Here is a 72,089-nt window from a genome sequence, read left to right on the forward strand (position 1 = left end):
GGTGGACCTAGCAGTCATTTGTGCTCCTAACAAGGGAGTTCACCAGAAGTGGTCAATGTAAGCCTTAACAGGCCAACTTCATATTGCGGTAATGAAGTTTTGTGGGTATCATCCCCACCCCCATTTTACTTTCTATTTGGAAGGTTTCTAGATAACCAAATCACTATGTACATGTGTTATAAATGTTTGTTCTCTCATATATGCAGTAGATTAGATGAATGAATGGTGAATAGCATATATGGTTAAAGTGCTGAATTGTTTTAAAGTTTTGATGTTACTGATTCATCCCTCCCCTCTTAGTAACCTATCATATCTTGAATATTTCCAACAATTGGTATTAGAGAAGTTTGGTTCTCAGGACAAAGCTTGACAACTTAAGCAAAGATCAAGGACAATGGAGATATTTAGACTTGACAAAGTTGTTGAAAATGAAAAGCTAGATCTGAAAATGGCCATGGTTCAACTCAAAGAAGCTAAGGAGCATCTTTCTCAATCCCTAAAGAGAAGGAAGGAACTTGCAAGAAAAATGAATGACCATCAGTATGTTGAAGAGAAGATTGAAGACCTTTTAGCATCAAGTAGCTCAAATGAAGCAAATGAGGCTATCAAGGAACTCCTAACAAAGAATGGCTCTCTGCAGGAAGAGTTAAGAAAGCTTAAAAGAGATCAAGAAATGCAATCAATCAGGCTATGTGAAGTTTTGGAATAGAGAAACAAGGAAAATGAAGACTTAGAGGTAAGAAATAATCAATTCCTTCAGCATGAAGATCTTGTGGATCAACTATCTAATGAAAATGAAGAAGTTATGAATCTAAAATTTGAGAATGAAAGCCTGAGGAATGATTTAATCACTGAAAGACAAATCAATGAAAGTTTGGAAAATGACCTAAATGCTGAAAAACAAATCAATGAGAGAATGATCAAATCTCAAGCAAACATGACTCAATTAAACCAACAAAGTGAGCAGAATTTTCATAAACAAAAAGGTAATGCTGGACTTGGTTATAAGGAAGAATGTGAAACCTCCAAACAAGGTGCCCAAAGGAATCAAAGACCTACTTTCAATCACTGTGGTAAGTTAGTTCATACATCAAAAAAATGTTGGAGTAATGGAAAAGGTAAATTCAATGGTAAATGCTACAATTGTAGTCACATGGTCATAAAGCTAATGGATGCAAGGAGAAACCAAAATTTGAAGGCAATTGTCACAAATGCAAGAAGCATGGTCACAAGGCATTACAATGTAGATCCAAATCATTCAATCTAGTAGAACAACTTGTTAAAGAAATATTTGGATGGGACTACAATACCTAGTGTAGATGTGAATATGGACATATTGGTATAAACTGTGCAAGACATCACCTAAGGAAAAAGGACACTATTGTAAGATGTTATACATGCATTGAACTCGGTCATATAGCTAAAAATTAAATGAACATAGGAAGAGTCAAAGATGAAAAGAAAACTAAAGTTGATAACATTCAGAAGCAGATGAGGCAACAATGGATTCCAAAATCTACCGAGCAAGATAGTTCAAATGATGGCAATGTCGCTCAAGAAGTGGGTGACTCCACCATTTCCAATTAGATTCATAAAGGAGAATATGGAACTGCATCTTCTAGTGTTATCTCAAGCAGTTCCAAAATAAAAGAAAGCAAAATGATCAAATCAATATTCTAGATACACAAGGATCAAAGAAAGTGTATCTTTTGCTGAGTTGCATCTACTGAGGAAATTCGGTTGAAGACCTTGCCAAGCTAGGTTGGGAGCAACAAAAGTTTTATTCAATCACCGAGTTGCAAGCTTCTACCGAGCAAGTGAATGACAACCTGTCAAGCACTATGCCATCTCAACTACCTTCTTACTAAGCATTTATGACAAAATTTTCATCAAAAGGGAAGAATTTCATTTCATTTTTCACCACGATTACAGAGCTAAGAAATTTCTAGCAATTCCAAAGAAAATTCTAAAGTAATTTCAAGAAAATTTTAAGAGGAGAATTTGTTCAAAATTTTCTTACACCTACTGAGCAGAAATTGCATTTGGGAGTAGTAGTAGCACCAAGGAAAAATGAGGTTCAAAAATGCTAGTTAAAGGTGTGGAGTGGAAGATGTCGAATTTAAAACTAGTTCCAACAATTGCAAAATCACTCAACCCCAATAGAGCTCAATCACAAACTCCACCAAAGGTACTTCTCATAAATGAAATTCTTAATTATTTCAAATGTTCTATTCAAGAGATTGGAAACTTAGAGATGGATAATTCCCTAGGAGAAATGAGTGTTGATGGTTCTTTGAAACCTGAGGATAAACATCTAGAGACCAAAGGGTTAACCCACATCTCGCATATGCCAAGAAGTTTTCAAACTAAGTGGATTAGGTACATACTCAGTCATGTTCACAATGGGCAACTATGGTTAGAGCAGCCAATGTTAATCACCAAGAAGATGATTCATAAGATTATTGGTCTCCCCATACTCAGCAAAGCAAAAACCATCAAAACCTTAGGTCAGGAGTTGTAGAAGAAAACCCTAGCTGAGTGGGATGGGAGAGGTTTAAAGGTTAGCACTATTTTTCATGTTGAATTAAGGTTTGGCATTCACGTCATTGCCCATAAAATTTATAGCTCCAGTCATCTGAATAATGTGCCCTGTGAGGCTATGGATTTGGCTTTCAAAATTGTGAAAAAGAACCTTGAATTTGACTTGTCAGAATTATTATTGAAATAATTGAACAAGAACATGGACAACATAAGGAATTCAAAGATTAATCCCTACAAATTTGGTTCCTTATTTACTTGTTTATTTTTCTATGTTCAAAAATTCTTTCCATCAAAAGGTACTGTAGTGTGGAGAAAAGACATTCCTATTCTATATCAGATAAATGAGTTTGTAGCAGAAATTGGTGAAAACTTTGATAGCATCATGGATAATTATTTTGAAGATTTCAAGGAATGGATGAATAATAGGTTTCAAATTCCACCAAAACTTGTTGAAGATTACAAAGATGATGTATGCTTCATGGTTGACTATGATAAAGTGTACATTCAGGCAGTTAGAACCCAAGTTGCATGGGTAAAACCTCTTCCCTATGAAGTTAATATTAATGAAACTAGGGACATTATTGATGTTAGTGTAGTTTTTCATTTTTCGTATTTTGCTAGGTTTTTCCTACACTTTTAATAATCTCGCTTAGGTTAATAAAGCATGTCTTATTAGGTGAATGGTTGTGAGGTGTCACCTTCCTACATGTGAGCATCCATTAGCTATCTTGGGAAGATACTTTGCTATCTTTAGTCCGATAGATGGTTGCTCCTCATTGGTTGGTGTTGCCACCTCCTCCCTCTTCCTAGCCTATATAAGCATGCTACCTGGCTTGTATTTGAAGCTCTTATTTTTGCATCCTCTTAATGCTATTTTGCTTCTAGCATTTACATTACTCTCTTGGAGACTAACTCTGTGTTGCTATTTTGATTTTGTATCATTTGCATTCAGAGTTTAGATATTTACTCTTTGCACTAATTTTCTGGGTTATTAATCTTTTCAGATTCTAGCATGGTATCAGAGCTTTTCTATGTGCAAGAGTAGATTTTAGTTTCCTTATTTGAGAGATTCGGGGGGGAGGGCAAATAAACTTTATTGTAGTTTTTTGAAAAATGAAGTGTGCTCTTCTCTTGCATCTTTGGATGATCCTAAGAATCAAAAAAGTTTTGACAAAAACAATTTTTCTCTAGGGTTTCAATCTCAAATCTGACAACCAACTTGCATATTTGGAGTTTTCAATCAGTTTTGCAGGTTCCAGCATGCCATTGATGGACTTAAGAAGCTGATCCAGCATTTTCATGTCATATTTTGGTTGCTAGGGTCGTTTTTTGATTTTTGGAGCCATTTTTTACTGTTAAAGGCATCAGATTTAGACTACAGCAACATCTTCTGTACATCAGCAAGAAAAACTTTTTCTGGGTTTTGTTCGTAGCCCCAAAAAACTATCTGGGTATCTCTTAGATTTTGCATGCAGGCTGTATATTTTTTAGAATCGAGCATGCAAAGCTACAGCCATACCCCTCTCCATTGGCAGTCACAGATTTGAATGCAGTTTTCAAATGTCTCGTTCTTTCTCATACGGACTCCGATTTTGATGATTCTTGTTATGAACTTGGCTATTTTTTTGTGCTCTATCCACTAGTGGAGTTTTTTTTTAATTTTCATGCATGAATTCTTCAGAAATTGCAGATTCTCAACCGTGATTGTGCACAGTTCTTGTTTTGGAAACTTCAAAGGATCATAACTTTCTCATACGACCTCGTATCGAGGTGATTATTTTTTTGAAAGTGCATGATTTTTTGAGTAGATCACAGTGGTACTATTTTTTTCCTTGATTATTGTGCCCAAGTTTCACTTTTAGTATATACTCTTCATGAGGAGGCCCTGTCAGTTTTTCTTCTGTAACTTGAGCATACAGACGTATTTTTTCAATCCAAAAAATGTGTTGGAAAGCTGGTTCTAAGATGGAGATGATGGTATAGGTTTTTTTAATTTTTGCTACAATCTGGTTGCCTATTTTGGCAGTTAAAGTCAGATGTTTTATTTTGTCTTCCAAGAGCCATATCTCACTCATTCGGACTCTTTTCTGGGCTCGCCAGATATCGTTGGAAAGCTGGTTCTGTGAATTATTTATTTGAAGAAGTCTTTTATCCAGATTCTACTCCAAGTTCTTTCTCCTTTGAGTTTTTCACTTTCACACTCTGGCGGATTACTTGGATTCTACAGGTCCTGGAATCTCTTCTTCTGTTCTTTTGGCTCACTCTTCTTTCTGACTTCTGAGCATTGTATGATTCTATTCTATTGCATTCCTTTTTTTGTAAATGCACTGAGATAAAGTGCCTGCTTTTGCATATCTGGGATCTTGTACACCTTGTGTTTGCTTGTACTCGCACTCAGTTATAAAGTGCCATGGGGGGTCATGATGTTTTGCCATTTTGTGCTCATCCACCTTTGTCAAGTAAATTTTTATTCCATGACATTAGCCCATGCAGTGTGTCGGTGACACCGCCCTTTATCCTGTGCTTGTACTTCTATTACACTATTGGTGTTCCTGATTCTTCTTCTTGCAGATGTTTTTGGCATTGCATTTCAGTGTTCCTATTACCCCTCTCCCTGTTCAAAATTATGGGGGGGGTTCACTTGTTGTTCTATGCTTCTTTGGTTGATGGTTTGTGCCTTCTATTTCCATGGAGGTCCTATAGATCAGCATTTTGATAGAGTTTGCAGCTTCATGCTTCAGAGATGCTTCATGCTCTTTTTTGTTCCTCTCTTTGGGACATTTCCTAGATTGGAGGCTTAGTTTCCTTCATCTAGTTCTTTTTCTTGTATTGGGTACCTGATCAGGCCTTGTTGCCGGGACCCATTTTCTTGCTTTCATAGCTTTGCTAGGTTAGCATCCACCTAAGCTTCTCTTATGGGGGGGTGTTAGTGTAGTTTTTTATTTTTCGTATTTTGCTAGGTTTTTCCTACACTTTTAATAATCTCGCTTAGGTTAATAAAGCATGTCTTATTAGGTGAATGGTTGTGAGGTGTCAACTTCCTACATGTGAGCATCCATTAGCTATCTTGGGAAGGTACTTTGCTATCTTTAGTCTGATAGATGGTTTCTCCTCATTGGTTGGTGTTGCCACCTCCTCCCTCTTCCTAGCCTATATAAGCATGCTACCTAGCTTGTATTTGAAGCTCTTATTTTTGCATCCTCTTAATGCTATTTTGCTTCTAGCATTTGCATTAATCTCTTGGAGACTAACTCTGTGTTGCTATTTTGATTTTGTATCATTTGCATTCACAGTTTAGATATTTACTCTTTGCACTAGTTTTCTGGGTTATTAATCTTTTCAGATTCTAACAATTGAAGCACTGGTAAATGAGCCTATAGATCCTAAGCTTCCTGCCTTTGGCACCTTTGATGAAGCCAAGACCAAAATTGAGCTTGAAATCAAGCTACCCTAGGCTATAAGGAAAAGAAAGAGGAAGATAGCCAAGTTGAAAACTGAAACCGACCCTCTTATGCTTATTGAAGGAAAAGGTGAAGATGAAGAAGAAGAGCAGGAACTAGAAGATAGAGAGGAAGAAATAGAGAAGAAGGTAGATCCATTCAAAAAGAAAGGCAAGTTCATCATTACCAAGCCAACCAAAGCCTCCACAACTATTTTCACTAGCCTCCACAGTTATTTTCACTAGGTGAGAAAAAGGTAAGAACAAAGGTGTAGTATTTAGCAAGCCCCAACTAACCTTCCAAGAAAGATTGAAACAATTGGAAGAAGGAGCTGGCATCACAAATTTCAAGGCATTGGAATTTGAAACAAGGACAGATGCAGAGAAAATGCCAATTGAGGAACTGATACTCAATAAGATGGGAAAATGGAAATACTCCCCAGACTAGCTTGCCCCTCAAATCTCCAAAGAACTGTTGGAGAGATTGCAACCTAGGTGGGAGTCAGCCACCCAAATGACCAAAGATATATATGAGAAATCCTTAAAGAATCTTCTACCAAGTCTTACTGAACTAGAAATAAAGGCAACAATGAAGAACCATAAAGGTAAAATGATGATTATATTTTACACATGTTCGATTTTAATGAAGGACATTGAGCATGTTGTAAGTGATGCAACAAACATGTGGAAGAACATCTATCATCTGCACAAGCCCAGTGATGACCCTGTTGAAATCAAGGATGATGATAGTAGTGACAGTGATGATTTTGATAGCACTCCATCCATCACAGTTACTCTAGGAGAGTTGCATGCACTAATGGAAGAAAAAGAGGAAGAAGACAAGGAGGAAAAAGCACATGAGGAAGAAATAGATGAAGAAGATCCAGTAAAAATTATAGCAGAAGTTATTGCACCCCTTCCTCACTCTCCACCAAAGACAGTTACATCTACTTTGGAGATAGCTTCTGCAAGTGAGATTGTGAGCACAATAGTCACATCAATTGCTCAATCTTCACCAACGTCCTCCTAGCTCTAGGTATCTAAAATAGATGTGCCAAGCACTTCATCTACCAAGCTGTCTGTCACTTCTTCAGCCACCGAGTTAGCCTCCTTAACCCTTTCATTTTCAGTAAGTGTAACAGTAAGTCCTACAATTTTGTCTCCATCAATTCCAGTAAGTTCTACAATTTTTTTTATGTCAGCATCATCTGTATCCACTTCGACTCCATTCACTTTAGATACTACTATGGGTACTCTATCGAGTGCGATACCATTTTTGCGAAGTGTTTCAATTTTTTATCCGATTAGTACTTCTATTGGCATTCAATCCTCAAGTCTTATCCCAGTTTTCATTGCTAGCCCTTCTATCTCCACTATTGTGTCTATTCCTAAGGTCAAACTAGTCATCAAAAAAGTCAAACAAAAGCATCCCTTAAAACTTCTGATCACTGGAAAGGAAATTGCAGAAGACGTTGACTTACACATAGAGATAGTGATTCCAAATATTGACTATGAAAATTCTACCATTGAAGAGATGAGGTTAGCCAGTCAACTCATGGAGATGAAAGATACATAGAAATAGTTAAGATCAGAAAGGGATAAGGAAGATAGAATAATTGAAAATGCCGCGAATATAATTACATATGCTATAAATGTTGAAGTAGATTCTACTCAACACATTTTGATTTAGTTAGAAGAGGTTGTACAAAAATTTAATGAAGATTCTTCCAAACAAAGAAACTTATTGAGAAAGCTGAAAAGAAATTTGATAATAAGGTGGTAGAGCATATTTCTCAAAAGATAGCAATCAAGCAAGTTGAATTGTCAACATTTTTGAGAAATTTTGAAAATTCGTTTAATAATGCAGCATCACTTTTTGCCAAACTTTGTGATGTTTCTAGTTTTACCAAAGAAATAAAGGATAAGTTAAATAAGATTGACATTGATATGCAATCAACTGCTTCCAAGCTAAAGGTGGACTCCTCTTCTACAACCTCCCATCACACCAAAATAAAATATTTGGTAGATGTACAAGCAGGACTATTGAGAGAGGAATCAAGGATCCGGTCTACACTCATAGAAATCCAAAACATGATCCTTCCTATCATGGACACAATGTAGAAACATATTACTCATTAAAAAACATTGGTCCAAGATCAGAACTTCTTAGTGGCTGATCACTTGATCCAATTATTAGTAGAAGTTTAAATTTCTCTCTCCACTTGTCAAATCTTGCAGAAAACTTGGGATAATACATTTGCCACCATCCTCAAGGTATATCAAGAATTTCTATCTCACTTTCGTGTAGTCATATAAATTGTATCTATGTAGTCCTTTGGCATTACTGTCAAAAAGGGGGAGAGATTCAGCCTAATAAGTGAGGAGAGTTATCACTATGAGTGATAGGGGGAGTTAGCACTCAATAGAGTTAGCATGTGTACATAAGAATCTTTATATATACATTATAAGTCATCAAAAAGATATATAGAAATGTATATGCAACAGTTCTACAAAAATCAATTTTGAAGAGCCAAAATTCATTGAGTCAAGTTATGTACAGATGTTTTGGCTTATAAGTGTTTTGTCACTAATGCCAAAGGGGGAGATTGTTGGCATTAAGTTATTATTTCCATTAGTGACAACACTTATCTACATTAGTATAGCCACCGAGCATTCTAGTTTTAACCAAGATTTGCACTTCACACCAAGCATTCTAGTGTTAATCGAGCTTCGTAGTTTACACTGAGCGTCTACAGTGTATACCGAGCATTTAGTGGTTACCTTGTAGGTTCATCACTTACCGAGAATTCATGAAGCTCCCAAGTGAATTTGAAATCTAGCAGTGTCTACCAAGTTTACAATGCTCACCGAGCTTCACAATGTTTACCGAGTGATGGAAGTGCAGTGTTTACCACGTAACTGAAGTATAGTGTTTACCGAGTGAAATCAAGGTAAACGAAGGATCTAGTTTTTACCAAGTGACACTATATCTACCAAGTCTCCAATGGTTACTGAGTTCCAAGCTACATTGTGTGGTTAGTATGGATCGAGCCTCTACTTCTACGGAGTGCATGGTGATGCCGAGTAATGCAGTGGATGCCAAGTACCAGAAAGTCACCAAGTTAGCTTGAAGAACCCGAGTTTTCTACTGTTTGGCTGACTTAGTAATGTTTTGTTCACTTGTGTTTTAGCCGACCTTGCAATTGTAATTATTGGAATGGTATATATGTAATGTAATATATCATTTACAAGTTAGAGATGTATGTGAAGGAATGGATATGAAAAGATTTGAATGAAAGCGAATCATCAATAGAGCAGAGTATGCAACAAGGACTACAAGGAGTAGTAAAGATCCATTAGTGATCTATCTTCAAAGATCTAATCAGAAATCAAGTTTGTATGTAGATCCACTATTTCATCCTAATAGGTGAATCAATTTCATAAATCCTTTAACAGGGTAGACTTAACAGTCTTTTGTATAAATCTCCTAACAAAGTGCATACTTCAGTGTATGTTTGTAAAATTATCTAACAAGGTGGACCTAGTAGTCCTTTGTGCTCTTAACTAGGAATATCACCAGAAGTGGTCAATGTAAGCCTTAATAGGCCAACTTCTTACTACAGTAATGATGTTGTGTGGGTATCATCCCCACCCCAGTTTTACTTTCTATTTGGAAGGTTTTTGGGTCACCAAATCACTATGTACATGTGTTATAAATGTTTGTTCTCTCATATATGCAGTAGATTAGATGAATGAATGGTGAATAGTATATATGGTTAAAGTGTTGAATTTTTTTAAAGTTTTGATGTAATTGATTCACCCCTCCCCTCTCAGTAACCTATCATATCTTGAATATTTCCAACATGGTGATCTAAGGAGAAGCTCAAAGTTTGAGGTCAAAGTGTATCTAAATTCAATGAATATGAGTTGGAAAATATTAATCGACGATTGTGGTTGACTGGAAAAATATATGAAGGGGTTGAAGCAACAAAAATAGGTCTATAAGAGGAAGATACAAGAAGGAATTCATTACTTGTCTAGTTAATAGATAAGTCAATGTGAAGTGCTAAAGAATATTCTATCAAGTAAATCAGAGTGCGAAGTTGAAACAAAGTGAAGTGTTATTGTGATGGTCAAACAATGAAAAGAGATATTGAGAAAAATGAAGATCTTATCAAAAAAAGTGAGTTGTTATTTTTAATAGATCATTTTATTTTTGCTTTGTAACCATTGTAGCAAAAAATGATTAACCAATTAGACTTAACAGTCTTAATTTTAAAATCTATTTGTGTGGTGATATTCCATTGAATATTTGAAAATCATTTAGAGAGGCCACTTATTGAAGAGTGAAAAGGTTTAGATGAAATTTGGTAAAAATACCCTAATAGGGTCACCCCTAACACTGCACTTGTAACCTTTAACAGGGTTGGATCTTAAGCAAGCTCACTTCATAAGAGTAAATATATTTTGGGGACTAGTACCTTATGGATTTTACCCTAATTGGGTTTCCAAGTTTAAAATATTGGTGTTCATATGTTTATGGATATTTTTCATGTTATTTTCTTTTATATGTTAAAATTTTATCTTTTATGTAAGTTGGTTAATGATGTTGATACTTAGTGGAAGTTACAAATAGAATATCAGTTTACATATTGACAAAGTTAACGTGTTTACTAAGAACATGAGAATGAAATAAGGTGAGAACATTATTAAAAAAAAAAACTAAATCAAGGAAGTTGTTAATGCTATCAAAGGAGTTGGTGGATTCATAAGTGATGAAGTTGTGGTAAGAAAATTTCTTAGAAAACTTTTACCTATCTATGCTATTAGAGTTTCTTCTTTGCATTTAAGACATCTCTAACTATTGGAAGTTCAAGCAAAGATAAGAGTGCTCATCATACTAAGAATTATAGTGATTATGAGTCAGATGATAATGACCAAGAAGAACTTGAAGTACTATTGTCTAAGAGGCTACTGAGAGGTGAAGAAAAGTATAAAGGTAGACTATCTTTTATTTTATTTAAATTTAACAAGCTTGGTCACATTGCATGTACATATATATCTAGAAAAAATATGATAGGAATCACAAAAGAGAGACTACAAAGATAAAGGAAAGAAGGCTTGTTACATAGTTGAAGATGAAGACATTGAATAATAAACTTCTAATCAAGAGGATGGTGAGGAAGCTTTTTATATTGAATTGGAGGAAGACTCTCATTTTTCAAGTAAGTAAAAATGATTTGTGCATTATTGATAGTGGTTGCACTCACCATATGACTAGTGATATTGGTAAATCTGAGAGTCTATAACACTATGATGGTGAATATGTTAAACTTGGATTTGATGATCCATTTCCTATGAAAGGAAAAAGGTTATATTATTTTGAATGAGAAGATCAAATGTGATAATTCATATTGGATACAAGGAATAAAGAATAATATGTTGAGTATGGCTCAGCTGAACAACACATGTCACTAACTAGAATTTCAAAACCAAAAAGTGAAGATATATGATGATGCTAGAAATCTGATGGGTACTAGTGAATATTCAAGAGGTAGCCTATTTTTCTTGGGTTCTATTGAGAATACATGTTTGATTACAAGAATTGAATTTTTTTATCTATGTCACAAAAGTCTATGTCATGTTAATTTTGACAACATAAACAAGGTTTGTAGAAAGAAAAGAGTAAGAGGATTGTTAAGCTTATCAAAAATTGATAAAGTGATGTGTAAGAAATGTTAAATTAGGAAAATGACTAAGTCAAGTTTCAAAACTAAGTCTTACTCATCTAGTGATGTATTGAAATTGGTTCATGCTGATCTATGTGATCCTATGAAAGTTTAAAGCTACTATGGTGATCGGTATTTTCTTATTTGTTGATGATTTCTCAAGAATGATGTGTGTTAATTTTTTGAAAGAAAAAAGTGATACATTTCAAACAATCAAATGGTATATGGAAAGAGTTGAGAAATAAAATGGTAAATAGATTAAATGTTTGAGATCTAATAGAGGAGGTGAATTCATGTCTGATGAATTTACTAACTTTTGTAATGAGAATGGAATTATGGAATAAATATCATCCCAAAGGATACCACCATTGAATGAAATTGTTCAAAGAAGAAATAGATCCATTCTTAATTGTTCTAAAACACTATTAATTGAGAAGGAGGTTGCACAAATCTAGTGGAGAGAGGTAATTAGCATTGTATTTTACACACTAAACAAAGTACAATTGAAGAAAGGTACAAACAAGATACCTTATAAACTCTAGTATGGGCATATAGTAAATGAAAGTTATTTTAAAATATTTGGAAGTAGGTGTTATATTTTGAAAGATGCTAGAAATAGGAAATTTGTTTCTAAAGGTGATGAAGCTATATTCCTAGGCTATTCCACCATGACTAAGGCATATAAATGTTTGAACAGGGCTACTAACAAAATGATTGAGAGTGAAAATGTGAGGATTGATGAGTTTACAAAAAGGAATAATGAAGAAGGAAAGAAATAACATGAAGATTAAAAAATATTTGTCTATTATCAAGAAGGAGAACCGAGTAAACTACCTAAGAAATAGAAAGAAGTCACCAAGTGATAGAACAAAATACTTCAAAAACAACAACCTACTACTAAGAAACCTATTGAGTACACACCGAGTGAAGAAAATACCAGAGAACATAGAACCAAACTAGTTTTAGAAAAGTATGTAAGAAAGAACCATTCACCTAGCTAGATTATTATAGATAAAGATGTTGGAGTGATGAAAAGAAGTAAGTCGAGAGACAATACATGCTTAATTTGTGAGTTTGAGTCTAGAACAATTAAGGATGCATTTGAGAATGAAGACTGGATTAATGCTATGAATAAGGAGACTGAGAAAATAGATAAGAACAATATATTGACATTGGTACCAATACCCAAGAACAAGAATGTGATTGGTACTAAATGGACTTTTAGAAATATGTTGAATGAAAATGGAGAACAAGAAATAATGCTAGACTAGTTTGTAATGGATATGCACAAGAAGAAGGAATTTATTGTAGGGAAATATTCTAGACCAGAAGGAGTGATGATACTACTTGTATAGGTTCCTTTAAAAGGATTTAAACTTTTTTAGATGGATATCAAGTATAGATTTTTGAATGCAATACTAGAAGAGGAAGTCCACATTGAACAAACATAATTTTTTGTTGATGCAAATCAGAGGAACATGGTATGAAAGATACACAAGGCACTATATGGATTGAAACACATACCCTAAGCATGGTATGAAAGATTACATTCATATTTGATGAGAATTAGTTTTTTCAGAATTGTAGAACAATAATCTCTACTTAAAAAGTGAATATGATCATAAGATCTTGATTGTTGAAATATTTATTGATGATATCATATTTGGAGGACATGAATTGATTTGTGAGATATTTTTTGATGAAATGAGGAAATAATATGAAATTTCAATGTTTGGAGAGATTGAATTCTTGATTGGATTGCAAGTCAAACAAGTAAAGGATGACATATACATCACAGAGTCCAAGTATGTCAAGGAGATCTTGAAGATATTTGGCATAGAAGTCACAAGACCATTTGGTACACCAATAGTCATAGGGTATAAACTAACAAAGGAGGATGATACTACTGAGGTAAATCAGACACTTTATAGATGTATTATTGGAAAGCTACAATATGTTGTCCATAGAAGACTAGATATTACTCATGTTGTAGGAATAATGGCTAGATTTTCTTCTATTTCTATGGAAACACACATGATTTTTGTGAATAGAATCTTTAGATATCTAAAAGGGATATAAGATTATGGTTTATGGGAAAATAAAGATGAATATTTTGGAGCTAAGATTTTATATTGGTGTTGATTGGGCTAGAAATGTTGATGACCAAAAGAGTACTAGCAGTGGAGCTTTCTTTTTAGAAAAAATTCTTGTAACATGGATAAGTAAGAAACAAATTTGTATCTTAGAGTCCACTATTGAAGAAAAATATGTAGCTACTTCTATTAATTTCTCCAATATTGTATGGATCAAACAATTATTGGAAGGTATGCAAGAGGAAGTGAACCATCCTATAAAAATCTACCATGATGACACAAGTGTAATAAACATTTCAAAGAATCTAGCGATTCATGCAAAGACAAAGGTTATATCTATCAAGTATCATTATTTAAGAGAGAAAGTCTAAGAAAAACAAGTCAACCTAGAGTATGTGAAAACAAAGGAGCAAATAGCTAATATATTTATTACCTAAGGATACTTTTTAATGCCTAAGAGGTAAACTAGGGTCCTTCCCCTATCCAATGTTCACTAATTAAAGATGCATTTCATCAATTTATTATTTATCAAAATTTATGCATTTCATCCAGAGAAGAAGATGTTGAAAATTGAATGATATATACCCTAAGGGGGAGTATATGAGAAAAGAGAGAGAATTTTTTGAATGGAGATATAAGTTGTAGAAGAAAAAATTAGATGAGAACCTGATAAAGAACATAACAGAGTTAAAGAAGAAAGATCGAGTGGGGTAGAATTGATGTATTTTTGTAGAAGATGATGATGTATGGTATTGGATGATATGTTTCATAAGGTGTTTCCATCAATGCCAAAGGGGGAGATTGTTGGACACAACTAATATTGATGAAAGTAAAGGGGAGATTGTTGAATAGAAGTGAAGCTAATGAAGATGAAGATTAGAATTGAGATGCAAAGTTTATGTAGAAGAATTAGATTAGTTGTTATATTGTGATTTATTTCAAGCTATTTGAAACTATTAATTAATGTAAGTTGCAATCATCTAAAGGATGTGATGTTGTATAGAGAAGTGGAATGCAGATTATGAAGATAAGATGATGAAGTAATGTTAAGTATTGATTAAGTAAGTTACTATTGATTAAGAAAGTCAAGAGTTAATCAAGCAAGCATAATGTTAACCAAGTGTAGTATTAACCAAGTATGGGGGATGTTAGTAAACGAAGACCACTATTCAGTAAATAAAGAATACTTTGTGAAATATTTATTAAATATTGACATAGTGAAAAGATCTATATTTTTGAAGAAATTTCTAAGATAAGGATGAAGTTTGTTAGGAAGAGCAATGACCATAATAATTAAGATAAGATCCGATGATGGAGATTTTAAGCATGTTTGGTGATTCAAGGAGAAGTTCAAATTTTGAGGTAAAAGCATTTCTAGGTTCAATGAATCTAAGATGGAAAAGATTTAATTAAGAATTGTGGGTAGGTGGGAAAAATTGTGAAGAAGGTGAAGTAGAAAAATCTATCTATATAAGGAAGAGACAAGAATGAGTTCATTGTTGGTCTAGTTGATGTGAAGTGTTGAAGAAGATTCTACCAAGCATATCAGAGTGTGAAGTTAAGGTGAAGTGAAGTGTTTATGTGATGGGTAGTTGACAAGTAGAGTATTGAGTAGAATGAAGATCTTATGAAGCAAAGTGAGTTTCTAATTTTAGCAAATTATTTGACTATTACTTTCTAACCATTATAACAGAAAATATCTTAACCAAGTGGACTTAATAGTCTTAATTTTTAAATCCATTTGTATGGTAACACTCCACCGACTATGTGTAAGTCCTTTAGAGAGGCCAATTATTGAAGAGTCACAAGGTATAAATGATCTTTGGTGAAAATCTCCTAACAGACTCACACTAGCTAGTAGTGTACTTGTAATCTTTAACATGGGTGGCTCTTAACTAGGCTCACTTTAGAAGACTAAAAATACTTTGAGGATGAGTACTCGGTGGTTTTTGCCCTAATTTGTTTTCCATGATAAAAATATTGGTGTTCATGTGTATATGGATGTTTTTCATGTTATTTTCTTTTATATGTTAAAATTGTTATCATTTTTGTAAGTCAGTTAATGATGTTGATAATCTAGCATCCTGATGATGGATCATGTAGTATGATCCAAAACAGTGATGTAAAAAAAACTATACACAATCAAATCCAAAAATTTGAATGCATTAACATGGATTATGGAAATCTAATAGATCTCATGTTGATACTCACTAGGAACTGCAAGTTAGTTTATTAGTTTATAGTTTGATGAAGTCAATGTATTTACCAAGTTGATCAATGATAAGTATTAGTTAGTTATCTAATAGAAATGGGTAGCATAGAGTATTCAATGTTTTAAAGATGTCATGTCCCACAATGAACAAGTGAACTGGGAGGTGATTATGTCAAAGTTTTACATCTCTAACACTCAATGGAGATGCACTTTATGTTAATGGAGACTTGTTGTAAACTTTCTCTCCCTAAACCATGTTGTGTGTTGGGAGTGTATGATGTAATCTCTAGGTGGCTAGATGATTCTATCTTGCATTGCATTAAATCAAAATACTTCTATTCCCTCCTCACTCACAAGTTTGATATTTATGATCACCTCAACCATAAGTGGAGCCTAAACCTGCACTATGTTACATGAGGGAAATATATAGAAAATATGTGGCACTATGTTCTATGTGAAAATCTTTGAATCCACCAACGACGTGTTCTTTGATTGTATATTTTCCATAGAGATCTAGGGTATGTTTGGTCTTTATCTGAACTATAATTTTACTTTATCCCATGACATTATATCAACTTATATTATTGATAAGAGAATTTTTTTTAATATGTTTTGGTCAATTTTCACTGGTCATGTGCTTTAGCTCATTTAGAAAGCTAGGAATGATGATATTTTTAATGGGAAGGCTAGGTACCTAACTGCGTCTCTTTAAAGACTTGTATACTCTATTATTTCTCTACAAGTAATAGAAATATTCAAGTTCTTAGAATAAAAAATTTCTCAAGTTGTTGAGAGAGGGAAAGAATGAATACATCATTAAGGAACTAGCATATGGGCTCACTACAATAATCACAAAACTTGAGTTTGAACTTACATTAAAGTAATTTTCAAGAAGCTCAAAGATAATGGAAAATGGAAGAAAAAAAGAGGACAAAGGACTACTTGGGACCATAGATATTGGAGTAGAGAAGTCAAAGGCTCTTGACCATAGAATTTCTTCAAAGTTCAACAAATGGTAAGTATTGATGATCATATAGATAGCTCTTCAGGCTTGAGAGAAGGGGTTTCCATATTGGCATCAATCTTGAAGACTATCTGGTAGAGGATGATTATGAAGATGAATGGAATGGTCCCTTTAAGTAAATATATTTCCATGTGATTAAATATAATAAAATATGGAATTTTTGTATTTTGACTTAAGGTTCAATTTGTAATATATGAACTCCTCTTAGTGAGCTAAAACAATGATACTTATATATGATCTTGTTTTGTCTAAATGATAATTAATAGAAAAAGCATTAAAAATAAAAGAATTTTTACTATTAACTTTTAATTAATTAAAAAGTATGGTCAATGATGTATCTTGTTTCCACCCTCACACTTAAAGACATTAAAAATATCAAGTTAATTACTAAAAAGGGAAAATATTAGGATCACCATTTATGTTTTAGATTATGGTAAAAGCAAGTTTTGAAGGGTCCAAAAAACCTTTACAAAAAACTAAAGACAAACATTAAAACACCACCAAGTTTTACAAGGACCTGAAACCTAAAGTTTAAAACATCAAAACTAGGTTTTCTAGGGACTTGAAACCGAAAGTTTAAAATGAAAAAAAGAAACTAGGTTTTACAAGGACCTAGAACCTAGAGTTTAAACAAGCTGGAAAGAAAAAGGTAAAAATAAAAAATCCCACCTAGACTAGCAACTAACACACCTACTCCACAACCAACACATAAAATAGCTCTTTGATATTGTTCACCACCTCTTTACCTACTTTTGCAGTACTCTAGATAAAGTTAGCCAGAGTAAGAAAAGGAGCCTCAAGAGCCTCAACAACCTTTTTCCTTATGCTCTACCTAGTTCTCTTACTAGGTCCTCCTATACTCCCCATCTCTGCATTACCAAGAGACAATATCTCCTCATTACTCTTGTTATCCAGACTAGCCACCACAAAACATAGACTAGAAGTGACCTATTCCATTTTTTGACCACTTTCCTTAATTATGTAACAAAGCTCCTACTCATATTCTTTAAGCTTTTCAAGGATGTTACCAATTTGTACTTCTATTTGAGCTCTCCTAGTGTGTTCAACAACCAATTCTTTCTACATAACCCCCAATTTCTTCTTGAGAACCATTATTTCTTTATATAACCAAGAATCACCATAAAGGGAAATCTTCACTTTAAGCTTAGTAGTGTGGAGAAAGGAAATTTTTGCATCCTAAGAGTCATCCCTCCCATCAACCAAAACCCTAGACTCAAAACCAATCACAATAGTCATAGTTTAAATCTAGGTATCAATATTAATATCCATACTCTCCATCCTCTCATCCTTTTCTTCTTTTCTCTACTATTGTCCTTACTGTTAAGGCCTTTATCTTCAATTTCTTACCAATATCCTCCTCCATTTTCTCCTTACTGGCATTACTCTTCATATGAGAAGGATGAGGTTTTCTTCATCCTCCCTGAGAGCTTCCCACACAACATTTGAATCAATATTTCTATCTTTACTTCCCTCTTCATTATCTTTACTAGATGACACCCCTTTTCTCCTAGAGTAACTATCCAAGTTAGAACTCAGTTCCCCCATTTTTGTTTTCTCATCATTATCAGAATTCTTAGATTCTTTAATTTCCTCAACATTTTTCTTACTCCTCTCCCATTTGAAAACCTTCTTGCTATTACTAGTCCCTTATTCAACCTTTATTCTCTTAGAGTGGGAATCATAACCAGTCCCTTTCCTCTACTCTAGAATTGAAGAGGGCTTTATAATCTTATTTTTACAAAAGTTTTCAATAAGTAATATTAAACCTTCATGAAGCTCAGGACAAGACTCTTTATTTTGTTATTGTGGTTATTTATATTTTAATGTGACATCTCCAAATTTTAGTTTTCTTAAGTGTACATCTTTCCTAGGAATTACTTGACATTATAAAATGTTGAAGCTAAGAATGTTACTCCTAAGGGGCCAGATTGTTGATATGATGGGGGGAGAATTAGTAATCAATTGATTATGCAATATTTAAACCACTGAACCCTTATCACAACATAAGCTTAATAAAGGAAGATGAAATCATTAAATATGTAAACTCATCTAAACAATAATGCAACACTTGACACATATATTTTTATCTCATGGAAACCCAACTTGGATGAAACTCATGGTAGGAATTACTACTCACAAATTGTGCACTCTTCTAAAGTATATCCTAGTAGGAGCTTATCCTTGCTAGGATTTTATATAGACATAGTTAAGTACCACCTGGTCTAGGGATTTACTGTTAGAATAAATAAATAAATAAATTATTAAGTCAACTTAACTTTATCATTAAGTTACATTTACTTCATAGAAATGTATGTATTAGTGACATTTAATAATTATATCAAGATCCACCCCTTTAATTAGGTTCGATTCATGCAAACGGAAGTGTGAATGTGTAACCTAATGTGAAAGGATTAAATAACTCAAAAATTTATTTCCAATGTATAAAAATGGAAAAGGGGAAGATGATATACCTTATGAAATATAAACTTGAAAATGGGCTACCAAATGAGCTCCAAATTCGCTAATTCCATTAATCTAGGCTGAAAACAAAAATATCTATAAAATATATAATTTTTTTGGCAATCTAACAAGGGTGACCAACATGGCCTTGTTTGTAAGGGTGACCCCTATATCCTTGAAAAACTATATTAGGCATTGATTTTGATTTCACAATTTTGAAGAAAGCTAAAAAAGGGCATTTGAATCTACAACATGTTCACCGATCTAGGATCTGAAACTTGCAAATAAAGGGTTTTGCTTTTGTTTTTTTTTTTGGGAGACGAGGGGAGGGTTTTTCTTAGTCAAAACAAATTTTTGAATTAATCTTGAATTGAAATAAATATAGAATGATAGCAAGTAGTAGTGATAGATCTAACATGAAGTAATGTAAATCTATGAATGTGCTCTTGAATTTGGAAGGTAATCAAGTATGTAGAAGAAATAACTTTGAATCAATTCAAAACCCTAGAAAAGGAAATCAAAGTGAAACCAAGACCTTCATGAATAAATATGCTTGAAATCCTCCTTAGGAATGACTATAGATGAATGTAGATCTTGAGTTGTGAGTAGAAACTATGCAACAAAGGATCTTGAATGTATGAAGGGAGATCTCAAATGTTCAAAATGAAATGAAAGATCTAGAATAAACTTCTTCAATAGCTTTAATGCATGAATCCTTGATCTTTAATGAAGAAATTGCTTGAATTCCTTAAATGCTTGAAGAATGCTTGATAATTTAGAAGCTTAAGCTTGAGCTCTTGATAAATTGGATGAGTGATATTATAGATAAGAAATGGAGAAATTATATGGGTTTATAAAGGTCTCAAAATAGCTTACTCCTATAGGGCAACCTTCCTAGAAGTTAATACTTCAAAATAATCCAAACACAAGACTTAGGTAATGAAACCAAAATAGGGCCCAAGTAATGATGCATTGAGTCCCTAATTAAACCAAAAAGGTAATCATACATCCCAATCAAATAGGGCATAAAACCCTCAAGACTCCTTTGGGGTCCCGAAATAGGTCCCAAATCTCTGAAATCTGGTGTAGAACTTGAGAAATAGTTTTTACAGTGAGGAAAGCCATTATGAGTGATTGGTTGAGAGAAAGGGAGATGTAGGTGGTTATATATTTTAAACCTAAAGGAAATCTTGGTATTTTCTATTAGTGAAAATACTTAGTCATTTACAATGTAGAGTTGGTCAGTCAACACTACCACTGAGCCACAACATAGGTCAAGCTACAAAGAGAAAATGTGTACAACTTTAATATGTGTCAAGAACATAATAGTCATCAAACATTTAATAATTGTTCAGCTATTTAGAAGGTAACACATGATGTAATCCAAGTGTCACATGAGCTAAGTGATTCAAAGAGGAAATATAGTTTAAGCCAAACATAGTAAGAAGAATCAAGCATGATCAAACATTAAAGGCTATATGTGCTGAGTTATGTAGTTAATGTATATGAGTTTGGAATGGAAAAAAGTATTATGTAAATCATTTTTTCAAATATGTAATTTATTTCTATGATCAAGGTAAAGATCAACGAGGTGATTGTACCTATAATCCTATATCATTAATCCCTATGTAGTGTAAAAATATAATAAAAAAATAGAAGATTTTAAGTGATAAAAAGGATGAATGAAAATCATTGATTATAATATGGAAGATTCTTAAGATGACTCTATAAGAAAGTATTCAAAGTTGAATATGTGTTTGTGAGTTCAAGGAATTATGTATGTAAAGATGAAGGGGAATTAGTCATTATTAAGTGTTGAAGTACTAAAGGTGAGAAAATAGTATAGTGAGGAGATATTGCAAAGTAGGCAAATTGAGGTGATTAGATATTGGAGAGATAATATTTTTTTATCAATAAATCAGTGTAGACAAAATGATCATAGTACCATTACATTCAAACTAGCATATCAGGTGAATCTCTTAATAGAGTGGTCCTAATAGACCAATTGTAAATCCTTTAAGAGAGTACTCACTTAGTTGTGAAGTTTAACTCCTTTCGTAAAGGTAAACTTAATAGGCTTGTATGATTTTAGAAAAGTGGACCCCTCATAGGGTCTTGAAGGTTTTGTGGGCATCATCCCCACTACCATTTTACCTTCATGTTGGAGGGGTTCTCCATTACCACATATTGTGTCAAGTAATCTTTTATTACATACAAGATTAATTTTAATGAGGTGTATGGTTAATTATGTTTACTATGGTTAATGTGTGAAGTGGTAAAAGTCCTTAGGAGATTGTGATTCCCCCCCCCCCCCCCCCCCCATAATATCACTTTTGCATTAGGATTCTAACAATTGGTATCAGAGCTTAGATCTCTAAGAAAGAAGTCTAACAACTTGAGAGTCAAAGTCTTGGAGATGGATGCCTACAAACTAGGAAAAGTGATTAAAAATTAGAAGCCTAATTTGTAGATTGCATTAGAACAAGTAATGGTTGGAAAGAAGGCACTAAGGAAATCATTGAAGAGAAGGAAGGAGATGGAAATCCAACAAAATGATAGACAATACTAGGAAGAAAGAACTAAAGACATATGTGATGAAGGCAGATCTAGTGAATATGATGCAAAATTAGTAGATCTATTGGACAAGAACAATAATTTGAGTGAAGAAGTAAGAGAACTAAAGAGAGAATATGAAATGTGTTCAGTAAGACTATGTGAAAGAATGGAAAAAAAGAGATAAGTTGAAGATGATAAGACAATGGTTGATGAAGATACAAGGAAAATGGCTACAATTCATTATGAAAGGGGTATAGAAATACAAAGCTTGACATACAATAAAATTGACATAATCAATTAATTATTAAGAACTAATCATGAAATTTGTAGGAGGGTGGAAGAGATTTCAAACCAAAGATCATAAAATAGTCAATTGAAAAATAAATTGAGATATGAAAAATAAATCAATGAAATAATAAAGATATCTGAAGAGAGGATCCCCTAAAAATGAAGAGAGGTAAATAAAGGTCGGTTACCTTGGATCCCATAAAAATGAAGAGTGGAAAATCCATTAAGATGGCCTAAAAACTAGGGAAAAGGCATCTATTACTAATGAAAGGCTCAATCTCAAGGGGTAGAGGCATTGTAAGAAGTTTTGAAAAGAAATATAGTGATTGTGAGTGTGATTAATAGTAAAAACTGAGCATTTTCTTCTTATGTGATGCTATATGGACTGAAGGAGTAAAACTTGAATTGAATTCATGTAATAGGATTAGTTTTAAGTCTTTTTTATTTTTTTTACTTTGAATGTAGAGTTAGTTTAGTTGATTTAGTAAATTGTTTTATACGCAGACTGTTCATTGGAGTCATGTTAACTAGTTTGTGAAGAAATGGCTCCCCCATGAAATCTAACCATAGGAAACACCTGAGGGTAGAATGAAAGGTTAGGGGAGTCATCAATGTACATATGTATAGGAGTTGGAGTTGTGAAATATTGGGAAGATATTTTTAAACTCAAGCCCTACACAAGCAAGGAAGGCTCAGTTAGAGGTTTGAAAAGTGTTGAAACCAATATTTAGGTGTAGGGAATGAATGGGAGGTACAAAAAAAGTACAATTCTAGGAAGGGAATAGTTATACCTTGACATATCTTGGAGATTGAAGTCTTACCAATCCATTTAGGTAAGTTTCCAAACAAGTTTGTGGTCTAGCCCTAGGAAATAGGCCTTTTAGTCCTATTTGACCTATATAATAGGAATCACCTGTATGGATAACTTAGGTTTTAAGACCTAAAAAATATTTTAGGGAATCCAAAAATGTCTTCGAATCTAGATTTTATTTTTCTATTTTTTTGGAGACTTTTTGCAAGAAAGAGGAATTAGTGGACTACTATGGCTAATTGGAACTAGCCCTAATTAGGCTTCTTGAGTCAAAAACTTGAAATTGTTAAGGAAGAGGTCTAAAGATATTTCCAAATGGCCAAAAATTTGAGAAAGTGAAGTGATCTCATGATATTGGATGATCCTACAAAGAAGGATGAAGTTAGAGAGCAAGTTGCACTTAGAACTCTCTTAGTGTGGGTGTAGAAGAGTACTAAAATTAGTTTTTCAATCTTTTGAGGGTAAGAACAAAGGATAAAACTCTTGAAGACTAGTTTGGATTGGTGTTAATTAATTATCTAAACCAATCAGGAACCTAGGTGTACTAGGTTCCAAGAAGAGATAACTAGGTTTCTTGAGGAGCAATGCAAGCAACCCTTGGAACACACACACCGTATTGCTATTAGAGCCTATTTAGATTAGGCTTGTGGTTCACGTTTCAGCCTACATAATTAGTGGGAGATAATACACTAAATGGAATAGCAGAAGACATAACTGTGGTGACTAACATTGAGTTAGCCAAGAAGGTTGAAGAATAAGAAGAAGATAACAAGTCACTAAGGGAAAGAATAGCTCAAATAGAGCAACCCTTGGGTGAAGTCCAAGAAAAATATGATAGGGTCAAAGAGAAAATTGACCTAAAGGAAGAAAGAGAAGCAAGGGAGAAGGAACTAGAGTTGTAAGAAGAAGCACCAACCCCTAACCCTGTTCTTCCTAAAGAAACATTGTCAAAGGCATCAAAAGCATTGAGTGGAAAAGCTCTAGAAGGATTACCACTATTTAGTTAACAAATGGATCCAGATTCAATTTTGGACTAGATTGACATCATTGAGAACCATTTTGAATGTGATAGTATCTTTGAAGCACAAAAAGTTGTGGTGGTCACATCTATATTAAGAGGTTCATCTCTTACTTGGTGGAAGTTTGTTAAAACTAAGAGAGAAAAGGATGGAAAAGGTATTATTCTTATATGGAAAGGTATGGTAAACAAAGTGAAGCAAACTATCTTTTTCATGACTATGAAATTCAGCTTCATAGGGGAAGACAAAATCTTAGACAAAAATATTTAGATGTCCAAATATAAATCAAGGAATTTCAAAAATTATGTTTGAGGTCTGAGGTAGTTGAAGAGGAAAGCATTAAGATTTCAAGGTACTTGAATGGCCTTAAATGGTCCATTCAAGATGAGATGACCCAAGTGAACTTCAAAACCTTTAGGCTATGCTATCAAATGGCCTTAAATATAGAAGAGAAAAGTAAGAGGGAGAAAGAAACCTCTAAAGGTAAGGCTAAGGGAAAGGACAATAGAGGTCAAAGAGGTGGTTATGGTAGAAAAGTTTCAGATTCAAGGACTCAAGGTGAGGTAAAATTCAATGAACAACAAGAAGAAATCTCAAGTAGAGGTGATAGGGAAAGAAAGTCTAATTATAAAGGAAGAAATGGTGGAAAAGGATGAAGAGGAAACTACTTTGCTAATATGAAGTGTTACCATTGTAATCAAATGGGGCACCCAGCTTATAGATGTCCAGAGAAAAGTGGTTCATCACAAGGAGGTGGAAAGAGGACAAATCTAGTTCAAGATGATTCAAATACAATAGACAACCATGCTGAAGTACCACTAAATTTAAAAGAAGAGGAGAACCTCATGATGAGGAGAACTTTGATCAAAGAGCTAGTAAGGGAGGAACATTTTGTTTTATAAGAGAAACTGTAAGGGTTGTGTTGTTATTACTCACCCTTGGATAGGAAAAAAGTGACCATGTATGGGAAGAGGGCTTTATTTGGACTCTACACAATGCAGAGTCTCTCCTCATGATGAGGAGAGGGAGAGAGTAGTGTGATATGAGCTCCTAATCATCAATACAAACCATTTTTTGTTTTGGAAATTGAGAAGTAAAAGAACAAAAGTTCTTGTGATTATAGCCTTGAAAGGGGGATCTATTATCTTGTTGTGATTGACTTCTCCTACCCTAGAAAATCTACTTTCTCCATAGTCTAGTTTGATAATGAACCTATTGTGAAAATTTGAAATGGGGGTATTGGGTTGTATGTATCCTTATGTTGAATCTAATTGTCTCTCAGTTAGTTTTGAGTTCTCCATGGTTACCTTGATGTAATTTGCAGATTTCATAGTGGCTACCTTGATATGGGGCCCAACAAGAATTCAATGATGTTGTTTCCATTCAAATGTTTGATAGACTTCTCCTCGAGATAGTAATCTTGTTGTAAAAACTTATTGTTAACCTTATTTTTGAAATGGCTATGATCTCAAGTTTTCTTCCTTGGTTCTTTCTTGAGGGAGTCCTTAAATTAGGGGTTTGAATAAAATGAATGAGAAGTGGCTAGCCCATATATGTTGAAATAAAATGAGAAATTTCCTTTCATATGATATTCTTTATGATTCAAATTTGTATGCATATGTTTATCAATAAATAGATGCACTAATGTTATATAGAGTTATGGAATTTAAATTTTGAACTATGTTAAGAAAATTTGATTTATTTAGTTGGTATTTCATTGTATTTTAGTAACTATTGAAAAGAAAAATAAATTCCTACTTTAATGGATAAATATAACTTCAAACACTGTTTCTAATTAATCCTAGAAAATGAAAACAAAAAATTCCCTTTTGCCATGTAAATAGAATTGAAAATTTAACATTTGTAAAAAAAAAAGTCTTAAGAAAAATTATTATTCTAGAGAAAAATTGCACTATGCCCTTTGTATGGGGAAAATTTTTTCTCTTAGAATAAAGAATATTTGATGTAAGGAGGGATGAATAACTAAGGCCAAAGGCACATTGAGCTATCCAAACTACCTTGCAAGAGTTAACACAATGGAAACACAACACATTGAACAACAACCAAATGAGGAAGAAGAGAAAACACTTGTTGATTCATCAAATAATCAGCATACATGCCCAGTTGTAAGGCCTTTTGGGTTACAACCAACTACAAAATACATTTTGAATCAAAGACCCAACATCAAATTTGTAGCTCCAGATACATATGCAACAAACTTTCCAATCTTTTGTGCTCTGCTCTAGAATCCCTCAAAAACTGCCCTAACTCTAAGCCTAAACACTCTATATGTACTTGCCAAAATGGCTTATAGATCATTCTGGAATAATACATAATAGGAAGGCTTACCCAAAAATCATCTATAAATATCCCAAGAAAATATCTTAACATAAATGTCATGACCAAAATAAAGCCCACAAGTTGGCTCATAGAAATCACATCCAAATGCTGACACTCGGCATAAATAGGAAAAATTGGTGCATGAAGGGTCACTTAGCATACACTAGGTCACTTGGCAAATGAAGAGTCACTTGACATATATTAGGTAAATTAACATATGAAGGAACACTTGGTCAAAAATTGATTGCTACAGTAGCTTGGCATCCACTAGAGCTACAATAACTCGACATCCATTAGAGCTATAGTAACTCGACATCTATTAGAGCTACAATAACTTAGCATCCATTAGAGCTACATCAACTCAACATCTGCTAGAGCTATAGTAACTTGGCATCAACATGAAAAATGAACAAAAATGAGTAGGATAACAAGGCAACCTAGGATGCTCTTGCGTTAGACAATCAAGGTTGGAAAAAATGATTCTCCTAAATCATTGAGATGTGACAATCTGAGTTGAATCTAATTCAGACTGAAAATTCATGAAGCATCTTCAATATGTCTACTCTTCCACTTCATCAAATATTCAATGTAATCTTTTCCTCTCGTGCTCTTGCCAACTCTCTGATCTAATATATGTTCAACTTCTTCAATCTACTTCTTAGGATAATCTTCTAATATAAAAAATTCATCATCTAACTCATGATACTTATACAAATCAGCAATATTGAATATAGGAGATATATCCATGTCATCAGGTAACTCAAAATCATAACCATTACCACTGTCAAACTTCTTCAAGATCTTACAAGGTTCAAATTTTTTCATGTTCAACTAATTGTATGTTCCAATAAGAAATCTTTCTTTCTTTAAAAAAACCATCATCTCATCACCAACTATAAAATCATGATGTCTTCTAGACTTATTAGAATTCTCCTTATACTTTTGATTAGTTTGTTCCAACCTCAACTTCACTTCCTTATTCAAAGACTCTATAAAATCAGCAAATTCTTCTCCTACAGTGCTTCTCTTTTCTTCACCAACAACATCTCTCAAATTTGATATACCTCTAAGCTACATTCTAGTAATAATCTCAAAAGGTGTTTTCCTTGTAGTCCTATTCACATAATTATAATATGCAAACTTATATTGTGCCAACACTACTTCCCAATTACTTTTCTTATCTCCAACTAAACATCTTAGAAAATTACCCAAGCTTCTATTCACAACCTCTATCTATCCATATTTTTATGGATGAAATGTAGAACAAAAATTCAACTCAGTACCCATCTTCTTCCACAAAGTCTTCTAAAAATAACCAACAAACTTACTATCTCTATCAAAAATAATACTTCTTGGTAATCTATGCAATCTCACAATCTTATAAAAAAAAGTTCAATAGCATGCTTAGCATCTAATATCTTCTTACATGGTATGAAATGAGCCATCTTAAAAAATCTATCCACCACAAAAAATATAGGATCATACCCCTTCACTATCTTAGGTAATCCAAGAACAAATTCCATACTGACATCACTCCAAGGTTTCTCAGGAATAGTAATAGGTGTATACAAACCAATATTTTGACTTACTCCTTTGCAACTTGACAATCTCCACAACACTTTACAAATTTTTGAACATCCTTATACATTTGTGGCAAATAATACTTATCCTTTAGAAATTTCAATGTCTTATCAATTCAAAAATGTCTAGCCAATCCACCACTATGCTTTTCTTTAATTAGATTTGACCTCATAGAACTTCTAGGAATACACAAATGAATGCCTTTCAACAACATATCTTCTTGAATGAAATAATCATCATACTTACTTATGTGATATGTTAGATTTGGTGCTCTGCACTCTCTCCACACCTCAAGAAAATTAGGATCAGCATCATACAACTCTTTCATTTCATCAAAACCAATAACTTCACCCTTCATTTTAGTCAACAAAGAACATCTTCTACTTAATACATCAGCAACTCTGTTAGTAACTCCACTCTTATGCTTAATGAAATATGTGAAACTTTGCAAGTACTCAACCCACTTCATATGTCTTTGATTCAATTTATGCTGATTTCCCAAGTATTATAAAGCTTTATGATCACTATACAACACAAACTCCTTAGGAATCAAATAATGTCTCCACTTCTTCAATGGTTGAATAATAGCATAAATTTCTTGATCATACATAGAATACTTCCTTTCAGCATCATTCAACTTTTCACTAAAGAAAGCAAAAGGTTTACCTTCTTGACTTAATACAGCTCCTATTGCATTACCACTTGCATCACATTCAACTTAAAATACTTTGTTGAAATTAGGCAAAACCAATACAAGAAATTCAACAACCTTTTATTTCAAAGTCTCAAAACTCTTATCAGCTCCATGTGTCCGCTTGAATTCCTTTTTATCTGCCCTCATTGTCTCAGTCATAGCATTACAAAAAATACTATAATTATTCATAAATTTTCTGTAAAATCTAGCCAAACCATGAAATGATCTTACCTCACCCACATTTTTAGCTGTAGGCCATTCAAAAATTACTTTAACCTTCTAAGGATCCATCTTCAATCCATCAGCTGAAATCACAAATCCCAAATACATAATCTCCTCATGCATAAAAGAACAATTTTTTAGACTGATCAGAAACTTTTTCTCTTTCAACCTCTGTAATACTTGTCTAATATGCTTAAGATGTTCTTCCTTAGTCTTATTGAATATCAAAATATCATTCAAATAAAAAATCAGAAACTTACCCAAGAATCTTTATAGAACTTAATTCATCAACCTCATGAAAGTATTAGGTGCATTAGTCAAACCAAAAGGCATAACCAACCATTCATACAAACCATCTTTTGTCTTGAAAGCAATCTTCCATTCATCACCTTCTCTAATTCTAATCTAATAATAGCCACTCTTCAAATCAATCTTTGTAAAATACTTTGCTCCACTCAAACAATCAATTATGTCATCCATCCTTGGCATAGGAAACCTATATTTTACTATGGTTTTGTTAATAGCTCTAGAATTAGTACACATTCTCCATTCTCCATTCTTTTTAGGTGCTAATACAAAATGTACAACATAATTACTCAAGCTTTCTCTGATCAAACCTTTCTACAATAACTCATGCACTTATCTATTAAGTTCTTCATTCTTTGTAGGTGTAAATTTATATGGTGCTTTGTTTGAAAAACTAGCTCCAGGAATCAAATCCATAAAGTGACTTATACTTCTCATTAGAGGTAAACCATTAGTTATATTCTTTACAATAATCTCCTTAAACTCATTCAACAATTCTATAATTTCTTCTGGTACTCGATCAATATTACTAGTTGTCCCTTGGTCACTAATAATTGACACTCGGGTAACACTATTTTTTAGCACTTGGTTAGTGTTGACATAACTTAGTTTCTTTGTAATTATTGCAAAAAAAACTTGACTCTTTTTCATTTCATTGTCAAGTTTTTTCCCATTAACCATACAAATTTTTATAGCAGTATAATTAAGCTCAGTTGGACTTCTAATTAAAGGAAAATATATTTATTTATTCGTATTCACCAAAAGAGTATATTGATTCAATCTTCCATCACGCATAGCATATCTATTGTATTGCCAAGGTCTACCCAACAAAATATGACAAAAATCCATAGGCATGATATCACACAAAACTTCATCAAAGTAATGTTCAATCTTGAACTTCACAAGGCATTGCTCACTTGCCAATATCTTGTGCTCATTTTTGATCCATGAAACATGATAGGGTTTAGGATGCTTCAGCCTCTATAATTGCAACTTTGTAACCAACTCTTATGATGCCAAATTTGTAGAACTTCCACTGTCAATAATCACTTTGTAGCATTTTAAATCCATCTTACATCTTGTCTTGAAAAGACTTCTCCTTAGAACAAGTTCCTCACCACTTCCCTTATTACATAAGGTTCTTCTTACCATTATATTTTCTCCACCCTTAGGTCCACTTGGTGAACCCTCATCATCTCCTTGAATCATAACATTTATGTTACCTTGTCCACTTTCAAGGGATCTATATTTAAAAGATCTATGTCTCTCTTTACCACATCTAAAACAATCACCATGAAAACCACCTCTAGAATAAGAATTACCTCTTCCTTGGTAAGAATTAATACCTCCTTGGTAAGAATTATCAATTTCACATTCATTCTTGCCTTTTTCATCATTCTTCCACTTAGATTTTCCTTTATCCTATACAAAATTGTCAGATCTACCACCTTCACCATAAGATCTACCTCTACCTCTCTAGAATCTACCACCTCTACCTCTTTGTATTTTTTAATGCTTCTTTTTTAAGATCTCCTTAGCCTTCAAGGCATATTGGTATGCTTCTTTCATAAAATGTATTTCATCTTGTATTCTATATCTCAATTCATTTATGTACCTTGCAATTTTCTCAACGTCATCATCCACATGTCTAGATCAGATGTCCAATCTATTGAATACCTCAGTATACTCCTTAACACTCATGTCTCTTTGTTTTAAATTTGGCATCATTCTTAGCAAGCTAACTTGGTAATCAATAGGAAGTAATTTTTTCTTTACCTTATTCACTATCTTTGGCCAAGTTTTGATCTTCTCCTTTCCTCTTCTTTGTCTATGAGTTTGCAAATTCTCCCACCATAGTGAAGCATGACCTTTAAACCTAGCAATTGCAATATTCACCATCCTATTATTAAGAGTATTTTCATACTCAAAGAACTTCTCCATATTTGAGATCCAATCCAACACAACATTGGTATCCAATTTTCAATCATAATGAAAAAATTCTACAACAAGCTTTGAATTTTCTCTAAACAACATTCTCAACAACCTTGCTTCATCTTGGTCTTCTTTAGGTTCTAGATTATGGTTTGGTGCTACTAATTCATTATCACTTACATTATCTAGATGTGCTCCTATCCTCTAGGATGTATTCATAGCATCTAATATGGCTGAAATTTATCTCAATGTATTTAATATTACATTTTTAACATTTCCTCTATCTCAAAAAATCTTTACAAATCAGGTTCCTACAAGATCATAACCCTCTGCAAGTTATAGGTCAAATTCATAGATCTGTAACCCTACAACCCAATTCACTCAAGGTTCTACATGATCCAATCACCACAAGGATGAACCTCAAGCTTTGATACCACCTAACACAAGGAGGGATGAATAACTAAGGCCAAAGGCACATCTAGCTATCTGAATCACCTTTCATGAGTTAACATAGCAGAAACACAATACACTAAACAACAACCAAAGAAGGAAGAAAAGAAAACACTTGTTCATTCATCAAATAATCAGCATACATGCCCAAATATAAGGCCTTATGGGTTATGGATAGATAAAAAAATATATTCTAGATCAAAGATCCAACATCAAGTTTGTAGCTCCAGATAAATATGCAACAAACTTTCCAAAATTTCACATTCTACTCCAAAATCTCTCAAAAAATACCCTAACTCTAAGTCTAAACACTCTATATGTACTTGTCTAAATTCCTTATAGATTCTTCTAAAACATTACATAAGAGAAAGGTCGACCGAACAATGGTCTGGATACATCCCAACAAAAGATCATAACATAAATGTCACGATCGAATTGTTAGAATTGTTTAGAATAATTGAGGGGGGGGGGGGGGGGGGGGGGGGCGAGGGGTGAATCAGTTATCCAAGGTCCAAATGCCCTAATAATACTTTTTCATTTCTTATAATGAATCCATAAACTTTTCATCCATACAAGCTTAAAATAATCATCTTAGCAAATTACAGTAAATCAATATGCAGGAATAAAACATGCAAGATCAACACATGACACAATGATTTACGTGGAAACCCAATTTGGGAAAAACCACTAGTAACATGCTACTTGATTTTCACTCTTCTAAATTGATGCCCTATTAAAAGCCTACCCTGTTAAAAGCTTACAACACACTATTAAATTTGACCTTTTTAGAGGATTTCACCATACTGTTAGGAATGAGCCTGATCAAAGGACTTTAGAACATTGACTTGGAATGTCACCCTATTAAAGGATTTACAACTTACAACATACTTTGCAGATTTCAGATCACTCTTCAGTTCAGTCCTTTTGCTTGGCTTTTAATCACTTCAGTTCTTATAGCTTGACATCTCAAGCTTTGTCTCCTTGAGTCTTCTTACTCATCATACCAATGCATCCATATTTGTGGTCATCTGTTGAAGCAGAGTAAATGTGCTTTCTTTCTTTTTAGCACCTCCTTCAACAATTATGCTTTCATTCTTGACCTCCTCTCTCACTTTGCTTCTTGACCTTATGACTCCTTAAATAGAAATCTAATTTTCCTTTGCCGCTCGATTCTCCCTTTCCAACTTTAGGGTTTCAAATAGATTAGGTAGAATATAATGTATCTACCCCATATCTTTCTCTTATCTAGAAAACTTCATCTAGAGTCTAGTTGTATTCTCCAAAAATGTTCCACATGGTGTTCTGTGCCACTCGCTCATCATTCTTATCATCTATTTGATTCACAAAATTATAGATAACAATCTTGTCAGCTTAGTTCTGGCAAATCTTTAATTTTTGAAATAATGTAGCAAATCGACACTATTGGTTTACTGATGCTTAGAACCTCTGTGTTACTCAGGACTTGTATTTTCTCAACACTTGATTCTTCTTAGCACTTGATTTTAGTCGGCACTTGTATTTTCTCAGCACTTGATTTTTCTCGGCACTTGTATCTGGTCGGCATCTAAAGTATCTCATCAATACACTTTTTCATCAATGACTTAGCTGATCCTTGTACTTCATTGTAACATCATAACTTCAAACTTTCTATAGGTGTTCTAGTTACATCTTTATTGATTGCCTCCTCCTTGTCAATCAATAAATTGATAGTATTTGGATCACTAAATCAATTGTCATTTCTGCAAGTAGCAAGTTTGACATCAATGCCAAAACAATGATTGAGAACATTCTTTACTAGTTCCATTATTTGACATTAATCTCCTTCATGATCTTTTCAATCATTTCCAACAATCACCCTCTTTGGCATTGATGGCAAACCAAATTGATCAATTGATCAACTTAGTTACAACCAAGATTGTATACGTTGTTTGCTACTTTTCTTGGCTACTACATCCTTACTACTAATCTCTTATATCTCCCTCTTTCATATATATCTCCCTCTTTCTTTGTATTGATCAGTTTTCTACATATTTCTCCCTCTTTGACATAAATACCAAATATGTAGCATCTTTATCATGTAAAATATAAGCTTTGGCTTCTTGATGTCTTCTCCCTCTGTCACCATGCTTGTGACTGATTTGGAGTTTCTGCTCTTGCTATCATCCTCTACATCATTCTTCTGATATTTCAATGATTTGTTCCTATTGATGCACGGTAGCTACCTTGTTACTTTAAACTGCTTGAGTTAGGGGTATTACCCCCAACTTGCCTCTAAGATATTCATAAGCATCCTTGGGCAATGGTTTGGTGAAGATATCTGCAGTTTGTTTCTTTATGTGAATGTACTCCAACTTCACTTGTTTGTCTTCTACCAATTTTTTGACATAGTGATACTTGATTGCAATATGCTTTGTTTTTGCATGCATTACTAAATTTTTGGATATATTTATAGCACTTGTATTATCACAATACAATATCATAGGTTTTGTTACCTCTTCTTTCATTCCTTTCAATAGATGTGTGAGCCACACAATGTTTGTACAATTGACTAGTGCTGCCACATATTCTGATTCTGCAATGGATTGGGATGTGCATGTTTGTTTCTTGCTAGTCCAAGTAACTAGCCTTTTAACTAAAAATAATGCACCTCCACTTGTGTTTTTTTTGTCATCAATGTTGCCTCCCCAAATTGCATTTGTATATGCATTGAGTTCAAACTTCTCATTTTTTTTGTTATATAGACCAAAGTTATCAGTTCCTTTGAGATACCTCATTATTCTTTTTACTGCTTTGAGATGGTTTTCTTTGGGATTAGCAGAGAATATAGCCACTATTCCAACCACTAATGTTATGTTTGGTCTTCTATGTACAACATATTGTAGTTTTCCAATCATGGATCTGTACATTGTTTGATTGACTTCAGCTGATTCATCATTTTTGGATAGCTTATTTACTGTTGTCATTTGTGTGCTAACTAGTTTGGACTCCTCCAATCCAAACATTTTAAGTATCTCTTTTATGTACTTTGATTGTGTCACAAATATGCCATGTTTTAGTTGATGTACTTGCAATCCAAAAAAAAATTTGATCTCTCCAAACATAGACATTTCAAACTCATGTTTCATTTTGTCAGCAAAGTCTTTGCAAAGCACTTCCTTTCCTCCAAACACTATGCCAGCCACATAGATTTTAGATACAATAATATCCTTACCTTCTTCTAATTTAATGTACATGTTGCTATTATCATCAGTTTTTTCAAATCCTATTTGCACTAGATACTTGTGAAGTCTCTCATACCATGCTTTGGGTGCTTGTTTCAGACCATAGAGTGCTTTATGTAATTTACAAACCATATCCCTGTTGTTCTCATCAACAAATCTTTCTGGTTGTTCAATGTAGACTTCTTCTTCCAATATACCATTTTAAAAAGTAGACTTTACATCTATCTGATAGACTTTGAAATCTTTATATGCAGCATATGCAAGTAAAGTTCTTACTCCTTCCATTCTAGCAACAAGGGAAAATGTTTCCCCATAGTCTAGTCCTTCTTCTTGAGCATAACCCTTGCATACTAGTCTAGCTTTATTTCTAATAATCTCACCATTTTCATCTAGCTTATTTCTGAATACCCACTTGGTACCAATCACATTCTTGTCAACTGGTCTGGGAACCAAACTCTAAGTTTTGTTCTTCTTTATTTGATCAATCTCTTCTTCCATAACTTTATACTAGTTATCATCTTGTAATGTACCATATACTGTCTTAGGTTTAGATTTGCTAATCAGACATGATTCATGTCTTAGTCTATTCCTTGTCATTGGTCTTGCATCTTTGTCACCAATTATCTGTTCAACAGGGTGATGTTTTTTTATATATTTGGATAATCTTGGTTTTGTCCTTGTTTCCATGTTTTATCTTTCAGATTTAGGGTCACTATGCACTTCGTTGTCAGGTTGTTCTTCATCTATTTCATGTGTACTGACTTTAGGATCAGATTGTGCATTTTTTCATTCTATAACTCGGCTTCTGAATGTAACTCGACATTCACTAGTTGTGACTCAGCTGAAACTAAAATTTGTTGTTGAGTTTCAATTTGATTGATATCATCCTCGTCAATAGGAATTCCTTCATAAGAATACAGAAAGGTTCTATATTCATCCATTTTCTTTGGTTCTTCAGCTTGGACTTCTGTATGTTCATCAAAGTTTACATTTGCACTTTCCACAATTTTGTTAGTGTTAGTATTCAAACACTTGTATGCCTTACTTCTAGTGGAGTAACCAAGAAATATGCCTTCATCACTCTTTGCATCAAAGTTCCCATTTCTAGCATTTTTTAGGATAAAGCATTTGCAACCAAATACTTTGAAATTTTTTACATTGAGTGAGTGACCATACCATAATTCAAAAGGTGTTGTATTTGTAGCTTTCTTGACTTGTACTTAGTTTAGTGTATGAACAACTACACTTACAGCTTCTCTCTAGTATTTTAGAGCAACAATCTATTCTATCATTAATGTTCTAGCATAGTCAATCATAGATCTATTTCTTCTTTTAGCAATTCCATTCTATGGGGGAGTTTTAGGAGCTGACGTTTGTCTTTTGATTCCTTTGTCATTACAAAATATCTTGAATTCATTTGATGTGAATTCACCACCTCTGTCTGATCTTAGGCATTTCAAGCTCTTTCCTATTTCCTTTTCAACTCTAGCCACATACCACTTAAACATTTGAAAAAGATCAGATTTTTGTTTTAAGAACATAACAGTCATCATCTTGGAATAGTCATCAACAAACAATATTATGTATTTATCTCCTCTATAGCTTTGTACCTCCACTGGACCACATAAGTCAATATGAACTAACTCAAATACTTCTTTAGATGTATAGTTTTTGGTTTTGAAACTTGACTTTGTCATCTTTGCTAGCTGACATTGTTTGCACATGGTATTATCAGGATTGTTTAATTTTGGTAAACCTCTGACTTTCTTCATTTTACTAATATTGACCAGATTGTCAAAGTTGACATGACATAGCCTTCTATGCCACAACAATTCATCATCAAATTTTGCAACAAAACAAGAAACATTTTCCATATCAAGGTAAAATAGATTACTCCTTGTTTGATCTCCTTTTCCTCTCAGTTTACCATCAGTATCATAGATTTTTGCAGTTTTGTTTCCAGATTCTACTTTGCATCCTATATTTCCTAACTGTGAGACACTCAGCAAATTGTAGTTTAATTCTTCAACATAGTATGCATTATCACATGACATTTTTTCTGTAAGCTTAATGGAACCTTTTCCTTTTATTTGACATGGAGCATCATTACCGAATCTAACACTATTTCCATCATACTGAGTAAAGTTAACAAACTTACTTTTGTCTCCTATCATGTGATGTGAGCATCCACTGTCTATGATCCACCTATCATTTTTGTTCCTACATGTTACCAATGTTGCAGGTTATTCTTCATCAAATTGGTCCTTCATGGCTACATAAGCAACTTCATCATCATTATCATCAGAATTCTCTTCAATAATATAACAGTTCTTGCCTTTGTCTTTGTAATCTCTCTTATCATCTTCTCTTATGTACTTGTACTTTTTGCCTCCCTTATAATAATTTTTCTATGTACAAATAATAGGCATCTTACCTTTGAATTTTCCTTTGCCTCTATGAAATCTTCTAGCTAGCAATGCTTCCAATTGTTCCACATCTTCTTCATTAGTGCTATTGTCACTGGATACATATTTTATCTTTCTTCCCTTCTTTGATTTCACCTATTCAGCATCTTTCAATGATAGCATGGCTTTGAAAGCAGATTCAACATTCTCAGGTCTATAGTTGTCAAAGTTAGATAACTCAAATGCAGTGAGTCTACCCACTATACCTTCAAAACTTAGATTGTTTCCTGGTACACATCTTAGTTCTTGTATTGTTGATACTCTAATAGCATAGATAGGGAGCAAGGTTCTTAAGAACTTACTATTAATAGTATCTTTATCCAATTGACCACTCAAATATCTTATTGCACTTACCACTTCCTTTATTCTTACGCCATACTGAGAAACATTCTCATTTTCCTCCATTTTCATATCATCAAACTTTCCTCTAAGGCTTTCTCTTTTTTCTCTTTGGACATTCTAATCTCCTCCATAGATGTTTGATAGGGCTTTTCACATTTTGAATGTAGTTTCACATCCTTTGATATCATCAAGTTCGGCATAGTTGAGTGCAGAGGCAATTTTCAGCATTGTCTGATTGTGTTCCTATTTGTTTTTCAAATCTTCTATAGTAAGAGTACCAGTTGGATCAACATGTTTAGTAACAATTGAATTTTGGGCATAATCTCCTATGGATCCAAGATGTAGCTTCATCAAACTTTGCCATGCAAAAAGTTGTCTTTGTTGAGCTTGGGGACTTCTCTCTTAGGCATTTTGATCTTTTCTTCTTATAGTCCCTTTTAAACTAAGTTAGCAAATTGGCTCTGATACCAATTGTTAGAATTTTTTACAATAACTGAGAGGGGGAAGGTGGGGGGGGGGGGGGGGTGAATCAGTTATCCAAGGTCCAAATGCCCTAAAAATACTTTTTCATTTCTTATAATGAATCCATATACTTTTCATCCATACAAGCTTAAAATAATCATCTTAGCAAATTATAGTAAATCAATATGAAGGAATTAAACATGCAAGATCAACACATGACACAGTGATTTATGTGGAAACCCAATTTGGAAAAAACCACCAGTAACATGCTACTTGATTTTCACTCTTCTAAAGTGATACCCTATTAAAAGTCTGCCCTGTTAAAAGCTTACAACACACTGTTAAATGTGACCTTGTTAGAGGATTTTATCATATTGTTAGGAATGGGCCTTATCAAAGGACTTTAGAACATTCACTTGGAATGTCACCCTGTTAAAGGATTTAAACATGGCTATTAAACCAACCTAAGTCCATAGGATTTAAACTATCTATTACAATTGCTAGAGAGAAACAATAATGGATTGTTGATCTGATACAACTTACAACATACTTTACAGATTTTAGATCACTCTTTAGTTCAGTCTTTTTCCTTGGCTTTTAATCACTTCAGTTCTTACAGCTTGACATCTCAAGCTTCATCTCCTTGAGTCTTCTTACTCATCATGCCAATGCATCCATATCTGTGGTCATTTGTTGAGGCAGAGTAAATGCACTTTCTTTCTCTTTAGCACCTCGTTCGGTAATTATGCTTTCATGCTTGACCTCCTCTCTCACTTTTCTTTGTGACCTTATGACTCCTTAAATAGATATTTGATTTGCCTATGCTGCTCGATTCTCCCTTTCCAACTTTAGGGTTTCAAATGGATTAGGTAGAATACAATGTATCTACCCCATATCTTGCTCTTATCTAGAAAACTTCATCTAGAGTCTGGTTGTATTCTCCAAAAATGTTCTGCATGGTGTTCTATGCCACTAGCTCATCATTCTTATCATCTATTTGATTCACAAAATTCTAGATAACAATCTTGTCGGCTTAGTTCTGGCAAATCTTCAATTTTTGAAATAATGTAGCAACTCAGAACTATTGGTTTACTGATGCTCGACACCTCTATGTTACTCAACACTTGTATTTGCTCAGCACTTGATTCTACTTGGCACTTGATTTTACTCAGCACTTGTATTTGCTCAGCACTTGATTTTACTTAGCACTTGTAACTGCTCGGCATCTGAAGTTCACTCGACACTTGAAGTTGAACTTTCTCGGCTTCAACTAGGAATTTTTTTGGCACTTAATAGCTTGCTTGACTTCCTCTTTACTTAGTTAGGCTTTACAAATGTCTCAGCTAAAACCTTACATCTTTGATATGTTTCAGTGTGCCCATTTTCTGTGTCTTAGAGTATGTCATCAATACACTTTTTCATCAATGACTTAGTTGATCCTTGTACTTCATTGCAACATCATAACTTCAACCTTTTTGTAGGTGTTCTAGTCACATCTTTATTGATTGCCTCCTCCTTGTCAATCAACCAATTGATAATATTTGGATCACTAAAGCAATTGTCATTCCTGCAAGTAGAAAGTTTGATATCAATGATAAAACAATGATTGAGAACATTCTTTACCAGTTCCATTGTTTGACATCAATCTCCCTCACGATCTTATCAATTATTTCCAACAATCTCCCTCTTTGGCATTGATGGAAAACCAAACTGATCAATTGATCAACTTAGTTACCACCAAGATTGTATACATTTTATGCTACTTTTCTTGGCTACTGCATCCTTACTACTGATCTCTTATAGCTCCCTCTTTCATATATATCTCCCTCTTGCTTTGTATTGATCAGTTTTCTACATATTTCTCCCTCTTTAACATAAATGCCAAAGATGTAGCATCTTTATCATGCAAAATATAAGCATTAAAATTAGGAGTAACACATCCTCAACTCCACTAATACAATTTTTGATAGGAACTTCAATAATAGCCAAAAAATGTTTCACATTTCATCAAATTGTGAGGCCACAAAAAGTGTGTTCACATGAGATAAAATGCTATGCAAGAACAATATTGATCCTTTCTCCAATTTGTCACAACAATAAATTTTGTTAACATAAGAAAAATATTAGAACTAAAAGACCACATGATCATAAAAACATAAAAAAACCACTAGCTCCACTATTATTCATGAACATTCATTCACAAAAATAACACACTCTGACAAGAGCTACTACACTCAAAATGAGAGCAACAATAACATATATTATTGCATCAAAATAATAGCTTAGAGTACATATTACATCAATGTATTTAAAATAGATCCTCTCCTTTTGTTTTAGGAGTGAGAGCTCTTCTAATATGACTCATATTAAAAGAACTAATAAAATAAGTTTGTTTGCATACAAACTAACTCTATAAATGGTGTTAAGCAGGTCTCCACCCTTGTTTTTATCAATTAATGGGTCTATGAGCTTCTACATGACTTAAAAGAATAAAATAAGAAGGATATAAGAAGATAGAAGCCATGAGATGATCTAGGAGCCACTGAGAGCTCTAAAAATGGAAGCTTAACCTTCTCTAGGTGTTTCTGGGAGTTGAACTACCATCAAAATGTGTTTTCGATGCATAGAATGATCTAAAAAAGAAATTGACAGTTCACTATCGGCACATTGCTTCTTATTCAAAATTGTTGGTGCACCTCTGAAAAAGTGCACCTTCAAAAAGTGATCCTTGGAAAAGTTTACCTTCAAAAAGTGTACCTTCAAAAAGTGCACCTTGGAAAATTGCATCTTGGTGATAGGACCCAAAAATTCAAAAATTCTTCTAACTATCAAAACTTGATTTCCAACATCGAATTTTTCTTCCCTTTTATACCAAAATGATATCTAGATACTTTTTTTTGAATTTTTCTATTATCTCCATTACTTCCTTAGCCTCTAGTAAATCTAATGAATCATACTTATTTTGAATTACTTTTCAATAGTTTCTCACTTCTATCCTCATATCCACAAAATCCTCAAGCTAAGAATCAATTTCTAATAATGCTTCTATTTTGAAAGCTTGTCTAATATCATCTTCTGATGAAGTTGTCTCAAATGTATCCCTAAATTGTTGAATGACTATTTGTACTAAGGATGGTTTAGTCTTTGAATCATCTTCAAATATCTCAAGGCTAGCGATGTTATATTATTGATTTGCTTCCAAAAATTTCTCTCAAGTCTTATTCATTATTTGCTAAATATCTTCATATGGTCCTTCCATGACTTTATTCCCAAAAGATATCTTCTCTATCCAATCATCTAAATTATTGAGTTTCTCCACCAAGTATATTTCCATAAACATCTAGTACCTTTTCACTATAATAGATTTGAGTGCTTTCAATTCATTGGCCTAGGTACATACCTCATCCATTAGCCCAAAATTATAGTTAATAATGACAACCAATTTATCAGTATTAGTCTAGATGTTGTGCAAAAGGTTCAAATTACCTTGTATTATTTGCACTACCCTTTCCTCAAAATTGTGATGCCATTTCTAAAGAGCATCCAAAAAGGAATCCATTTGTGGCCTTGTCTGCCTCCTTTCCAATGGATTTGCAAGAGAAATCTCATGATACACAAAGTCTATTGGTTCCACTACCTCATTTAGTTAGTCAAAAGCTTTACAATATCCACCATAGACTTACCCATTATGAACTCCTTCATCTGATAGTTCTTCAGAGGCAACTATTTAGTGTTTGGATGGGGAGGTGGAATGAAAATGTGTGCCAAGAGGTCTTGATCTTAATTATTCAATATGAATGCAATTGTTCTAACATCACCCTTAAGTGGTTCAGGTTTCTAGATTACCTTTATTAATTCCAAAATTTCATCTTGTTTAGTTAATTCCATCTATCTCTTTTGTTTGAACATAACATCCTTCTTCAACCATGATGGTGTCATGCCAATTGATGACATATATTGTGCTAAAGAGGTTGGTTATGTTGTAGGTTCCTTTCCCTTATCGCTCTTCTCTAGAGTCTTTTTATGTTGAGGAAAAACTCTAGAGTGAGTTTCTATATCATGTTGGGTTGGAGACCTAGCCTCTGCATGTAGAGGATCTTGTTGCATTTCTTCTACTATCTATCCTTGGATAGTTCATCACCATGCAACATATTCTCCTTCTTCTAGATTTTGACTTTCAAATTCAATCATCAGAGGAGGTGGAGCCACTACTAGTGGGGGAGGAATGCCAAGAGGCTCTTGTAGTAGTGGAGGTAGTTGACTCCAATCTTCCCCCAATGGATCCTTCCTAAGGTGTCCCATATTTTCTATCCTACCATCTTGATGCTTACAAATGTGAAATGAAAGTTTGAGAGGTAAAAAATGTCTACCCTCTTGCCCTCCATTTCTATAATCTATTTATGTTTCTCATCTTCAAAGGTCTAAAACTAGATGGGCTCCCTATGGATAGAAGATGGTGTCTAAGTTGAGCTTCTTCTCCTCCCTTCTTCAACCATAGTAGGTGAGTGAGTTCTCTTACTCAAAGGTACAAACTTAATTTTTTTCCCTTCCTCCTCATTTTCCACCTTAGGGATTTTTTTTGGAATTTGTGACAAGTGGTTACTCTTCTTCTTTAGTCTCCTCTTCACATCTAAAACCTGTAGACACCTAAATTTGATTACACCGCTTTGGTAATCCTATTTAGCTATCTCTAAAGGCATCATTAATTAAATTCCTATTTATTTAATCCTTTGTCATCCCCTAGCTAATTAATTTAATTAATCATCTATAGTCCTGATTGATAAATCAAATAACTTATCATTTATCAATTAAATCATATTCTTCTATATAATTCCAAAATCCCCATTTATTAAATAAATCTATTTGATAAATAAATCCCTCAATAACCCCTAACCTATCCCTAATCCTCTATTTAGCCTAATCCACCCCATCCACCCATACTAACTAAGCTTAGTCACTAACTCACCCACCCTCATGAATGCCATCCACTTGCATATCTCTAACAAGCTTAGTCTAATCCTAAACCATCTCTAATCCCCCCCCCCCTAACCTTGTCACATTCCCTAAGTAAGCTTAAGACTTTCCTAAGCCAAGCAAAGTCAATAATCTCAACTCCCTCCAAAATATCCCAACCATAAGCCATAAAGACTCTTACAAGCCCATTCATTGCTCTTACAAGCCATTTATGAAGGGTCTTTATGAATATATTATCCCTTGAGCCTCCTTTGTTGACTCATCCTTGCTCTTTCCTCCATCCACTCACCTTGTGACATGTGTCACTCCCTGGTTGGTGCTAAACAAGAAGAATCCATGTGCTCCCCTTTGAGTGCATCCTAGCCCTCCTTAAGCTTTCATCTCTCCTTGCATCTTATCCCTCCATCCCTCAAGCCCTTAGCCTATAAATTGAATCCCCTCTCAAGAAATTTCATCAGAACCTTTGAGCTAAAATTATACTGCTAGTTTGAGAAACAAAGCCTTTTAATCATACCCTGATAATGCCAAATTGAGAGCTCACAAAGCTACCAATTTTCCCTTACCCATCCATCTCCATTGAAGCTATTTTGAGAACCTTGAGCATACATACCAAATCTAAGCAAATAGACTCATCCCCAAATCGAGAGAACAATCTCATTGGGAGAGCCTCTTCCATGGCTCATATTCTCATTTGAGTTGTTTCCTCTTTTAGTCTCTCTTATATGTTATGTTAATCTTTGTTAGTTAATGCTTTGTTCTTTTGATATATTATTATTCCTTTGCTAACATATTAGTATACACACAACCATCATCTCTATTCATGCTCTTTTGGACACTGATGGGGAGTCTTCTTTTGCTTAGCCTCAAGGTGGCAAAATATTTTTTGGTGCCTATTGCACTTGTTCTTTCTCTTGTTGAGCTTGTTCTTATTGAATAGCCATTTTTTCTTGAGCCACTTCCTCTTTCTCTCTCCTTCTAGGGGCTGCCATTATCTTCTTACCCTTACCCTTTTGTGTCTCAAAATAATCAACCTCCCTGTCATGCTAGTGTACCATCTTTGGCTTCACTAGTGATTTGGTAGGGTAAGTTGATATGGTGACCTTTGTTCCTTTTCCTTTCTTTGGTCAGGTTGTAGCTTGAAGAGGTAGGGCTTGAGGAATTGGATCCATCCAAAAAGGTTTCCTAATCCATTCACTTGTCAATTTTACCACATGTCGACCCCAATGTTTAATATCATTGTTCCCATCATGCCCAATTTTTGTATTCATAATGGGTCTTTCATAGATCTTGTCCTTGTTGTACAACAGATCTATTATCTTAGGGACATCCTTGTCCCATGCTTTTAGGGGTGTCTCTATGTGTGACACCAACTTCACATAGCTGCATGTATTTAGTGATATTATCATCTCCAAGAGATTCCTCATAAAGGGGCTTGAAGACCTTTCTAATTGAAGGCTTCAAGCCCTTAGCCTGCTAATCCTCCCTATCCTATGGTTCCTTATTTCTTATTTCCTTGACCCTTACCCTTTGGACAAAAAAATATTTTAAAGATATTTGTTTTTCTTCGGATTGGCCTTGCCCTTTAACGCAAATTAGGAAATAGTAAAATTAGGCTAATTTAATCAGCTATTTTGAATATCTATGTTATGAATTAATAGTATGTACATTGTACAATCTCAAATATAATCAGTAAAAATAATATTTTTTGTCTTCTCAATCATTTTTTAAGCTAGCCTATGACTCTATTTTTAGCTTCTCAATGAATTGTTCAAATGTTAGTCTGCGACTTTGTTATGAAAAATTAACTGTTATAAAGTTAGAAACAAAAAAAGGTTTTCAACAATCCTTTTATGGTTTCATATTTGATTAATGATTTATATTAAAAAATTATTAGAAGTAAAATCATCTTAGTTGTTTTTTTTTGTTAATCTATTTTATCACTTTCAAAGGGGAATAATGTTAGTAGTGGGTAATTCTATAGTTAATTCGAATAAATGAATGAGTTAAATTGTATGGTAAACTATGAATCTCATCTACCTAGAATATACATTCAAATGAAAACTAAAACCTTACATTTAACTCAATAATATATTTTTAAAATCAAACCAAACTATGAATCCTACACTATGTTGTATGTATGTTGTCTATGTTTTTGGTTTGGGTTGACTAGAGTGTTGACCAATTTTAGGACATCTACCAAAGGCTTGGGAGTTCTATGATTGTGGTATTATGTTGATTGATCTTTTAAACTCAACCATGGTAATGTGATTTGTATGCTCCTTAATGATTTTGTTTATATTGTTGGTTATTGTTTTTAGTGTTATTATGGGATAACAAGATGAGCGTTATGACCTACTTGACTTAAACATTTTGAGTCTTCAATCAGTATTTTTGGGATACTTTTCGGATGCTAATGGAGAACTGATGGGTATTGCGATTTATCTTTTGATTCTTTCTAGTCACTTGTATAGGAGTAAGGTGATTTACTATGATTTTTTGATTTGTGATTTCATAAGCTTAGGGTAGGTTATCTATATGTAATGTCAGGAAGTGGCTCACAATGGAGGTCGGGGCCCTAAGTAGTTACCAGGGTAACCCATTGTAAGTTGTTTAATAAGTGAAAAAACTACACTAAATGAGAGTAAAATGAAACTAATAAGATTCTTTGTATGTTCTTGTCCATGCCTTGAGTGCTAATACAGATGAGGATGGGAGTAGAGAGAATGCTTGGTTGCGACCTTGCATTGTTAGTATGAGAGGATTCTAGTGCCACATAGGAACACTAGGGGGTTGGGGTCCTGAGAGACTGCTAGGGTAACTCTGGTGTTGATTCTTGTGATGAAACTTATCCACTTACATAGTAGGTTTCCTATGTGTTTTGTGTGCCTCTAGGTCTAGATGTTGATTTATCTTGGAACCTTTGAGTTAGATTACTTTTAGGGTTTCCTAGACTTGGAGAGTACTTTTGATATTTGGATTGATATCCTATTTGGGACTTGAGACTATCTCCTTAGCATGGTGGGAGTGGGCCTTTTTGGGTTACCATGTGGTCAAGTAGTAGTGCTTGTTACTCTTACCATTGAGATCCGTCTATAGATGTCATGGCTAGAGTTTCCTTGTCTGCATTTTCTTTCATTCTATTCTTGTGTATTATGATGGATGGTTGTATCTTTATGATGGATAGTTATATCTTTATGATGGATGATTTAATTTATTATATTGTACTTTGTAACATGGATCTGATGTAATTATATTTTTATAATTTTATATTCATTTAGCCTTTCATACCTTATGACATGTACAGTGGATGATTGAGTATTCTAAATTTTATTGCCAAGTGCCATTTAGAACAAATGTATATTATTATATGGACTTTGGACTTTGAATTATTCTTTCTTGTGGATGTGGTATTTATTAGACTTAGTATTAATTATATTTAAATGTGATTCAATATCTTGGGATCCTTAAGGAATGCAATCTATTTTGTTTGCTTAATTATGACTATATGTTATTGCTTCCACTACTTAATGTTTGAAGTGTATGTTATTCCTTCTTTTAAAAAAAATGTTTGGTAAAACTTAGTAAGACTTTAGGTTAATTCTTTTGGATCCCTTGGTGGGGTGTTATATCTAGTATCAGAGCCTAAAATTAGGAAAACTTGGCACATGAAGGGTCACTCAACATACACTAGGTAACTCAGCACATGAAGAGACACTCGGCATACACTAGGTATCTCGACACATGAAGGAACACTTGATTGACACTAGATTGCTATAGGATCTTGACATCCACTAGAGCTATAATAACTCAGCACACATTAGAGCCACAATAACTCAAAATCCATTAGAGGTACAATAACTCGGGATCCACTAGAACTATAGTAACTTGGCATCAACATATATAATGAACAAAAAATGAGTAGGATAACAAGGCAACCCAAGATGCTCCTGCATCAATATTCCTTTTAAGATCCCATTTAGTATCTTTGGATACATTTTAAAAGAGAATTATGTAATAAAAAGAAATGAATAAAAAATAAAATATTTAAAAATGTATCTATGTTTATCCTAAGATTTACCTAATAAACTTTAACACATAAACATAACTATCTTTTTAAACCCCACCCTCCAATAAAATTTTAGACTTCAAAGCAAGTCTTTATGAAACCTTGCGTACTAAGATTAGGGTCTATACTTGGTGGCTGTTAGTACATGCCTAGGTCCATGTGAAACCTTCTAAACAATATTTTGATGAAATCTGGATGGAGTTTGGTTGATGAAAGGGGGGGTCCAACATTATAAACAAGGTCATATTTAAAGCTGGTAGAGGGGAGGAGACGCACATCTGCCACCCTTGACTTTCCCTCCACACACTCCAAGTCACACCCACCTGCAATCTTCCTTGGGCAACATGACCCATGTATGGGGTGTCCACATGAGCCTAGGGTAGCATGGAAAGGGGGTTGTGTAAAATATAATGGGGTTAAGGGGGTAAGGTTAGACAATAGGCAAGGGATTAAGGTGTTAGGATATGTCAAGATTTGGTTAGTAGAATGGTTAATATGTATGTAGTTAGGTGTTAGTTGTAGATAGTTGTAGTAAGTTTTATTTAAATTTTTTAATATTAATTTTTGGTTAGTTAGTATTATTTAGTCTTAGATAAATTTTATTGTTAAGTGTTTCGATTTATAATTAGTTTTAATTAATAGTAATATAGTAAAATTTAAGTTTGTTTTTATTTAACTTTCTTTTGTAAGTAGAATTAGTAGTTATGAAGTATTATTTTAGCCTATTATAATTTAATTTGATATATTTTTAATAAAGCTTTAAAAAGGGTTAGAAGTAGAAAGTAATGTTATTTTAGAAATTAGTTAGTGGATAATAGTTACAATAGTTTGTTTAATTAGTTTATGATGTAAAAGTATTAATGCTTTAGATCTTTTTAATTAAATTGTATATGGTTGCTTTATTTTAAATAATCAATACTTTTGATTTGAAAGTGAAATGAGTTAGTTAGTGAAGATAGTTAGTGGGGATGTTATATTAGGGTTAAATAATGTATCTCACTTTATAATTGTATCATGAACTTAACAATAAGATGAAATTCATATTACGATTGGAAAATTGTATTTGCTGCTTTATTTGATTTGATGAAACATTAATGCATCCTTGAGTAATAAATCCTTAGGTAATGTATTAAGGTAGTGTTAGGGAAGCTTATGTATGAATTTTAATATACCTATAGTTTAACTTGTAAAATGAATATATAGAATCATGTCAAACCCCAATTGTCATGTGAGCCTTAGTCAAACATGCATCAACATAGTGGACTTATTGACCTTTAAGAAAAGAAAATCGTGTATATTAGCCCCATTATTTTGGGCATGACATTAATATAGGAAAATATTCCTTTTTTTCCCTTTGTAGGAACTAAAAATCTGCATGAGAACACTTTATTGAGTGATCATTTTGCACAATGCTTAATGAAAGAAATCCTTTCAGATCTCTCTCTTGAAAAGTTGATCAATGACCAACTCCAAGGTTCTAGATGGCTATTTTACAACCTGCTAGGTAACTCAATTGAAGATAAATGTGAATGTTCACAAGGAGGTCTTTGCTGGTACCCACCAATCTACACAACTTTGCTTAAATGTAACCACAAAAGAGATATATTTTTGTATTTTTTGTTAATTTTTAAATAATTTAACTATATGAATTCCTATTTTAATCAAATGTTCTAAAAATAAAATAATAAAGATAGAGTAAAAAAAAACTAAATAAAATTATTGAACAGGAAATTCCTAATGGATATAAGCCAAAGTAACAACATGTCTGCAAATTATTATCAAAAGGATCTGGTAGGAAACCATTGAAAATTGGAGCAACACTCCTCAACACCACATATACAATTGTCGATAGGAACTTAGTTAGTAACCAAAAGATGTTTCACATTTCATCAAATCACGAGGCGACAAAAAGTTCACATGAGATAAAATGCTATGCAAGAACAATATTGATCCTTTCTCCAATTTGTCACAACAACAAAATTTGTTAACATTAAGGAAAATATTAGAACTAAAAGGTCAAAAAATCATAGCAACATAATAAAACCACTAGAACTAAAAGGTCAAAAAATTCATTATGAAGGAAAGTGTTCTAACATCACCCTTAAGTGGCTCAAGTTTCTGGGTTGCCTTTATTAATTCCAAAATTTCCTCTTTTTTAGTTAATTCTATCTATCTCTTTTGTTTGAATATAACCTCCTTCAACCATGATGGTTTCATGCCCATTGATGACATATATTGTACTACAGAGGTTGGTTCTGCTGTACATATATTGATGACCTCCTTCATCACTATGGAAAACTATTAAAGTTGTTAAAGTTTTACCATTGTACACACCATTAAAATATTTTCCAACTATTCTTGACAAAAAAATATGAAAACTCTGAAAATGTGTCATGTAATTTAAATTTTAATAATTACCAAGGATTCCAAGAAAATTTTAAGATAAAATAAATTTCTAAATATATAAAATATTTCAAGATTTAAGATAACAATATATGAATATTATATTTTTTAATTTTTATAATTAGAATTTTAAAAACTTAAAAATTTTCTAATTTTTTTTTGTTAAATTCTAGTTATTAAATATAACATTTCTTATAATCTACAATTTGAATATTATAATAATACTACATTACTCAAACTAGGACATTTATAAAAACATTCCATGGAGAATTTTATTTCCCAAAAAATAGTCAAAATTCAAACTTATAATAATTATAATAATACTACATTACTCAAACTATGAAGTTTTTAACCAAAGAAATGATACTGGGTATGTGCAAGATCATGGTGTGCCAAAAAGTGGCGATCTGAAAAATATGTAGTTTTGAAATGCCTCAAAGAATTTCAAAATCTATTCCAACTTTTTAACCACCCATCCTGATACTAAATGAAAAAAATTAATACATTTATAATTCCTACTATATCTTTCGATACCAACCTTATATGGTCATCTTTAAAACATCCCAAAAATGTGTTTTTCGCATGTTCTTATGTGTTTTTTACTTCAAGCATGTAGCTGACGACTTTTTTTTAACCAAAATTTGATGTAATGAAAAGAGTTTCTTAAGAATGTTCATAGCTTTTCATAAATGTAAGGTTTGTAAAATTATGAGTTCAGTAAGTAATTATTACTTATTTTCTAATGGAGTTAGCTACAAAGTGCTAATTGACATACTGGTTGAAAAATAGCTATAACTTTCAAACCGTATAATATTTGTGAAATCCAAGAGATGCGTCACATTCTATGCTTCGACTAGTATGAGAAAAAAAAACAAAAAACTTAATTTTGATTTTTTTTGAGCTATTTAAGGTGGTCAGACACGGGAGTTTTTTAATTCTGAAAATAGTATAGTACAAAATTCATAATTAATTATTTATTTGGAATAAAAATTCCCAAAAATATGCGTCACATCCAGGCATGAGTCTACTTTTTATATCTAAAATTATATTTAAAAATACTATCATTTGATTATAATTAAGGTGGTCAGACATACACCTACTTTTTATTTTTGCCCTGAAATTTTTGTAGTACTGCATTAAAATCCAAACTTTTGACCAATAAAATAATGTTTTCTCTAGATAAGGCCTTGTAGTTTAGAAACTAGATTCAATTTCCTACAGATTATATTCATACAAATTTTTGATATAAAGTATAGAACCACTCTAAAATTATGTGTCAAGTTTAGATAACCCTGATTTTTTGGTTTTTCACTGCCACTTAAGGCCATATTTTGGTACACCATGATCCTGCACATACCCTACTTCCTTCAAACATTCTTAGACTTTGTAAGATAAATTTGGAGAACTTTAACTAACACAAATAGGTGAGATTAAAGAAAATGAAATTGTTTCTTTTTCCTTCTCAAAATTGAGATGCAAGGTTTGTAGAAATGTTTTACGTTTCATTAAAATTAAGAATAAATGTTATTCAACACACACCCCCACAACTCAACCCATCATTGAAAAGATCAGCGCTCAACGCAAGAGTTTGACTTCATATCCCTGTGAATATAGAACTCTCATCCATGCATCGTGAATACTCCAAATTTTCACTGACGTGGTGTTGGTAAAAAAATTGTCACAGTAGAATTTTCCCAATGGAGTGTGTGGCAAACCATTCACAAGAGTTGGAGAGGCCCTTGGTATGCAGCCTTCCTCTGCGTTTAGAGGGGCAACTCCTTCATATGATATAATTTTTAAAGGATTTTTAAATAAAGAATCTAAAAACTACAAAGATTAGGTGAAAATCATTCAAGATGAATGCACCACACACCCTAACAACCTTCTTCGGTAAACATGATTGATAACAAAGGTGATCAAGGACTACGCTTGAAACCAACCAATATTACCAAGCACATTCATTAACATTTATAAACACTCACACAGTACCATGAGAATGTTTACTAAAATAGATAACAATTTTGATTTTAGAATAAGAAACCCAAAGCATATCTCATTCCATTTCCTTGCACCAAGAAGACAAAAGATATTTTCAATTTCAGAGATAAACGAAGTACATACTTTCCAAAATTTATCTCTTTATCAAAATTTCAGCATAGTGTTCCCTTATTTTTCAAACCAAAAGGTCCCTTTACAAAGCCTAAAAGAGCCCTTATATAGACATAAAGGTTAATAACTACCTCTTTGTGGTTAATAATTGCCTCCCAAATACATGATTTGGGTGAGGTTATTTAACCTCAATAAAATTAACCTCAAATAACAATGACCACTAGTCGGAATGTATAGCTTGGAATATGTCTTTAGATGGTTGAATCATTAGCTTGTTGAGTTATTTGATGCAGACACTTCTTTGTGATCATCTATGTACTTCCTTGTAGACCTCCTTGTCTTGTTGAATATCCCCTATGTGGGCATATGCTAGGAGAACACTTGCAAAGGCAACAGGGCATGGCTTCATACCTACTTTCCTCATTTCCTTGAAGAGGATCAAAGTTTCCTCAAAACATCCACTTTGAGTATATCATAAAATCATTATATTCCACGAGACAAGATCTCTCTGAGGTAGTTGTTCTTCAAAAACCACCAAGGCCTCATCAAGCTGTCCACTCTGTGCATATCCAGCAATCACTATGTTCCATGAAACCAAGTCTCATCTCGGCATATCCTCAAAGAGTTTTTGAGCATCACCAACTCATTTATTTTGAGCATATGCTGCAATCGGTTGATTCCACAAAACCAAGTTCCTTCTAGGCATCTGGTCAAACATACTTTGAGCTTTATCAACCTGCCCATTCTAAGCATATGATGTAACCATTGTTGATCAAGACACTAGATTTTTCTTAGGTACTCTGTCAAAACTTACACAACCCTCCATTAAACAACATTGTACTTTGTCCTCTATAATTTACAATCTAACAGAGGTCTATGTGTTGCTCCAATTGGGCATGCATAGAGAGGCTATTGGCAACTGATGTGAGATATAGCTTCACACACCATCATCTACATAGGTAGTGGCTCCTTCTATATTTTCTTCTCAAGCTACAATGATATTTACCTTTACACCTGCTGAATTGGATTTACTAAAGGTGTCAAGAACCTTTCCAATTCATCCATATCAGGCTCATACCAAAAATCATTTGATTCCTTAACATTCTATCAGTTGGGCAATCTATCAAACATTTGTCTAGCACTAATTGTGACCGATAACTACAAACATTCTGCCACAAAAGCTCTTAAGAAGCCTTCCCTGTCAGCACCTTCAAGGTTGAGATTTGGTGATAGAGTGGACAGGTGACATATAAATATTTGAGGAAACCTCAGGCCCAGTTTCCTTTTCTTTAAACTATCTTTGCCCTGCAAGCTTAAAGATAATAATGCACTATTTTGTGCATGCTGTGGTACTCTAAAAATCCACTGTGAATGTATTATTATATAGTGTCGTTATCAAATGAATGTATCGTGATCAGCCTAGAAGTGGAATCCATTTATGTTCACCCATGGTGACATACAAGATGGATTTTATATGATCATTTCTCTTCCTCACATGGATAAAATAGTGTATTCCTTTATTAAACTTGAAACTCAAAACAATTTGAAAATTTCCTGAGCATCTACCAACATCCGCACCAATCACACATTTAGCAGGAGTCAAGCAATCTTTTTAGTGAGTGCTGAAATGATAGAATAATAATATCTATCACAATCCAAAAACCAAAAATTCGAAGGCTTGATATTGCACATTGTAGGAGTATTTTAGTTTTCCATGGTTTATGCTATTTGTACAATCTGCCCTATTATTTGGAGGCTTATAAACTCTTACTTCCCTTGAGACTAATTTATTGATTTGATGCCTTGGTTTTTATTTGGCGGGTACCCAATTAATCACCTTTATAATTCGTTCAGAACTCAAATATGCAACTAATAAGGTTCTCATTGTTTATGTAATTTAAACAACCTTGTACTGCACATGATGAATCATCAAGGACTCCGTTTGATTCATTTCCATGGTTATTTCTAGTTGCTTCCATGTACATGTCTGACTTCTTATGGGAGAGTTTTCAAACAAGTTAATAACTTCCTTGTACAAGTTAAGAAAAACATGTTTTTGGAAGTTATCATTAACCTTTTGAGAGGTTAATGAAAACATGTTTTGATGGTTATCATTAACCTTTTGAGAGGTTAATGAAAACATGTTTTTGATAGGTATCATTAACCTTTAATAACTTGAGGCTCAGAAGTTAGATTTTAAAAATTTCGAATGCTGTGTGGAGCTGAGAATGAGCTGGAGACATGAAATTTTTTAGAAACTCAAAAATTCAAAGATAAAATGGCCAATTTAATGCATAAAACCATGAAAGTTTCAAAAATTAATCATGGCTTATAAAATTGAAATAGTTTTATAACCGGCCAACAGCTGGCTCTAACTGGGGACAAGGATTGACAAAGATGAAGCTCAAATCCAAAATAATTAGAGCTGTGCTTTATCAATGGGGCTATAGAGTCATTTGAGGGATCACTTTGCAAAAGAGGGAAAAAACACCAAAAATGGGACGGTAAAAAGAAAAACTAAAGCACCACAAACTCCTAACTAGACTATGTACAAGGCAGGTTTCCCTACCTCTAGTGACTCAAGGTATAATCATGCAAATGCATTCACAGGGTGGGGAAAATAAATACCATGGTGCACCAACATGTGAAAATTCTTAAGCTTCCATGGGTCCAAATATAAGTGTGCTACTTGAATACTAACCCTAAAGTTCATAGCACACCCCACATCTCTGGATGAGAGAGCATATCCAAATAACTAGGCTTCATCAAAAATCTCTGACTTTAAAATAAAATCTTCTTCCTCTTGCATGTCATAGATGACTTCATTTTGAAAGAGTTGAAGTATAAGGCTCTCAAGTTTCTTAATGCATTTTTGATCTTCTCTTGTGCTTGGTGAACCCTCTTCTTTTTCCATGGGCATGGTCATGGTTGAATCCTCTATAAAATTATTCCGACTAGGATGCACATCCATGTTATATTGAATTTTCCCATGATCTATCTCTTCTTCCTTATCTTCCAAAAGATTTTCTGTAAGTCTTAAGTACTGCGAAGTTATACTGATATCATGTTCAACATGGTTGGTCATCACTTCAATTTCCCTTCCATTAATATCAAAATTCTCCTTCTGAAGATCCTTTTGGTGACTAAGACTCAAAGATATCAAACCTCGTATTGGATTGCCTTCATTTAATCTATGGTGTGAAGCAACTTGTGGAGTTATGGCTAGAAAACCTTGTCTTTGAATACCAACTTGAGAATCATCAATAGAAATGCTTTTCTCTAAGAATAAAGGATTAAAGTAAACACTTTCTCCATAGAGGAAGTTACCATCCAAAGCTTTTGAGCACAAACTTGGGATAAAAGCATCATTAGAATTTCCTTCCTCAGATTCCTCCATGAGATCACCTACTAACTCATTACTTTCTTCATCATGGTTATTCTTCTCATAGAAGTTATTTGGCATAGAATTTCCTATTTGATGAAAAGACTCAAAAAGAGGATTTCCTTGAACTTTGAATGATCCATAGGAATTTAATTTCACTTTCGTTGGAATAGGGGAACTTGTCTTCATATCCATATAGATTTCATCTACAATATGTTCAATGATATCTATCTCCTCTTGAATCATGATTTCTTTTGCAGGACAATTTTCATGAATTGTGAAAGTTGGCATGGATGATAAAGAAGTAAGATTACATGTTTCATCTTCTTCTCCTAGAAGCTGATTTTTAACTTTTTCATCAATTGACCGTTTAATCACAAGTTCATCAATATCATCAAATGTAAAGGTCTCCATTTCCTCAGGGAAAGCAGATATTTTTAGAAGTTCATGGTTGCTTTTATCTCCATCAATGGTAGTGGTTTTTGATTGTCTCATGACAACTAATGTATTGATGTCATCAATAGATTCATCATCATGAATGGTCATCAAAGGATGATTTGGAAGATTTTCTCCACATAGGAAGTCATCATCTAAAACATCTAGGCACCAAGAAGGAATTAGAGTTGTATGAAATTCACCTTGATCCACATTTTCCTCATCTTCAATCATATGTTGTGTAGTTTCCTGAGATTTCAATATTTCTTTTTCTTTCCCACTAGGATTGAGATGATTGAATAATTTCTCCTAGATTTTGAAATCTTCACAGTCATGTCTTGATACATTTAAAAACCCTTCTTCTCGTATAAACTCTCTTTCTCAACCATCTCCTTTATTACACATAGGATCCCTGTCTTCTTTCAAGCATGAAGATTTAGATGAATCCTTTTTAATATTTTGATTGGAATTTTTTCTACTATCAAGAAAATAATTCTTGCATGGGTCTTCTTTCTCAAGTTCTCACAATGTTTGGAGTAAAGAAGGATGTACTTTGTTAGGATCTAGGTGTGCATTGACATAGAAGCTTTTTAAAAATTCAACCTGATTGGGATCAAAGGAAGTATGACTTTGATGAGCAATAGGTGCAAGTATGGGGACACCTTTTTTGACCACCACTATCTATTTTCAATTGACAAGAAACACTTTTATTATCAAGTTCTTCCTTATGCTCACATGTGGAACTTCCTTCCAAAAATGATTTGGGTCTGTGAGAGAAAAATTGATTATCTTTACCATCTTCTTCATCTATCTTTTGCAAAGTTGGAAGCAAAGATGGATGAATCCCTCCTGGGTCTAGTTTCCATCCACCATAGAAACTTTTCAAGAAGCTTTCCTGCTTAGGATCAATCTGATTTTGCTGAGATATAGGTGCATGAGAGACATTTTTAGTATTCTTCATTGCTGATTTAGATGAAGTACATTTTTTGGCAAAGCCTTCTTTACCTTTATATGCTGAATCTTTTTCCAAAAAGGATTTTTGATCATGAAAAAGAAAACCATAATTCTTTCCATCCTCTTCTTCAATCTTTTGAAAAACTCAAAAAAAGTGGGGATGAACCATTTTAGGGTCCAACCTCTTGCCACCATAGAAATTCTTCAAGAATTCAACTTGCAGAGGCTTATCAGGAATTTTTTTCTTGGGATACAAAAAGTATTCATCATAACTATCACTATCACTATCACTTTCAACTTTTCCTTTGTACCAAACCATGATTCTAAGTTGCCACCTTCAAAGAATCACTGATAATCAATCTCTAAAATAGAGTCACCAACCTTCATTCTAGGGAAGATACCTTTTATCAATCATGTTATTGATTATTGTCCACTTGGTTTAGGATGTGACCAAGATTTTGCCTGTTTCTTCTTGGAATGACTACTATTATTTCTATAGCTACAACATTCTAACCAATAGGAGCCCTTCACAAGATTTCTCTAAACTCCTTTTCTTCTTCAAGAACTGATTCACCTGATGGTATTGTTGAGCACTTCATCTACGCCTCTAGGCTAAAGTGTTCAAATCTGAAATAATATCTTCTTGGGTGTCTTGGAAGCCAAGGTTTGGTTGGAGAATTGAAAAAATTAAAGAGATTAAATTTCCACAATCCATAGCAATTAAACTGATATATTTCTGGATTTGATTGTGTAAATATTTTTTACCATCAACGTTTCGAATCACACCAAGTGATCCATCATCAGGATGAAGAGAGCAAGAGATGTCAAACAAAATGGGTTGCAAAAGTAGACAGACTCAAAGATATAGGGACTAAGGGAGGGGGATTGCATGCACACCAAAAAAGTCAAATGGGGAGATGGTAGGATAGAATACCCTAAGTGATAGACACCCAATCAACAGGGGAACAAGTAAAAGAGAAGTGAAAAGGAAACTAAAGAAATGGCCAGATGTAGGGCATGTGGCAAAAAAATGCACGTATTTTGCGGTGGCACCATGTTCCATTCCGCAAGTTGACTTCTTGGTTGAGATTGAGAATGCTATACGTACTCTCCCTATCAATGTCGCCAAAGAAATTAGGCAGGATTGTGCTGTTGCCTTGAGACGGGCCAAACCTCCCAGACGTAATATCCCAAAAATTGAGTTTCTTTCATTCAAGAGTTTGTTGCGTCACAATGACCTTGTCATCACCAAAGCAGACAAAGGCAACGCCACTATCATTATGAATAAGCAAGACTATGTTACCAAGATGCATGACCTTCTTGCTGATTCTAGTAGCTACAAAACCTTGTCTCGTAACCCTTGTGCAAAAATCCTTAAAACTGTCAAATCATGTGTCATGGCCTCATCCTTTGATGATCACATCAAGAAAAGGTTAGTCCCTTCTAGAGAAGTCACTCCTCGCATATATGGGGTCCCAAAAATTCACAAGGACGGTATTCCTTTGAGACCAATTGTGGACACTATTGGCTCCCCCACATACCCTTTAGCTTCCTATCTTGCCAAACTAATCTCTCCCTTAGTGGGACCGTCTGATTCCTTTGTCAAGGACTCAACCCACTTTGTCCAATTCATCAAGGGTGCACATCTAGATAAAAATGATGTCTTGGTGAGTTTTGATGTTGTCTCTCTCTTCACAAAGGTCCCAATCCCTGATTCTATCGAAATTGTGAAGCATAAGACCAATGTGGAGATTGCTAGTTTGGTTGAGCTATGCCTCAAGTCAACTTTCTTCTCCTTCGAGGGGGTCATCTACAAGCAAGTTGATGTTGTAGCCATGGGTTCCCCTCTCTCCCCTATTATTGCCAATCTTTATATGGAGCATTTTGAAGAGTTAGCCCTCTGTTCTTTCCCTCTTAAGCCTAGGTGGTGGAAGCAATATGTTGATGACACTAACATGTGTTGGCCCCATGGCATGGATAAATTAGAGGAGTTCCACCAACACATCAACAACATAGCACCTTGTATCTCCTTTACCAAAGAGGTGGAATCTAAAAATCAGTTGCCATTCCTTGATGTTCTTCTCATCAAGAAACCTGATGGTACCCTTGGTCATCAAGTGTTTAGAAAGGCCATGCACACAGAATCATACATCCACTCTTCCTCCCACCACCATCCCAACCAAAAATTTGGCATTCTTAAGACTCTTGCTCTGAGAGCATATAGAATTTGTGATGAGGACCACTTAAGCCCTGAACTCAACCACCTTCGACATGTCTTTACGCTTAATGGTTACTCTCATAGACATATATCCAGAGCTTTCAACCAAGCCCAGTCCCTTCACCTTTCCTCGTGTGATACCAAAACCCCCCCTCGCCCTCTCGACATGTTTGCCTCTCTCCCCTTTATGGAAGGCATTTCGCAAAAAATCTCCAAGATCTTGACCAAAAAAGGTTTGCGAATAGCTTTCAAACCCTTATCCAAGCTTAGAAACCTTGTCCTGCCTTCAAAAGACTCTAGAGAGGCGTATTCTAACTCAGGAGTCTACAAAGTAGTTTGCTCTTGTGGGACACCGTATATTGGTGAAACGGGTCGCTCTTTCCATACTAGGATCAAAGAGCACGTTGCAGACATTAGGCATGATAGGGTTTGCAAATCAGCCTTAGCTGAGCATTCTTTCTCCACCAAGCATCACATCTGTTTGGAAAACACGCAAATCCTAGCCAATGAGGACAACTATTTCAAAAGGAAGCTTAAAGAAGCCATTGAAATCAACAACCACCCCATCAACCTTAACCGTGATGATGGTTGGACCCTCAACCCCTCGTGGCAGCCAATGTTAACCTCTAGGTGTAGAGACCATCATTGCGAGTAGTAACCTCTCTCCTCGCCCTCTCTCCCATCTTGTTTGGTCACTCTTGCTCCACCGGTTGGGTTTCCTTCTTTCCCTCGATTGCCTCTTTTCTTTGTTTTTAGTAGCTTGCCTCCTTGCTTCTAGGGTTAGATTGCTATTGTGGGTGTGTGTTGGTGTGTGTGTACGTGTGTTAAATTCAACACATGCACACACAAGCATTGGTCATTCAGCTGGTGCTTTGTTTTTAGTTATTTGGTTGGGTTTTTGAAATATTTGTATGTTCAATTTGACATTTGTGCAATCCATTATTTTTATTAACAAATTCTTTTATAACGTGTGTGTGTGCTTCAGTATATATATACTTACATATTTTTATTTTTATTTTTCTTCTTTTTTTTCATTAGTTATTTTTTCCTCGTATTAGGTGTATATATTCTTTATATTTTTTCATAATTTACTCGTTTATGTGTATGTATCTAGTTGATGCACTATTTGCATAGTTATATATAAATATAAATAATACTATATATATATTTGTTTGTTTACATCAATATAGATTTTTTCCCTCCGCTGGCCCATATCTGCCCACATCTAATTCTCATCCATGTTTATGTATATGTGTCTATACATATATCGAGTCTTAAATAACACACACACACGCGCATAACATTTTATATATATATATATATATATATATATATATATATATATATATATATCAAAAAATGATACACACATACACTCATTATATACTATATTTGCATGTGTTCTACCCAACATGTTATATTTATTCATGTTTTTGTCTTTAGACATGTTTATTCCTATTCATATTTTCAATTTATTTATTTTATTTTATTATCATTATTTATTTGTATTTTTATTTTTATTGGTATTTTTAATTTTATTTCTAATTTTTATGTGGTCTATTCTTTAGGTGGATGTTCATTTATATATTTATTTAGCAGTTTGTTCGTGTGGGTTTTCTTTGCTGTGTTATACATATTTCCAACTTACTTTTTAGTAATTTATTTTCATTTTCATTCATTTTTTTTGACTCTTATTTTTGTTTTTTGTTTTTTTGTTTTTTTTTTGTTTTTTTGTTTTTTGTTCTTAGTGGGGACGTGCATTTTTTTGCCACATGCCCTACATCTGGCCATTTCTTTAGTTTCCTTTTCACTTCTCTTTTACTTGTTCCCCTGTTGATTGGGTGTCTATCACTTAGGGTCTTCTATCCTACCATCTCCCCATTTGAATTTTTTGGTGTGCGTGCAATCCCCCTCCCTTAGTCCCTATATCTTTGAGTCTGTCTACTTCTGCAACCCATTTTGTTTGACATCTCTTGCTCTCTTCATCCTGATGATGGATCACTTGGTGTGATTCGAAACGTTGATGGTAAAAAATCTTTACACAATCAAATCCAGAAATATATCAGTTTAATTGGAAAAATGTTCTCATGCGGTAGCACCATCATGCTTCATAACAGGGGACTGTCAATCTTCTTGTTCAGTCTCCCCAAAGGAGTTGCCAAAAATTTGTTGGTAAACAGATTTGTCACAGTTGAATTTTCCCAATAGAGTGTGTGGAAAACCATTCACAACAGTTGGAGAGGCCCTTGGTATGTGGCTTTCCTCTCCATTTAGAGGGGCAGCTCCCTCGTATGATATAATTTTAAAAATATTTTCAAATAAAGAATCTAAAACCTTCAAAGATCAGGAGAAAATCATTCAATATGAATGCACCACACACCCTTACAACCTTCTTCGATAAACAAGATTAATAACAAAAGTGATCAAGAACTATGCTTGAAAAAAACCAGTATTACCAAGCACATTCATTAACATTTATAAACACTCATATAGTACCATGAGAATGTTTACTACAACAGATAACAATTTTCATTTTAGAATAAGAAACCCAAAGCATATCTCATTCCATTTCCTTGCACCAAGAAGACAAAAGAGATTTTCAATTTCAGAGATAAAAAGTGTACATATTTTCCAAAATTTATCTCTTAATCAAAATTTCAGCATGTGTGTTCCCTTATTTTTCAAACCAAAAGGTCCCTTTACAAAGCCCAAAAGAGCCCTTATATAGACATAGAGGTTAATAACTACCTCATTGTGGTTAATAACTGCCTCCCAAATACGTGATTTGGGTGAGGTTAATTAACCTCTATAAAACTAAACTCAAATAACCATGACCACTAGTCGGAATGTATAGCTTGGAACATGTCTTTAGATGGTTGAATCATAAGCTTGTTGAGTTATTTGATGTAGACTCTTCTTCATGATCATCTATGTACTTCCTTGTAGACCTCCTTGTTCTATTGAATATCCCCTATGTGTGCATATGCTGGGAGAACACTTGCAAAGGAAATAGGTCATGGCTTCATACCTACTTTCATCATTTCCTTGAAGAGGATCAAAGTTTCCTCAAAACATCCACTTTGAGTATATCATAAAATCATTATATTCTAGGAGACAAGATCCCTCTGAGGTAGTTGTTCTTCAAAAACCACCAAGGCCTCATCAAGCTATCCACTCTATGTATATCTAGCAATCACTATGTTCCATGAAACCAAGTCTCGTCTGGGCATATCATCAAAGAGTTTTCAAGCATCACCAACTCATTTATTTTAAGCATATTCTGCAATCAATTGATTCCACAAAACCAAGTTCCTTCCAAGCATTTGGTCAAACATACTTTGAGCTTTATCAACCTCCCCATTCTGAGCATATGATGTAACCATTGTTGATCAAGACACCAAATTTTTCTTGGGTACTCTATCAAAACTTACATAGCCCTCCATTAAACAAAATTGTACTTTGTCCTCTATAATTTACAATCTAATAGAGGTCTATGTGTTGCTCCAATTGGGCATGCGTAGAGAGGCTATTGGCAACTGATGTGAGATATAGCTTCACACACCATCATCTATGTAGGCAGTGGCTCCTTCTATATTTTCTTCTCAAGCTACAATGATATTTAGCTTTACACCTACCAAATTGGATTTACTAAAGGCATCAAGAATCTTTCCAATTCATCCATATTAGGCTCATATCAAAAATCATTTCATTCCTTAACATTCTATCAATTGGTAAATCTATCAAACATTTGTCTAGCACCAATTGTGACCGATAACTGCAAACATTCTGCCATGAAAGCTCTTAAGAAGCCTTCCCTGTTGGCACCTTCAAGGTTGAGATTTGGCGATAGAGTGGGTAGGTGACATATAAATATTTGAAGAAACCTCAAGCTCAATTTCCTTTTCTTTAAACTATCTCTACCCTGCAAGCTTAAAGATAATAATGCACTCTTTTGTGCATGTTGCGGTAATCTGAAAATCCACTGTGAATGTATTATTATATAGTCTCATTATCAAATGAATGTATAGCGATCAGCCCAGAAGTGGAAGCCATTTATGTTCACCCATGGTGACATACAAGACAGATTTTATATGATCATTTCTCTTCCTCACATGGATAGAATAGTGTGTTCCTTTATAAAACTTGAAACTTGAAATAGTTTGAAAATTTCCTGAGCATCTACCAACATCCGCACCAATCACACATTTAGCAGGAGTCAAGCAACCTTTTTAGTGAGTGCTAAAATAATAGCATAATAATATCTATCGCAATCCAAAAACCAAAAATTCGAAGGCTTCATATTGCACATTGTAGGAGTATTTTAGTTTGCCATGGTTTATGCTATTTGTACAGTCTGCCCTATCATTTGGAGGCTTATAAACTCATAATTTCCTTGAGAATAATTTACTAATTTGATGCCTTGGTTTTTATTTGGTGGGTACCCAATTAATCACCTTTATAATTCATTCAAAACTCAATTATGCAGCTAAGAAGCTTCTCATTGTTTATGTAATTTAAACCACCTTTTACTGCACATGATGAATCATCAAGGACTCTATCTGATTCATTTCCTTGGTTATTTCCAATTGCTCCCATGTACATGTTTGACTTCTTATGGGAGAGTTTTCAAACAAGTTAATAACTGCCTTGTACAGGTTAAGAAAAATATGTTTTTGGACGTTATCATTAACCTTTTGAGAGGTTAGTGAAAACATGTTTTTGATGGTTATCATTAACCTTTTGAGAGGTTAATGAAAATGTGTTTTTGATAGCTATCATTAACCTTTAATAACTTGAGGCTCAGAAGTCAGATTTTAAAAATTTCAAATGCTTTGCAAAGCTGAGAACGAGCCAGAGACATGAAAGTTTTTAGACACTCAAAAATTCAAAGATAAGATGGTCAATTTAAAGCATAAAATAGGAAAGTTTCAAAAATTAATCATGGCTTATAAAATTGAAACAATTTTATAACCAACCAACAACTGGCTCTAACAAGGGACAAGGACTGACAAGGACGAAGCTCGAATCAAGAATAATTAAAGCAGTGCTTTATCCATGGGGCTCTAGAGTCACTTGAGGGATCACTTTGCAAAAGAGGGAATAAACACATGGATATTTATTGATGATCATCTATGGTTCCACTCCTTCATGACGTCCACATTAGTTCTTATTGAATGTAAAGTTTAAAAGTAGATATTCTAAACAAACATGGTTTCATAAATTGTAATAACTACAACTTCTTACAAAAAGCCAAATTTCATCCTATGAAAATTTCTAAATCTGTTTATGCATATTGGTATTTTTAATTATTCTATAACATTAGATTTGCATAAATTTTTTAAAGTCATGTTCTATGTTTTAAAGTTGTATTTTTTCACATTCTCTCACAACAATCATTTGCATTTCACAAAATGTTTTTTCTTGCAAGGATGATATTCACAAAAATTACATATAATCAATATAACATATCATTTACTTTAGATATTTTTAATTTTAGTTTTCTCTACATTTAGAGTACTATTAAAATACAATATTTTTGAACCGAATATAATATATAACCATAAAACATAAACCCCTAAAATTTTAGCACAAATTTTTAATGATACATCTTATTACATAAACAAGGCTCATAATTTATAGTTTATAGGATTAAGAATACATTTTGAAATATTTATGGAAAATCTATTAGAAATTGGAAGTCGAGTGAGATGAGACATAATAATCATTCTACAATTTTCCTTAATCTTTATTATTACTGGACTGCTATCAATTACAACTATTTCTTCCTTTTCTTCTTTGATTTCATTATTTTCTCCTATAATACAATTCACAAAAACTCATCCAAATAAATGAAATAATCCATTGAATTTTCTTATGCAATGTACTGATAACAACAAATCTAATTCCTTTCCATCTTCTTCTTCAACCTCATCATTCTTGAAGATGACATCTGCAAGAAGCTTGACCTTTCAAGTTTTATAAGATCCCATTCATTGTTACACAACTAGGCAAATAGATCACTTAGCAACACTATATAAGTGAAGCAACTGATTTCTATCATTTCAAAAAATAAATAATTCTATGTATTTCTTATTTTTTAGCTATATTATAACTTCATATATAATGGATACCTACACAAATTTGAATGCCTTCTCAAGCTGCATTAGAATGCTTGATCAAAATGCCTTACTCCGATTGTATCTTTTCAAATGAATAACAATTATTAACATTATTTCAAATTACCAAACTAATTTATTTCCTAGGTTCTTTTTGGAAACTATTAGGGCATTAACTTCCTTCCTAGTAAATATCAAACAAGCTGTTAATTTCTACAGAAATATACAAGGGTCCCTTATAACACCTCGCTAGGGAACCAAAGAGAGATTAACCTAAATAGTGAAACTAAGCTTATTGAATTTTTTTTTCCTTAGGAGTTTACAAACAATAATGCAAAATAATGTGGAAGTAAGAAACAATAAGATAACATGTGCATACACTACAAGTCAAAACATAGATTACAAATCTCAAGGGTTCCATAACATAGAATTACATATATATTAAAATCTACTAAATAGAAATGATATATACAACTACACCTAAAATAGATGAATCAATAAGAACATCACCACATATGAGAATCCCAAATCTAATTGATACAATATCGAAACACATAAAGACTCTACATCCACTACACATGTCACAGGGCATGAGTTATAGATAAAAGTATAAATACACCATAGGTTTTATGACCAATACATAAATTAATATACAAGAATAATATAAGAAGATAAAAAAAGTCTCTAAAGATTAATCATGATAACATAACTTTTGCAAGGATCATCCAACACTAGAATAGGAATCTAGAACATATCTCAATGATAAAGGTCATAATACCACCTGACCTCATAGAACCCAAAAAGGCCCACTTCCTCTATAATAAGAAGATAACCATAGACTCCACACATATGTTAAACCATAAACCAATCAAAAATTTCAAGGATGGAATCCTAAAAATTTATCTAATCTCAAAGTCAATACTCAAATGCAAAGTTAGTACACGCTAATCCAAAGGCAACACTACATGTAGGAAACCTTACATGTATATAGGGAAGTGTCATCACATAAATCTAACCCTTGAGTCTCATCTTGGTATCTTCTCTAGATGTTGATACTCAAGTGAACACATGTGACATCAATAAACCTTTCATACATACAAGGATACTAATTGTGCAAGACCTAATCAAGTATCTTTTCCCACTCCCATCATAGTCAAGATCTCAATCAAGTAGCCAGGCATGGGTGAGGTATATGTATTATTAATACTCCTATCCTAATAGATTTATTAACTCACTTACAATAAGTGATCCTAGTAGCCACTTGTGGGCATCGGTGCTTATTACAAGCCACTACCATGTATATGCTTAGATAAATTACCCTAATCTAATAAATCATAAATAGTTATAAATCAGATCAAAGTAATTATCAAGTATGGTCCATATGAAGGTTGTAATGCCCTACCCGGAGATCCTTGCAACAAGGATTCAATACAAGCCAAGATATTTTTTTTTACAAGCATGAATGCACATGACAACATCATACAAGGATCACAAAGATTGCAATAGAAGACTTCACCACAATCTCGGCAACCAACAGATCTCTGAATGCCACTACCAAACTAACACATGCAAAAAAAAGCCAACAACAACCACACACAAGAAGAGGGCTCGAAGAAATGACCACACATCAACAAAACACCAAGCTGGGATAGAATGCAGAATCCTAAAATTTGGCTAAGTCTGGATTTTTGAAGCCCTAAAATTTCCTAGAATCTTTATCTTATCTCGGAGAGGTCTGAAACCTATCTCAAAAGATTCATCGCATATATTAAAATATATCTTAAGTTTAAGGAATTAAATATACATCAACTTATACTTAATACAATATAATTTAAACCCCAAAAGATAGACTATTGAAACACACACAACAGAAATCAAAAAGCAACACTATAGGGTTGAAGAACATCGAAGAGGGTATCCAAATCAACTCTCAAAAAGTTTGAACTAGACCAAAAAGTGCCCGCTGCCCACCTACATAGGTTTTTACAAAAATTAGGTGATACTTTAATATAGCATAGAAAAGTATTGTGCAACATTTCTAAAGGAGGGTGACACTTTCAAGGATTGGGCAATACTTCTCCCAAAGGCATACGACACTTTTAGGGTGTTGTATGACATTTCTCATAAGGAGGTGTGATACTTTCCAGTATCACCTGATATTTCTCCAAAAAGCATGTGATAGAATTAGGGGACGCACGAAAAAGTTTCAATGGGTGTATGATACATTTTGTGTCGCACCATGCTAATAAAATGTTGCCCATAGAAACAAAAAAACACTTAAGGAAAACACAACAGGTGAGAAAAAAGAGAAAAACTAAGTTTAGAACCTCCACACTGGGGAGTATCAGATCCACATAGATTGAGGAGCAAACACTCAAGAGCATAATCAACAATATGCCAAGGAACAAGAAAGAGGAACATCTATCCATCTAAATCAAAGTAGTAAAGAATGTAGAAAAAGCAACATTGCAGTGAACAAAAATGATAAAACAACTAAGTACACGGTTCTTCCCAACCATCAATGGCATCATAAGACTATCATGGGCCCTAGCCATGCCCTGCACATAACATCCCAAGCCATCGATCAAATCATTAGTATTATTGTAATAGGGATGTCACTACTAAAAAATGCTACAATATAAGCATAAGGAAATCTAACATGCTAGTAGTAAAGCATAAGATAATCCAATACAACAATTCACATCATCTAGTCATATGCTAAACTTTATAATATGGAAATGCATCAAATAAACTAACATTAGCTAAACATGATATCCAAGCATTCCAATGAAAGCATAAATCACAAGAAAGCATACTCTGAAACTCAAAGCATTAAGTGAAAACATCTAGCAATGGTCACACTAGGATAAGAGACCGTCTCTCTACATCGATCCCTAGTAGTGGTGAAGGTAGCTACACCTCCCAACCACATGGCACCCATAGGTCCACACCCACTATGCTAATGGAGATAATGATCCAACCACAAACACACAAAAACAACATCCATGGCTAACACTCATGCCAGACAGTATGATGGTTGTAACCAAGAACTTAAGAGAATGCAAGGAGTACAGGTCCTAGTCAGACACTCAATAGGCTACTAAGTAGGGATTGACATCATGGAGAGTTGCTTGGCATCGACAAGCCCAAGCTCGAATTTGTGTAGATTCAACTCCCTCAATGGAAGGCTCATACACTAAAGCACTATTTTATTATCTTTAGTTTTATTAACACTCACACATTTTATTTAGTTATCACTTAAAACTTCCTCTGCCAACCCTATGGCATCATGACACCAGGCTGTGAGATACAAGCCCCCTCCATATGCTACCCTACCCTACCCATGCTCATCGTATGACAAGTGCTCGTGGGCATGCATACTCCCATCCCAACCCCAATGATCATAACTTCTAGAAGTACCACGAAAGATCGGGCCTTGCAAGTCACCCAACAAATGTATGCACATGTACTTGTGTGTGGTGCACCACCATCACAAAGATCAAAACACAAGGACAGGATGAGAAGACAATGCAAAAGATAACACCTAATTGAAAGCAACATAGGAAGGATGGATTCTACATGAATCCCAAAGCCAATAAAACCATACATCATGAAATCACTCAACTAGCCTCAATCTAGGAGTATGGATTCTACACGAATCCCAATGATACAACAAAACCAAACATCATGAACTCACTCAACTAGCCTCAATTTGAGAGTATGGATTCTACATGAATCCTTGTTTCCATGAAACAAAAACAAAGGTCCAAAAGAATCCATAAAATCAGGTATAAAATCACTCAACCAACCACATTGTTAGGAGTATGGATGCGACATGCACCCCAATGCAACATAAAAGTGCAATAATGGTATGACTAATATCCAAATGGATCATCAAGGTCCATGACCCACATTGTGCTAAGAAAACTTGAGAAAACAGGGTGGCACACAAAATGAGGTAGAAACCTCAAAATTTAGAAAACTTCAAAATCAAAACCCATTTGACCTTTGGGCACAAAAACCCCAAAAATCCAAAAATAATCAAGTTCAGACACCATATAAAAAAATAGCTGGAATAACGGCGTAAAACCCCAAACCCTCATCCCAAAAAATAGGGAAATGTTCATACCCACCCAAATAGGTAGAATTAGCATACAAAAATGGAGGAGAAGACTAGTTCTTAGCCTAAAAAAAATGGCTACCAAAAAAAAAAGCAGAAACAATAAAACAAGAAAGCCCTACCTCACAGCCAAAAAGGCAAAACAAGAATCTGAACCATAAAATAAATAGCCCACAGAAGTAGCTGAAAATCATGACAATCCAAGGTTTTCCCAAGCTAGATCCAATGAGCTCAACCTCATGATGATCCTATGCCCGTAGCTCCCACAATAAACAAAATAGTAAATCCTCATGAAGAGGATTTTGGGTTTTACTCTCCAACTTTCTAATTCAAAAGTGAGAAGTGAGGAATTAAATTTCTTTTTGGATATTTATTCACTTTTCAAGTGAATAATCAATTAGGGAAAATAACCAACCAACCTAGTTAAACCCCGAATTGACCCAAATGAAAACAGGCTATTCCTATAAATAAGAATTCATCTATGGCAAAGCTACCAGAAATTAAAATAAATCAATTAAAAAGATCAAAAACCCAAAAACACATAAATTACCTTAATGACTTTTGCGACAATGCAAACCTCTAAATGCACAGACATGCTTACTAGTCTAATCACATAATGAAAATGAGTTCAGATTTAATAATCATTGAAAGGGATAATAAAATAATTAAAATAAGGATACGTCAACTATACAAGGAAAACATTGGTAAAATATGAATGGTTGAATCACTAATACCATGTGCCACTGCCAGGGATATAGATCCTACACACTAAACAACACAATCAAGTGCAATTACATATAATAACATAGCCAAAGTAATAAATGCATTAAATCAGCTAATTTAACCATTTATTTAATTATATTAAATAATATATTTACATCACTCACATTTTCATAAAGCATAACAATGCAGGAATGGAGTAAATAATCATAGCATTAAATCCAACACATAACATAATCAGTGATATGTCCAAATGTCGGATAACTAGATATCATCATAAAACTCACTGTCATCTCAAAAAGGCATCATCATGCAATATGATCAACTGAACAACATAGTAGTCTAAAATTTATGATATTGAAATCAAAGTATAACATCTGACCCTCAGGTCCTCTCAAATATAAAACATCACATAAGTAACAGATATCTCTCAGATCAGAATATAACAAGGTAAATGTCCACAGCACATAACCAAATAATCCAACATGAACAATCAATTTCAATAATTTAAGCATTTAATAATGATTGTTAACACAACATGAAAAGGCACTTAAAATACATAAGTGAACACTGTCATAAACATGAATAACCACCGCTGCAAGAACCTAATCCACTGTAGCATGGTAATAGAACATAGTGCAATCTCTGCACACATCTCAAGGTAATCATGAAACAACCTCATGATACCACATTGATATCAGTAAGCACTAGCACAAACCTTAATGAACCATAAATCATATCACAATCTCCTAAATCAGTCAAAGCATAATCAAAACAACTGATACATAAACATAAATCCAAACATCTCAACGGTGTAGACCACTCATGGTCACAATCATGATCCATCACAACAAAAGATCAACAAGGTTGCATCCATCAGAATGACTTACAGAAGTCAAATGGGAGAGGCACTACAAAGGTAACTGGAACACACACACTAGTCCTAAAACCATAATTCTCATTAATACACATGGGTCCTCAAATCTATATTTAGAAAAATCTAAATTTGGTCCTCAAATCATAATTCTCATAAGTACATATGGGTCCTTAAACTACAATATAACAAATCTAAGATTGACCCTCAAACATTTACATAAAACACTCTCATAAGGATAAAATTATAGGTCTTAGAAAATTGGTTGGGAAAAAGTAATCATGACTAAAACATTAACAAAAAGTACTTAACATAACCACAATGAAGTATAATAAACCCTCCCTAAGCCTCAATGTACAACCACTATAGCCAACGTAAATCGCACAATACCCAACAACTACAAAGACAATGTAAGCACATGCATTTCACATAAAATATTCTTAATGAATAAAAGTTCACTTATTTTCAAAGGTTTAGCTTGACTATAAAATATATCATTTTAATATTTCATAACCATTTAACTCTTTAACAATGTAAAGTCTCAATTAATTCTCCTTGTATAATAAAGTTCATTAATAGAAAGTATTAACTCTCTAATGAATAATTTATTCATTTAAATATCCTTTCTTTTGATTACAACTCCATTTATATTCTATTTAAATAAATATTAAACTAATTTGAACATTTATTTAAATTCAAAACTTAATATAAAGCTCTAAGTTTATTTACATTAATAAATATCAAAATTTAATTTTCATTAATTAAATAAAAATTACATTAAAACTTAATTTATACTTTTTATAAATCTTAAAAAATACATTTTATTTATTTATTTATTTAAACTCTTAAAATAAATAAATAATAACTTTACAAATTGAGGGAAAAAATTAAAAAATTAAAAAAAATTAAAGAATAATTAAAAAAATAAATTCAAAGGGAAATATTTAATTTCCTAAATATATACCAACATGCTTTTCTCATTTTTTAATTATTTAAAACCCTACGAGATAAAATTTTCTTTTTCCTTTAGGGTTTCTAGTAAGGTTTTTGTTTTCTAATATTTTGTCGTAAACATGGAAAGCCAAATCAACCAATAACATGATTTAATGGAAATCAACCAATTTAGATGCAAGGTAGACAATCTTTTCAAATAAAATATCAACATGAGTTTTCCAAACCCTGCCTATAATCACAATTGAATAGAAATAACAAACAAAGCAGAAAACACAACTCCAAATCCAAGCTTTCAAAATATGTCTCAAATATTTGCACCAAAAATTCTTCTTCAAAATGATATACATAATCCAAAATAATAACCCAAAATCCTCATTTATAGAAGACTCAACATGTTTTCTAAAATAAGAGTCTCAATTAAATAGTTTAATAATTAATTCATTTAGTTAAGTCATTTAACTCAACCTTATTTTAAAATATTAAGCTCTAATTTTACAATAAAGCATTTTTCAAGTTGTATTTTTTTATCAATAAAAGGCAATTGCCATAGTTTAAA

This window comes from Cupressus sempervirens, chromosome 6 (assembly GCF_028749045.1).
Source record: "Cupressus sempervirens isolate cs-2001-9-10 chromosome 6, ASM2874904v1, whole genome shotgun sequence".
NCBI lineage: Eukaryota > Viridiplantae > Streptophyta > Pinopsida > Cupressales > Cupressaceae > Cupressus > Cupressus sempervirens.